The following is a 72,089-nucleotide window of genomic DNA, read 5'->3' on the forward strand; positions in this document are numbered from 1 at the left end:
TTAAGTACAATCAGATACTTAAACACTAAGTGACAAACTCTAATGACTTAGATATAAACATAACAAACATAATTAAAGAGTAATTATTTGCATTGTCTAGTTAGACAGTGTGTAGTGGAGGGTATACTCAGTATACCTGAGTCTTTTTCTGGCTGTTTACAATATACCCACCTCTCAAACAAAAAAACATTGTAATAAATAGTAGAGTACACCCACTTCCCTCCTCAGTAACCTACCATATAACCTTACACCCACCTTATCAACAACCAACAACCATGTTAAACAATAAAGGCTCTTCAAACATTTAATGGGAGGAGTCAATAAAAAGGACATTTAAGAAGCGACCTGACTGAGGACATGAATTTGCATTGCGCGAAAGTGTGTAACACAACATTGAGAGGGTGCTCCTAATGTTTTGTACATACATGTGTCCATGTGAACAAAAGCGGGGGTGTGTGAATACAAGAAGGAGGCGGTGGTCTGAGGAGCCTCACTTCTTCACAAAAGAAAGCCTAATTGGAAGCACATGTGTTGCACTGTGCAGCAGTTTAGGATGGTCGGGGGGTATAGGTTGCTATTGTGAATGAGGGTGTTACTGACGGGAGAGGGGGGTCAGTTTTTTAGGGGGTGGGAGCTGGGGGTCTGGCGGCTGGGAGGGCATGAGAATGTAAACTTCGACGTAAGTGAGGCGATTTACTCTGGCCTGGGAATACAAAGTAGGGAGAAGGAGGGGAGGGATTGTGTGAGTGCACTCAATTTAAACCATATTGTCCAACAAATAAATGCTATCGCAAATAAAAATAATGTCCTCTTTTCATGTCTTTCTCTGCTATGTCACCATGAGTGCAGTGATGTACAGCTATCTAGAATATGACACCCAAAACACCCTGTCAATACACAAATGGCTCAAATATCACCACCATGCTGTCATTTTTCCCCTTTTATTACTGGTCACAATGGTTTCCATTTGTGTACATGTTGTTAATGCACAATTAAGATTATCTTAATGGCATTAAAGGCTATGAAAGAATATAATTCAAAGATGACAGGATTATATGGATTAATGTTGTAATTATGTTCCATAATCATAGTATTCTTGTACCTCCCATCAATCTTGTTAACAAATCGACCAGTAAGCCTCAGACAAGTCTACCGCTGTTTAGATGAAGCTACCGTACCATGGCCTCTTCATTTGTAAGGTTTTATTTCAGCCCTCAACCCCCCTGCTACTGCAATAAGAGCCCAACATGAGAACAAAAGGCCATGGGACGGAGCATATATATACCTCCCTTCTATGGCTCACTCAGATTTATACACTTTCATAAAAATGGGCCCAAAATGTCTGGCTTGGGGCCCGATATCCCATCCTCGTGTTTGGATCACGGCCAGGAAAATAATGTCTGACCAAAAGAAGGACAACAGAATTTTATTTATCACTATAAATTACAAAAGGGCAGGCAGGTGAAAGAGGAAGAGCTGAAAGGAAACGATGTAAAGCTGGGGGTGTAAGTGGGAGATGAAGGAGGGGGAAGCAGCAAAAGATGCAAATAAAAAGACAGTGGAGGATAATGATAATGAGATTCCGAGGAGAAAGGGAGTTGAAGGTCCTAGGGATTCAGATGGACATCATGAAAACGAAGATAATTTCTCCTTTACCTGCAGCCCCCCCCCCCACCACCTCTGCTCTGCTCTGGCAGCACCTGAATTCTGGGTCTCATCAGAGCTACCTGCCAGGGATTAACCAGAACCTGTTACCCCTCAGTGTCAGATGACTGGGTGCTCTCTCTTTCTCTTTCTCACCCACAAACACACACACACACACACACACACACACACGGTGAGAGTCTTTAATAGGAACCAGCTGGGCTCTCAAGGCCGTGCGGCAGGCCAGACAGCCCCATTCATAACCCTCCAGTGAGTTTTAATGAAGGTGGGTTCTGGGGTAGCGGCGGTGTGGAGGGAGTGGGGGAATGATGAAAGAGGGGGAGACGGTTGACTCCTTCTTCCTTGCTCTCTCTGTACCTTCTAACCAATGAATGTACTGTACCCAAGGCTGTATGGGCGAGAAGTTCACCATTAATCCATGTATTAATAGTTAGCTTCTGTACAGTCTTCTAGTTTCCTCAGCTGCTGCCCTTTGCACAGAGTGGATGGATACCAGCTAGTCCTTCGCTGCATAGAGATAAGAAATGAGATGTGAGGCTATTTGCTTCCTAAAGTGTGAAAAACAATAAGATGAATGATGCCTTTAGAGTCATGCATTATCCCCCACACATAGGTTCCCATTTCTGTGCACATATCACCTTATTGCGATGCTAATGTGCACAAAAGGAGGTTAAATGCCATAGTAATGGGTAGGTTGTAATAGCTTGTGGGAATCTTTTGAGACTTCAGCAGACAAGGACGGTGTCGTGGTGAAGTTCAGAAACCCGACCCATAAATACTGAGTAATATACTAGGTGTCAGTCACATTCACAGTCCTGCAAAGGGCAACAATGTAAATTATTGAGCTGAAACCCCACACCACAGGATATCTCTCTAACAACTGCACTTTTGGGGACTGCACACACTCTCGCAAGGACACGCACATTTATAGCATTTATTATAGTGTCAAGTATCACTATGTCCTATAGGTGATTGCACATATTTTCATGCTGTGGTTACAAGGCAGGGGTCAGATGTGAGCTTACAAGCTCAGTTCCAGATCTGTTTCTAAGGTCACCACTATAAAACCATCAATGTATTACTTAAAAAATGTAGCTAAGGAGTTTATGCATGTCTGTGTTCATGCATATATATGAAAGGATTAATGGAGTATTGCAGAGTTGGGACCAAGTCATTGTTTTGCAAGTCGAAAGTATGTATATGCAGTCAAGTCTCAAGGCAAGACTGACAAGTCACAAACCAAGTCTCAAGTCCTACACTCAAAGTGAAGACTGCATAATGACTTGTTTAGGACTCGAAACTAAATGTTGCCATTTAACATTAGAGTAATAATATAGGTCTTTGGCCTTCATGGAAGGTACCAAGTACTGTTACGTGTGAGTTTGACTTGAGTTCAAGTCGTGTGACTCAAGTCCACACCTCTGGTATCTTGTAACAAGTGCATTTGGGATCTATTTGAACTTATATATGCCCATACAGAACAATCCACCATGGGTGCCAAATGTTTTGTGGTGTTGTGGAGATTTAATGCATTTGCTTGTGAGAGAGCAGGACTGTTTCATGCAGTGGTCACCTCAGTTTTGCTTTCTCTGAGGGTGGATGGGGGGTGTGTAACCTGAGCTCGTGAAGTGACGGTGAAGCAACAGCCCTTTACACCCTGAGGTCAGGCTGATGTGAACACCAATAAACCAGGCACTGGCACACATTCCTGTGTCAAAAACACACAGATGCACATACAAACAAAAAAAACCCAAACCTTGAAAAGACACACAAATGTATCCAGACTTGATTTAACTTGGCACATTCCAGAGTTTGATTTAACAATGCCCTGATGATTGTTTATTTTGATTATCAGCATTTCTAAGATTCTGTATCTATAAAACACATTTCATAGTGCCTCGTGGAGGAGTTTGGCTGAGGGTGCCAATGATGTTTCAATGAAATGAGATGGAAGTCCGCTGCAAAACAGCCAAACAACCTCATTAAACGCAGCATGGCTCCCCTCTCCTCGCCGCACAGACATGCACACAAGCTGCACTCACAAACACACAAATACAGTCCATGCATGTTTTCGGTGGGCAGATGGAGAGAAATCCGGGGTATGTCACAAACCTCCCACGCTCTCCACTTCAGCCCTGGTGGCCGCACAGGCTTTGATATTCCCCACATAATAACTGTGCGGTTTTTCAGCTAACCCCAGGAATGTTCATATGAAACAAATAGCACAACACATGACTACATTATGCAGTGTCTTGCCGGCGTACGGTAATGATCCAGGAAATAATTCAGTCATGTAGAAGCTTGATTTAATCTTGCTTTCACCTCTGTAGACCATTGCAGAATTAAACCAGAGTTTGTGCAAGCATTAGCCTGCCTCGTTATGTGTTAGAGTAATAGATGCAGGCATGTATGGAGAGCAGGGGATTGATGGGTAGAAATGTGTGTATTTCCATACATTTAAGCCAAATAGACCAATCAAATAAACTTGTGTATATGATGTAAAACAAAACACACATAGTGTTTTTGGGTGCACAAAACTCACAAATTATGAATTCCCAAAGTACAAAATAATATCATTGTGGCCTCAAATTGATGTTTGTATGTTTGATGCTCTCCACCAATCTCCACTTGGAAATATATATTTTGCACAAGTACTGCAATCTACTGTACGTCTGAGCTCACTGGATGTGGTGATGAATATTTTGTGTCACACAGGGCTGATGGGTTGTGTGTGCTGAGATTTCAGTGGAGAAGAGGTCATCCAGAGTTGAAATGAAGATGGGTCTCTGGTTCTGCTGGGCTTTCCTCTCTCTGATCACCGTCTGCATGTGCAGGGCTGAATCACCAACCAGCGTTCAGTTGCTGCAGCCAAAGGCCAAGAATGCACAAGCTGCTGGGGTGGCGTGCTGGGTGATTTCCTGTCTGAGGGGTCTTCTCGTAGTCGTAACGCGATCCGCCCTCTCTCCAAAAATAACCAGCGTCCCTGCAGGAGATGGCGGTGCAAAGCTTGCGGGGCACTGATGCAGCCTGCGCCGCTTCCTTCCTCAGAGGATGCTGGGAGGATGGAGCTGATAGCAGCTCAAAGTTAGTTGTACTGTCAGCAGCTGGGAGGGCACAGACAAGGCCATTTTAATGTGTGTAAAACAGGTGATACTTCTCAAAGGCCCCAGTCATGTTCCAGTGATTAGCCAAGCTACAATTTGTTTTTCTGAATGTTGCTTCGTGGCTTATTACAACGAACTTTCTGCAATGGGGTTTCAAAAAGGAAAGGGAGTGAAAAATCAAACTCAACACCATCTATCAGAGACTATAAATGAAACTGACAAACCTCCATGTTTATTTTCACAACAATGTCAGATTTGGGTGCTGTGGTTTCACAGTTGCTCTGCTCTGTGACCTCAATGTGCACCAGTACTGCAAAGTCAGAATGATAACAAATCAACACTTTAATCATTGCACAGTGTTCCAGAAAGACACAGAGAGAGAGAGAGAGAGAGAGAGAGAGAGAGAAGAGAGAGAGAATTAGTGAGGGAAGGATTTTATCGTAGAGAACTGCTGCCACTGGGGGACAGGGCATGGGAATTTATATCAAAGACCCTAAGTGGGGGTAAAAAGGGAAAACAGATAGCACACTTTGAAATATCTGACCCTAATAGGCCGATTATTTCCATGAGGGCTTTGCCTCTCCATAAACAGAACAGCGTATTTGTGCAGGTTTGTCTGTGTTGTTTCAGAGAGCCCAGGCTCTCCTGGTAGGGGACATTTCACTGGGTCATTATGCAGCAATTTAGGTGGCTGGGCCAGAGTTTTTCACAGCACCTCACAAACCGCAGCACAAGAGATAGCAAAAAGGTGGAGACACTAAACCAATACACTGGTTCCCTTTGAAGAGGATCCACCAGAGAGGCACAGCTGAGGCCCTTTGCTCCACAAGGAATCAAAAGGAATGAGATGGAGGATTAACTTAGAGAGTTAAATTGCTGTATATGAGGGGGGAAAAAAGTAGAGGGTAGTGGGGAAAAAAAGCGGATGCTAAAAATGAGAGAGACCCAATAATGAAATAAATCTGCCCACAGCTTTTTTGTTTAATGAATGTGGAGCTGATTTATTTTCCGTATGGCTCGGCAGATTTGCCTGGGCGCAGAACAGAGTGTGCTCTGTTCAGTGCCACGCTCAGCGACCAGGTGTGGGACAGACGGGCTGAAACAGTTAAAAGTAAACTGAGTGCAGTGGAAATGGATCTGCTTCAAAATTTTGTGGCCTATTTTTTTTTCTTTTTTTTACTGGTTTGCCAGGGGAAATAGACTTGCTGCTGCAATCATAAACAGTCTGGTTTCTCTCTCCGTTCACTTCATAGTCACAACAGCCAGCTATGTCTTTGTCAAATATCTGAACTGCTGTCAAGACAAGTCGCTCATCATCTCTCTATACAGACCTCCTCTCTGTACATTTGAAATATAAACATGTCCTGATGCAGATACACAAATATATCAAAGAATTATGAAGAAAACAAAGAAAATCTTTCAGAGAATTAAATTAGAAACCGAGCACGCAGGATATCGCACTGACAGGAGAGAGAGAGATAAAAAGAGAGGGTGAGAGAGGGAGGGAGATGGAGAAGAGCATCAGTTGAGATGAAAAAACTACAAACAGTGAGGGGGAAAATATCATAAACAGATCTACTGAGACGATCAAGCAATGTAAATATGAAAAATGCCAAGCTTGAGTACATGAACTTTTGCAGGAATGAACCCCCCTTTGTACCAAAGTAACCTCTGTTTATGAAGACGAGCGAGAACGGGCTCTCGGCGGGGCCTTGGGGGACGCCACCAAGTACAGTCAGTTCTTGGAGTATTTTAATGTTCTGCCCTCCCTCTGTCCCACTCAACAGTGGATGTGCACTCAGAATGCTATGTTGACAGATAACAGTTTTCCACCAGGCCACACTAGGACATAAAAAGGCAAGATCCTACTCTCTCTTGCTGCAGGGATCCACCCGACGATGCCTTACTTTTCACTTAACTACCACTAATTTGTCAAGATTTTAAAAAAATAACAATGATTTAAAAAAGACAAGAACTAACATCTGTGCATGATGATATCCAGTTGAGTTCAATTACAGTTCATGCACACACCCTGTCATACTTGCCTCTGTCTCCAGTCAAAATGAAACAACTGCTCAAGATTGAGCGACAGGGTTTTTAACTGACGGCAGCATTAACATGTTGACTCAAAGCTGCATAAGAAAATGATCAGAAATCTGATGCAAGAAGGAGGCCAAAGAACCTAGACTGTCTTTACATCCTGTCATAAAGAAGATAACTTTTCACACATTGTGTCCATCCATAGAGTGATGTGAACTCTTAAGGGGGACTGCAGTTATAAAAAGGTCTCAAGAGGCCAACGCAACAATCCTAAAGATTTTAGGGAAAAAAATCTTATGACAAAAGGTTGATGGGGTCTTTTTAACCTCCGTTACTCCCCTTGTCATCCACTTACAATATCAAGATGACTCAACAAGCATATTTGCTTGTTGCTCAAATTAAGCCACGCTCCAAACTGACATATTGTTTCAATGCAGTAATGTGCATGCAACCCCAAATATGGCTGGCAGACTTTCAAATATGCTTTGGAGAAGGAGCGAATGGTGGTTTGGCTCCCCTCAGACAGACAATTTTCAACCAATGAATCAAACAAGCTTAAGTTGAACAAATTAGGCCGAGTGTGATCAACTTAAGTTCATGGCTTGTCTTTGGCATGTGGCTCTGGTCTGACACCAAAACGGAACACACTTGTTTTTTCAATGGCTTACTGCTGCCCTCTGTCAAAAAATAAGGGTCACTGCAGCCAGTCATGAAAAACAGACACAGTAGCAAAGCTTCCAAAGCATTCAAAAAGAAATAAAACTATAACAATGAGATGCCCGTCAAATAATTCCCGGAATACCATTTCAGCCGTGACAGTTATCCCCCCCCCTTTTGTCAGGCCGTGAGTCTGCTTCCAGGAATCCAACTGCAGACGCAGCACTTCTGGGTCCCAATGTGTGTTTCATTTGGGCTCTCTGTCTCAAACACACATGTGGCTCAAATATGTGGCCCAGTGCTCCAAAAGAAACAGACTGTGATCCAGCGAGGTTCCTAATGTGCACCTCTCTGGAACGTGCCACACTGACACCAAACTAAGTCAGACAGGGCCACGTGTTCGAAAATTTAACACACATTCTTCAGAAGCTCAGTCACGGCCCTCTGCAGATGAGTCCGCACTGAATCAGAGAGAAAAATGTCTAATTAACCAAACGGAAATGCTGACAGCACAAGCGCAGATATTTTAGTCCACCTTTATAACATGTGTTATAAAAGCACACTGAATCAAAACTAAACTACAAAACCGACTGTACATCATCTGACCAAAAACATTCCACACTGAACTATACGTGTAGACCATTTTTTATAATACAAATATAATGTTACATATACAATAGATGATGCTCTAAACAACATCAAGATAATTTAAATTGGTTGAATACTGTGGACAAAAATATTTGGTAAAAATACTTCCTGCTCAGTTGGAATGACAGATAAATTAAAATGAAATCTAGAATCTGCAACAGTAAATGTCAGTATTGTTACACACATATATCAATGCATTTGGGTAGATAAGTACTAAAGTAGAGTGGCAGTATGAGTTGTTTATTTATGTTAAAAAGAGGTACATTCCTTCTTATTCCCTATATGGCGTCATATTGTATGTAAGCAATAAGATTATAAGATCAACTTTATTGTCTGACGCCACCCTGTTTAGATAGTTTCTGGGTGACAGGCATTATAGCTTTAAGAAAGACTACAGCATGCGATGGAATGATATCTTCACAATATTTTGTGGGTGAAACAACACAAATTGAGGCTTCTGGTCTCAACAAAAAAGGGAGAGACTGAGGGTGACAAGACTATCAGTCAACATATTGCTCCTACAGCGAGTATGAGTCCCCTTTTACCCTTCTGGGGATCAATAAAGTACTATTTATTACTGAATACAGGATGCAGTGCCAACCTAATGTTAGTCTTTCTCTAGTTTAAAAAGATACATTAGTTACTTTGGGGTGGCACATAGAAATATAACAAACCAACGTATCCGCCCTTTTACAAATCTCTTAAATACAGTTGATCTGACATTAGAATAACTCGGTTTGATGTAGCTATACATTATCTTACTAGTAAGCTAGTGTTCTGCCAACATTAATGTGACTTAAAATGTGACTTAATATAACGTAATACGTCCATGATGGTGGTGACAGTCCCCCAGCCACATCTTTTAACCATCTAATCATCCAAAATGTGTTTTTCTTTTCAACTTGGATGAAACTAGTACATATCATATATAACAGGAGAAGGAAAGGTTGACTGAGGTTCTCCTGTGTTTCAAGCACACTCAACTGTTATTGGAGCATACAGCAAAAAAGAGGCAGGACATAAGAAGGGTCAATTGACAAGAACGATGTTACAGGTCAGGGTGCAGTGCCTATTTTAATGTGTTTAGGATGATGATTGCAGAGGGAATTTTTGCAGGTGTTGGACTTGGTGACTTTGTAGCATCTTCCCGGTGTCAGTAACTAAAAGGATATTTACACATAACAAGTTTTTACCTTTAAGTTGCAAAGAGATTGTTGCTCTTTTATGTGCCGCTGTCTGAGGCACACCCAGGCCATCTGCTTCATCCAGAGGGACACATCACAGAGGGAGTGGCATTCCACAGATCTGGGTGTAGCGTGGCTTTGGGAGGATTCAGACAAATCTCCTTGGCCAGATTCACCAGACAGACAGTCTGTAAATATTAGACCCATTAAGTATGGCATGTTTGCATCCATGTCTGTGTATGTGTGTGTGTTAGTGTGTGTAAAGGCACAAGTTGGTGTCTGTTGGATAGAATAGCACGCCTGCGTGAGATGACATGCAAAAGCAGAACCTCGATTTAGATTTGTCGACTCCAAACTAAATTGTATGTGTGTGTGAGCGTGCGATATACAGTACAATGCCATCAGAGGCAGTTTTGTTTGTCCGACCTTGTTTATAGCCGCTGGGATGAGAAAAATCATGTTGAATCAAAGCTATACAAAAACCCACCCTATCAAAGGTTATTTACAGGTTTCTTCAAAGGTAGACAAAGCAGCAAGACACTACAGAAAAAAACAAAACTTTATTGTCTATATGATCAACTGTAAAATACTGAATCCAAAAACGGCATGAGTTTTAAAGAAGCATGACAACAAACATCCACCCTGCAGAGAGATCTTTGAGCAAGGTGTCAACAGAGACCAGATCCTGGGGTGCTGTGATGTTGTAGCCCTCCGACTTTGTTTTGGACGAAACAAGCACACATGTTTCACTAAAAGTACTTATTGATAAAAAACATTTAAACACATTATGTCAATGTATATGACACAAGGCATGACTTGATGGCTAGCTCCAGAAACGGCCCAAAGCATAGGCAAACTAAACGGCTACTTGGGGCCCCCAAGAGCACTTAAAATGTTCCAAAAGGAGACCTGGGCGGCCTTGTGCTCACCACACAAGTTCGGTAGGGCTCCACAAATTACACAAGGCCTCATGCCTCATGCATCACACCCTTTTTGTTATGTCACATCCTTCATTCTGATATCTTACACATGAGGAAAGTCCTTTCCAATGACACTATAATGCTAAAATATGCATCAAACATTGACCAAATCAAGCAAAATGCCCAGAGAAAGACTTTCCATGGGGTTAGAGAGTAAAAGACAAAAAACATATTTACTGTAGTCTATGTGGAGATAGTGATGCAGCTTAAAGGTCCCACTTTAGGCTTCTACATGTTTATGACATTATGTGTGTTTAAGCTAATATTTACAATACACAACACACTACCACCCCTAAACGTCCACCGTCGGCCCTGGCTATCTCACAGTTACAATGTCTGTGTCTGAGAGAAACAGTCTCATATCTGCTACTCCAGATTAAACTGTCTACCATAGCTAAAGCATGTGGGAATTCTACTTTTGCATGTGATTTCACTTGAAGGAACTGTATTTCATTAAAAAAAATGTTCTAGAGACCTTCCAAACCAACCCTCAAACTAGCCATATAATTTACAACTTTGACACAGACTACTGCAAATAGCTCTTTAGAGTGTCTGCTCTGATGACAGGACATATACAAGCATCTAAATATACTTAACATGCCCTTACTGAAGAAAATACTTATTTGTGAACTAAATGACAGATCATATTCATTTTTCAAACATTTGCCATGGAAACATTTAGAGTTAGATTGGACTGGCAAATGCACTTGCAGAGGTCACACTGTATCATCAGAATTAATGTATGGAAGCATCTATTGCAGTAGGTAAATGCATTAACAATGCTAGTTGTTTGTCATTTCTGGATGGATTGCTGCATTGTGATTCTGTTCAATACTCTTCATCCAAGGTGATCTTATAGCTACCAGCACAACCATTGCCAAATTTTACCTCGTTTCCATTTTATATCCAATGAAAACAGTTTTGTGAGACAATAGAGAGAGAGAGAGAGAGAGAGGGAGAAACTGCTCAGACTTCCAAGGTATAGCAGGATGCTTGCCAGATGCACTCACGGCAGCTGGATAACAGATACAATGAAATTTCAGATCATTCTATAAATACCACTACCAGCTGCTCCCAGTTAATGTCAGATGATTATTAAAAAGCACGACAGATTAACCGTTTGTTATCAGCTATCAAGCAACAATATCCTTTTCTCTCATTTACAATACAGTCATTACTAAACAGGGGGCAAAGGGTGACATAAAGAGGTCTGAGATGATGTATGAGTCTCTTAAACTGATCTGACAAGAAATGGATTATGAGTTATTTTGTCTTTGGGGGGGCTCCCCAAGGACTCAGCTTTTGTTTTCTGCCTCTCTTGTTGCAATAGTTTACATGGAGTTGTACAAGGAATAATATGTGGAGGTCATAGATGTGGGGTCTGACAGCATCTTTCACAAGTCTCCCCAGCAGCTCCCTACGCTTGTCCCAAGAGGGCCTCTCCTGTTACCTGTTAATGCCTCCCAGTCTCCCAGCTTATGGGTTGAGCATAACTTGGAAAGGTTTTGACTTTTACCTTTTCTGTCGTTTGTCTCAAAGTTGAAAATGCAAACAAATACAGACACCACAACTTCAACCAGGGGGTCAGAAAAACAGTGTAAGATACAGCTAGCAGATGAAGTTGCAGCAATACTTGTACAATATAATGCAATTCAGTGCAATAACAGTGCAGTAAATAGGAACTTTGTGAATGTCATTCTCTTGTTGTTGAGACTGTGTCAGAGATGTGTTTTGAGGCCTCAATTTTGGGATATAAAATATTATACTTCACTATATTCCTGTTACTTTGTCCAACTTCTCCGGTATTAAGAGTGTTGAGAACACTGGTGCAAAACTAATCATTTGACCTTGATCAAGTTCGTATTGGACTGTGTCAGAGGAGCCAGTCTTGATCATTTTGTAACTTGTCACTGCATCATATGTGAATGCTTAAGTTGCCCATGGCCTTGATACATGTGTTACATTTCACCTTTAGCTGACAGAGCTGAGTGTCTGTCTTTTTTTTTTTTACAAATGCTAATCAACATTCTGCGTGATTAGACAGACAGATAGATAGATAGATAGATAGATAGATAGATACTTTACTGATTCCAAAGTAAATGTATGCATCCAGTAGCTTATACAATACATTAAAGACACCAACATGCAGAAATAATGAATAGAAACATGAGAATAAAACACAGCAGTTAAATGGTAGTCTAGCCACCTGTAGGTAGAACTATCACTATAATAGAATATGTGCCAATGTGAGATGCTACCAGTGCAGGTATTGCAAATGTAAGGTGATGAAAGGGACATTAAAAAAAACCAAAAACAGTGCAAGAATAATGAGAAATATAAATTATATAAAATGCAAATTAAAGCTATGAAGAAACTGAAATGCAGACTGTAGATAAAGCTAACAGTAACTAATAGTCTGTCACAGTCTGCTGTGTCCTGATTTCTTCAGAATTTTGGGAAGACTGGACTAAGTGTAAAAGATTCATTCAAGTTGTCTTTATTAGTAAGAATGTCCTGAAAACAAGGACAGTCTTGTATTGGTCAGATTGTTAGACATAACTCTTTTCTTGGATTTGGGGATTTCCGTTTACTGTGTTTTTCCCCTCATGCCTTCCTACGCGGCCTTTCCCAGTTACACACCTGCCCTGCATCAGCCTTGTTAGTCCTTACTGCTCCTCAGTTTGTCCCAGACACCAGCTCCCTGCCTGTTCTTCTGCATCATCACCTCATCCCCTTCACCTGACCTTCTCTGCCCTTTTTCTCCACCTGCAATCCATCCCCTCGTCAGTCCTGTTTGTATTTAAGTCCTGTGTCTCAGTTCATTCTTTGTTGCATCCTTGTTTTGGTAATGCGATTTTCTGTTTGCCGATTCTCTGCGCCAATCTGGAATAAAGAGTTGTCTGTTCGATTTCAAGCTGTCTGTCATCCCCTGCATTTGTAAGTCTGCAAGTAAGATATGTTAACAAATACTAATGCAAATTGTGTGAAAGGTTAATGTATGCTGATATGCACACACAAACACACACACACACACACACACACACACATACACTGCAATCCTTCAGTTTGCAGCATTATGGTTTTCATTAGTGGAAGACATGTTAACTGTCAAGAAGCCACAGAAAAGCCATCCAGTGGATTGTGGTGATGTGGCCGGTTGGGCGAGGGGTGTGACTAATCTACCCAGAAAGTGACACGTCGTCATTGCAAGCCGTGAAGCTCAAAATATTCCAGTGACACTGTCGTCATTTCATTCGTCTTCATTCATCTTTTTTTTTTACTTCGATTCATCTGCGTTATATTTTGTTTGCCCCTTCAGTCTTTTATCTTAAAAAAACACATACTTGTTCATAACACTTTGCAGTCTTACCAGATTTTTACTCCTTTAGATGAAAATACCTTGAGAACTTGTGACAGAATCTGCAGCCATAAGATTCACCTTCATCACGGTGGCCACGTATTATCCAGCATGACTGACAGTGAGCTGGAGCCTACGTCTGTGTGAATGTGCTAACATGATGTGGTTTTCTAGCTCAGTAAAAGCCAGCTTTATGCAATTTGATTGATTTTGGCAAACAGCGCACTGTAACCCTCAAACGGCTGTGTGTAGACTTTAACCTCTGCCTCACTCTCCACAGCTGTTTCCTGCCCCAAACTGCTACAACAGTGGTTTTTACCAGGACCAGAGGTAGGCCAACACAAACCCAAAGCCTCTCAGTCTGCCTCACACATGCACACACATCCAAAAGAGCATACCATCTCCACCTCCCAGTAGACTGCTACTGGTCACCTTGCAGCACTTCCTGTTTGAGTTGGGTCATTTCCTCTTTCCTTCAGCTAAGGGAGAGTTGCTGAAGCTGAAACTCAGAGGGAATGAGGATAGGACAGGGTCATAGCTTCCTCTCTGTAATCGCCTTCAACCTGTCTCTAACTCACACAATACATGTAGAAAGACATGCTGCTTTTTTACATCCAGTTGAGTGATCGGTGCAGCAGTAGTGACTTTGAAAACCACATACAAGTCCCATGTCACACATTTGCTTAAATTCACATCTGGGCAGAATGAGGCCTTGTGAAACAGTGGGACTCATATAATTCTAAAAAAAAGGGGATCATGGCAGTGTAAAAGGCTGAGACACAGGCCCATGACAGGAAGGTTGCTGGTTTGTCCAGGGAGTAGGAAAAATTCTTGGGTAATGGCAATGGACCCTTTAGCAAGGAACTTACCTGATCTAGTAGGGTATGTTAGAAGGCTGCGGTTTCACTTGGCAGCTCCCACATGTGCAATCATTCATTAACTGGAGGAATGTGAAGCAGTGTGTTACTGCAGCCCACTAATGTAGAGAATGTACAAGAGTTACTGCATAATGAAAATTAAATGGAGAAAAAAAAAACTCAAAAGGTTCTTTTCACAGCACCCTGGGAAATGAACATCAAACATAACATTTTGCACGTCATAATCACGGAATACTCAGCCCTCTATCTGTGATGACGAATCAAAATAACTGTTTATCGCCAGAGACTAAAACAACTGTTTAGAGACAATCCCAAAACGCAGACTGCAGAAGAGAGAAAGATTTTCTTGAGAAACACTAGAGAACACTTCAAAGTGGTCCCAAATGAGCGGACTCATAAATGGTTTGCCCCTCAAGTGTGCTCAGCGCAATCACTCTCTGGTAGCGAGGGTAAAGAAATGAGGCAGATTGTTTGTGACAATTAGGCTGATGCAAGATACTGCTTGCCATGGCCTGCACAATCACTTGTCCCCATCAGCCAACTCTGTTTATCAGTAATTGCAATTTGGAAAGAACTCTGCGGCGATTAGGCCCAAGGAGTGGTCAGACAGAGAGCTCGCCCAGCCCTAAACAAAAGAGCAGTGTTTGGGTAGAGTCTGCACGAGGTCCCACTGAGAGAGAGAGAGGAAAGGAAGGAAGGATGGAAGGAAGGAAGAAAGGAAGAAAGGAAGGAAGGAAGGAAGGAAGGAAGGAAAGAATCAAAAAGGGACAATTATGCAACATTTATCCTGTTTATCACATTAAATACTATCTGATCTTTAACACATATTGTCTGTTAAGGAAACATTATTTTGTCATAATTTGAATGTTTTGTTGTTGTTTTTTTTTCAACCAGTGTGGACCTCCATCATATTTGTTTGCATTATGCATGCATTAATATTTAGGTCAGCTTTCTTAGCTCTTTTTTTGCAAGTGGTCGTTTTGGTTTCCCTCGAATACTGCCAGTCAGGAGACGATTTATTTTTTAACAGGGGATATTGACCCAGTTTTTTTTCATTTCAGATAAACATGAATTTCTGACAACATGTCAGTTTGGGATCTTTTTGAAGTTTTGTTTGATTTTAATTAAGTACAGCCTAAGCTTTCAGAGTAGGAAATCTTTATTGCCTAATTCAAATGATTATTATAATATGGAGGCTTGTAAAGGCTAGCAGCACACAATTGTCAACTGGACTCTTTTCTTATTCGGTGCCAGCCTCTTATCCTTCCTCACTGAAATTACACATAAAACTTCACGTTACACCAACAGGACAGGTTTTGTTGTTGTTGTTGTTGTTGTTGTTGTTGTTGTTGTTGTTGTTGTTGTTATTGTCTGATTACAAACAGACAAAGTCTTGGCTTTCAGAATAATAAACAGGTTATTCCTAAAACCAGGTCACCCACTTGAGCCAATATAGCTTTAAGTGGCTTAGCATTGCACATAGAAATATAACGTTGCATTTTCAAACTTTTGGCACCAACCACATGCTATGCACCATTACCTTGATTGGATTCTCCACATTTCTGTAGCTAGGTTTATTTACCACAACCGTGAGCAATAAAGTATTCTTTATTCAGATGTACTGGTGTAGTAAACAAACAAGACGAAAAAAAAAAATGTCATAAAGTCTGAATATACATCAATTTCCTTGATTATTTATATTCTGTTGATCCATAAAAGAGGCCCCTGATAAAAAATAATCCAAGGAATTTTACATAACAAATTAATCAAAGTTGTGAATATTTACATGTGTGGCAGGTAAACAAGGGACATGCTTCCTTCCTTCTCCCACATCACTGCCAATCACAAAATGCCCCATCACACACAGTTTCTTATTTGAACACTGCAGTTGATATTTTTTGGTGAAACCTTACACAAATGCTGTAATCTAGCAGAGGCAGAATGGGAGAGGATGAGTGTGAGAGATGGAATGAAAGTAGCATCTGTTGAAGTGATTGAACAGCCATGTGCAGGGAACGCACCTCTCCGTGCATCTCTCCATCTGCATATCAGATTGAAGAGCACCAAAGTGAAATAGGGGATAGTGTTACCCAAATGCCCCAATGACATGCCTTCATTTCATTTCTCCACTCATCCCTCATGTCCATTTTTACCTGTAAAATAAAAACATTCAGGAGCATTGGTGACATCTAGTGGACGCATGTGGTTGCTGCACCTCACTGCAAAAGTGGTGCATGGTTGTGGTTGGTAGCTGTCATTTCCTGGGATTCACATTGCGTGTTGAGAGATGCTGCAGTGCATTAACACACCAGATGGTGTGAAACCTGCTGGATTTGAGGGCTAAGCACTCACCGTGACAATCTGCTGTTTAATGATTCTAAAACCTGTTTTATTTTTCTCCTCGCACACTCACTGTTTCTCTCTCTATCTCTCTCTCTCTCTCTCTCTCTCTCTAAGATACACAGAGACTATCCTTATCCATAATAGTCTATTCCTTAATGATTTCTTAACTGTAGTCACATGTGATTTACAGTTGTAATTGTAATTTAGTTAATATGTTTTTAATATATTTTGGGGCCTCCATCAAAACATTAACTCCCAGTCTCAGGGAAACTTTTCAGAAGTAATCATAGATTAATAATAAAGAAGAGAATAAAAGTTCCATCTAAAAGAACTATGTCCTCTTTAATCGATTTTACATCTCAGATACATTGATAGACAAGCCCTCATTGTTCGCCTGTGTCTTTTTTTCCAAAGAAAACAAAACATAAAACTATAGTATTCGTATTATTTCATTTTATAATGTAATTTTAAAAAAATCCCTGAGATTGTGGTCCATATCAGTGTGGGCAAGTGATCATAGGGAGATTTGAGTCAGAGTGAGTATCGAATGCAAAGGGGAAAATGCAGGCATTAAGGTCTTTTGATGGCCTATCTGTCCTTGATTTTCATATGCAGTCATTTCACCCAAATGGCATCAGTGAGCCAACCCATGGTTCTTTTATTATAGTAATATCGGTGCTTTACACAGTTTCTTATGCTATGCAACATAGAGTGTAAAGAGAAAACCTACTGTGCCATTATCATTTTGCAAGTAGAATAATGTGCTAGCTGATGCAGTCAAGTTATTGCAAATAATCACATTTTCTATATATTTTGATGTGTTGACATGAGTAGATTCACCCTATTTGAGGAAGCTGTTTTTTTAATCTACTCATTACTTTTAACATTTTTTCAATTCCACAAGGTTGATTATGTACCTGTAAAAAATGAGTGTTCAAATTTGCCATGTTCCTGCAGGCTGAAGAATGAGGAACTTGTTTCTGTAACCACCAATGATTAATTGTTTGTATATATTTTCGAATACTGAGCAATGCATGCTTTCCAGAAAACTTCTTTTTCCTCATGTCACAGGAAAGTATTGCAATAATAACTCTGCACAACAGAATAAAGCAAAACCAAAATTGTTAATTTAGTGCAACACATCAGGTAATACCATATAGTTTGGGGCTATTCTAACAAAAAGAAATTAGGAAATAAGCATTTTGCAACATGGAAATTGAATCTGAATTATTTTATTATGTAGCAAAAAGCTGCCCCCTATTTTTAGTCCATTGACAACTCTGAAAAATTCATGGTACATTTAAGCTTCCAACCTATAGAAAGCGCCCACATTTCATCATTTAGCCTAAACCCCGGGGCTCAGGAGGCTGCAGGCTATAGCTAGTTCTGACTCAAGTTCTGCCAGCTTTGTGTGATTTTGACTTTAAAAACCACAGAGAGAAAAGAGAAAAATCTTTCCTGTAGCCCTTTCTGAAAAAAAAACTCCTCTCATGTGCACACACAAACACACAGATGCACACGAACAACTAATCAATGTGAAGTTTGAGCTGGAGCAAAACGATGAACTTTCAATCTTGCTCACACCTAAAAATCAATTCAATGTCAAGTTATGCTTCAGTGCTAAAGCAAACCAAAACAAACAACAGAAAGACATCAGCAGAGAATTGGGAAGTCGAATAAATCACCCTTATCAGTTTCAAACAGAGGGAACCAGTGAATCATCTTTCTGCCAAACAAGACCTTGTTTATGTACCTTTAATTAGACATTTGCTTTTTAAAAGTCACCAGTTGGCAGCTATGTGGCCTTGAAATGGCCAAAACAAAACAGTGGAATGATGCCCTTAGATCTGTCCACCACTGCTGACAGAAGATAGGGGAGATATTCATTCATTCATTATGTGAAAGAAAGTAGACACAATGCAGAACCCTAAGGATATTTGAGCAGCCAACTACTTACAAAATTGTAATGCTTAAAGAATAATCTACTGCTTTTTGGCTATACCCCTCAGGTCATCCTGCCGACACTCAGTCCATTCTCTCATCCAGTCCTTTTTGCCATTTTGTCAATGCATGTTGCTCAAGAGTATAAAGCCTCTATTCATCTTTCCAAGGACTGTGGGTGAACATAAAATGGGTTTTCATTTTTGTTTTGTATTGTATGCTAGTTGATAAAGGTTGGGAGACAGGGGGACAAAATGAAAATAAGTCCAGGACTCTCTGACAAAGTCATGTTGCTTTTTTTATGAATATATTTAAAAAAGAAAACAATAAATTTAAACAATTAATTCAACTTAGATCTTCCGGGTACAGTACTTCAACATGCCTTCACCTATAAGGTACATCTGCCACCAAGCCCTTTCTTGTATTTCCCCTATCCCTTCCTGTAGCCTTTACCCTCTCCAGCCCTCCCTAGACCCCCACCCCGCCTCACCCTCACCCACTCCATCCTGTCTGCAGGCTGCCAGCCACAGATAAGGTGTCTTGGCAGGGAGTTGGAGTGCTGTCCTTCGCCTGGCTGAGTGGGAATCCAGGAAACTGTGTTCGTGCCACGTTGCTGGAACAATAGGACAGGGAGGGGAAGCAATTGGGATGAAAAAAAGTGTAAAGAGAAAAATGAGTGTGGTACTATCAAAGCCTTGCCCTGCCAGAAGTAGATACCAAGCTAGTATAGTTTAAGACACAACCAGAAGCAACATTTTTTTACTCTGATTTTATTGTATTCTATAATGTCTATTGTTAAAAGCCCTACTTTCATGAGGGAAATCCTAAAAATTGCTCCACAGATACAATTTAGTCTGTCTTTTTCCTTTTTTTTGAGGGGGGGGGGGTTTAAAGGATTCAAGTGATACTTTTCAGCTTGCATGTGTGTTTAATGCACCTCATTTTGCAATGGAGAGTTTTGTTTTTGTTTTCTTTTAGTTTTTTTTGTTAAATGTCCTTCCCCTTATCCTCCAGTTCTACTTGTCAATGATTTTCTAGTTCTCTTAGAAGCTATCAACCACATCGTTATATATATCATGCCACTGATCCACAGGCGGTAATATCCCAAAATATGCTGCAAATTGCAACCAAAGACTGCAAGCTAGCCAAAGTAGCAGCTTCAGGGGTTGAAAAATGTAGCTAATGTGGAGATGCATGAAACTGCAGTTATTCTAATGGCCACTTGAGGCTGACTCCAGAAGGGAGTCAATCTCCATAGACACCCTAACATGTTCTCATCCAAAGTCATCAAATATTGCAGCTTTGTATTGGACTTCCACGTCAAAATATTACGTTTTACATTCTGGGATGCTGCTACTGTGATGTCACCAAATGAACATCAGGGGATTATGCTCCACGTGCTTGTTTAGTCAACAACAGCACATCAACAACCACACATGCTGGGCACAGATGGTTAGGATTAGGCAACAAAGGGAGGGGCAGTCCCGCCGCATGTCATGCATACGCCACAGGTTCTACCCGGCTACATTGTCAAGTGACGCCTGTTGTGGCGTATCAGGTTGATGTGGCAGCTTCCATCCAGCCATCTGCCGGCATATAACAACACTGCAGTGGTTCTGTCTGGCTGTGTTCGCAGCTGATGCCATCCAGCGGCATTCCATCTGAGCGTAACTCCAAAAGGTGCCTTTTGGAGTTATGCCCTTATGCCATGACAAAGCGGCACTATTTTTATTGTTTTTATTATATTTTATAAAGGCATAATTTGACTTGTAGTGTTCTTGTAAAGTGTCCTTGGGTCCCTTGAAAGGCGCTATATAAATCCAAGCTATTATTATTATTGTTATTGTGTTTGTTCACAAAAAAATTCCACAGGTCACCTTTAAATTAACATGTCATGGCTGTGCTGCTTTCTGATGGACTGAGGCATCTTTTTATCTTCCAATGTGGAATGTTGTCATTAAATGACATATTACCCCTGCTATGGAGCAATATCAAACTCTGACCTCTACTGTTGATGTTCAGGGTGCTTAAACACTCCCCTACTGTTTGTGTGAGCATACTGGACCAGATATTTCCCCATGTGATTTGTACACAACTCTAAATTATTGTAGTACATCTTTTGTGGATTATGTTATTACTCCACAATTAACAGAACATATCATAGACAAACTATAAAGACAACAGAAAATGTATTTTTGTATCTGTCTGTGTGTCCGTTACAGCTGCCGAGCTTCAATGTAGTGTGGCTACACAAACTGCCATCAACAGTTCCGCTCCCTGTCTGATTTACAGTCAGACGTTGATGAGGCACATGTACACAAACACACTGCGGTGTACCTCTTTCACACCCCTGTCCACATTGTGCACACAAAACATTTTCACAATCATAACCCCTCCACCTTACTGCAGTCTTGCCCTTTTCTCCATGCCTCTCTTTCCAGCCAGACAAGCCACGGATATCCACATTCACAATCTTATCAGATGTACAATGTTGCCAAGCCTGGTTTGAATATGTTGTCAATGTACTTTTAGTGTTTCTTTGATGGATTCAGATGAGTTGTGAGTTTTTATAGTGCAAGAAACATCTGGCACACTTTCTGTCAGATAGTTTATATTTACATGCCATATCACACAGACTCTATAAGACAAGAGGGTGGCAAACAAAGGCAGGTTAATTGATGGCATTAATATATGAGGTGTGTGTGTGACATAAACTAATTTACAGATTTTGATTTCCTGTATATAATATACGACCACTGGCGGTTTAATTACCCCTCAGCTCCTATTACCACAAAAAAAACTGGCAGCATTTTCAATAAATTGTTGATGAAGCATTAAAAGTAATCAATGCTCAAACCTTGGCACATGTGCACCTGCCACACTGCCAAAGACACCTGAATGATGTGTCTTCAAAACAAACTGCTCTACGTTCGTGCTTGTTTACATGCTTGAAATGAGAAACACAATAAATGGCTTCATGGCCACAGGTGAGCTGCCATTCTACATCCCAGCAATTGATGTTTATGTTTCTGCTCCATCACATCTTGCATACGTTACCGATAGCAGTCATTGAACAGTTCATGAAATCGCTATCCATCTTACAGCCATTCTTTTTTTTGGGGGGTACATTCAAGGTGGGAATTAGTGAAACAATTGAAATTGTTGTGCCAATCATTATTGAACAATGCCAAATAAACTGCTGAAGCTAAATACAAATGCAATCAGCATTAGATGTCACAGCTGTCTTCTCATCGGCACGACTCTCTTATGACTCTTTTGCTTCACAAATACTATTACGTCATAAGCTGACGTAATGTCTCTATTTCTAAATCTGCTGCCTTCAGACCAAATATATCACTCTTCCTCTACAATTGTCAAATAGTATCTGACCTCAGTCTACACCAAATACCACATGAAAATCGAACCGCCCTCATGGTCTGTTCTAGGTGGTTCAGAACTACATAAACAGTTGGTCAGCTGTAGAGGGCATGGGAGGAAGCCACAAATTTAGGGTTCGAGTATGGGGGACCACAGTGAGTAAACATTGTAATTTAAGGCATCATCTGTGGAGATTGGATCAAGGGTGGATATATCAAAGTTATGCATACAACATGTTGGATGTGCTTTAAAATCTGACTTACCAACACAGTCTTACCCCCAACTTGTCAAATATGGATGCTTGCTCAGTGGCCCTACATGTCAAAAATGATGATGCTTGAGATTATATAGCAATGTAGCAAGTCAGTGTCTTGTTACATTAAAGATGTCTTTTGAAAATAAATTCCTTTTTTTTACAGAAAATGTACACTTTCCACTCATCAACATGCAGACTCTTTAAAAAAAAAAAAAACAATGTAGGTGTGCTTGTTTTTTAGGTTTTAGCAACAAAACTAGCTGTACATGATTAGGTTTAGAGAAAAAAAAATCAGTTTGGGTTAAAATAGAATGTTTTGTTACCCTAATGTCACAAATCACATAACATACATTACATTTGTCATGTGAAACACAACATTACGTACTTAAAGTAACTCAACATTGACTCCTGGTTTCACCTGCAACACAGACAGTGGACTCCTGGGTTAAAGTCCTGTGCTTGTTTGATCCATCCACCCCCTTCTCCTTCCACCCTGTGAAGGTTTTCTTGTTCTTTATATGTCAGTTGCTTGGAGCATCTAATAATAATAATAACTAGTGTCTAACTATAACCCATGTGCCTGAAACTCATCACCATTAAACAAGGCAAATCAGATCATGTGCAACTTAATCAACAACAGCACAAACTTTGCAAGTAACTCACATCATTATCTGTACTGGTAGCCTATGTTTCTGGTAGGACCTGATGTCAGTAGTGAAAGTGTGAGCAGAAAACATTGAGAAAGGAGCCTCATCTAAATTTGTCAAAAGAACAGATTTATTACTATCCAAATATTGAATGTCAAAGATTAAGAAAAGCAGTACCTGTGTTGTGAAGTCATTATCCAACCTGGTAGCACCAATGTTTGCTCTAGTGAATGATTGCAAATAAACAATTGGTTTGCATCAGAATGCTGTCAAACCTTCTCTGACCTCCATTTGTCAGCCTCATTTAAGCTTTTACACCTTTAAGGGTGTTACTTGGGACAGATATTCTAAATTAAATATTTAGTTTAAAGGACACTTCAAATTCCAATGTTTCCTTTTAGTGTTTACGGCACACAAGTGTTCTGCAGTAATTGGTTCATGTCTACTAAAATACGTCTTTCATATTCTCATCAGTACACTTTAATTTACTTTGAAATGCCTCACACTCAACCAAACTCAGTCTTTCCTCTTTCGAGGACCCTATGTTGGAGTAGGAGGGGGTTCCTAAAACATACCTCTTACATTCAGTATTGCTGCCACCAAGGGAAGGCAAAACAAACAGAAAAATAGGCAGAGGATGTGAGTACTGCTTTCCTGGAGCCAAACCAGAGAGGCGGTAAATCATAATCCCTGAGCCGAAACTGAATTCACCACACCTATCAAAACCCATTTAGGATCAGAGGCCAGAGGTCCAACCATTTACTATCTGTGAGCTCCCCCTTTTTTTCTCAAATCCTTTTCTTTCAGGGGAAGAAAACAGATAAATGAAAGCCAAATACACATGGATAATCCCCGGCGTCTTTCCAAAAAGGAAATTATTATATTTGAAGTTATGAAAGTGCTTCCTGAAGTGAAGGAAATGCACTAGATTTTTAGGCCTGTGTCTTGATCTAAGAAAAACATAAGCAGACGCATACTGGCAGAAAGACAAATATATGCCCCTCCACAACCTTCCGTTTCTCTTACTAGCTCAGCCCGTCCATGTGTATTGTGATTTACAGTACATCTCAGGGCAGAAAGAATTCCTTACAAAAAAAAGTGGTGGAAAACTCCAAAAGGTCCTTCTGGCCAGAGACGTGAAGGGAGGAAATTGCATTGATTTAAGCTCAGCTTCTTTTGGCATCTGTCCGCCTTCTTCGTTTTTCTTTCCTAAAGTGAAGGCGTTTGTTCCACAGCCGCCAGTTTAGATACAGTCATTTAAGATGTTTTTCTTTGTCTCTCATTATATCCACAATAAGCTGATGAGTGGAATTGAGTGGCAGCATCTTGATGCTTTATAACAGAAACTATAAACTTCATCTACAATTGGCTTTTTGTGTAGAGAAGCTAGAAAAGACTTAGAATTGCTGTTTTCATTCATAAAATGACATACAACATGGAGTTTGTACAATGCCTGGGTAAGGCTGAATAGCACTCAAGGCTTGCAGAATGTCATTTTTGATTGAGAGCATTAACAAAGAGCTGAGTCGTGAAGTAGGTGTGATGTTATAATACTCTATTCACTTCAGATTTTGCATCATCGGCCATTTTTTGAAATCAGTTCATAAGAAGAAAATTACATGCATTGTGAATCAAATCACAGAATTAACACTTTAATTAATGATAACTATTAGTGTTAATTTTCTTAGCTATTTTAAGATTTAGTTTAAGACTTGAGATCAAAGTCCTTGTGAGTTTTAGTCATAGGCATATTTAGTCAACTTCTTCTTTAATTAGTATAATGTTTTTCTTTGGCAGAAAAGTGATGGCAGGGCTGGGTTTGCTTTTAACCAGTGCTTCATCAAACAAACAAAAAAAAAAAACAATGCTCCCATGGTTTTTAAAATGAGGCAGTGTGGATTTTGTTTCTATTACCACAATCATTATCAACCATCATTAGTTAGGTAGCTAACATAGGACTATGTTAACAGAAGATTGACAACTCAGTTATCAACAAGCTCACAACATGTGCAGTAAAAGCAAAACCAGCAGCATTCAGTGTACAGCCCATTTGCTCCCACAAATTGACTCTCCTGTCTTTGATGTAATATTTCTGATTGCCTTATTGCAAAGCTTAGGATAGACAGTAAAGGAGAGACAGTGATGACACAAGACATTTCTGAAAAATTAAGATTTCAAGAAGAAGCACCGAGAGCAACTGTACTAAAAAGCCAGAGGGCTCTGAAAAAGACACTAGATGTAGGTTTGTTTTTTTTTTCTCTAGGCAGCCGCTTATGCTTTCTGAACATGGGGGACAATTAAAAAAAGAAGAAAGTAGTGCTAAGGAAAAATTAACACTTTAATCTTGTCTTCAAGAGGCTCGAACACTTAAATTTAGAAAACAAATAGCATTTCTCATTTTGTGTTAGTCATCAATACATTAGTTGACAAATAACATTTAGTCTAGGTTTAGCCAAAACAAAGAATGAGCATTGTTGTCAAACTTCAGCAGACTGCCTCCAGGTTAGAATTTATCTAACTGTTTTTAGGCTAAAAGAACTGGTATTGAAAATTAGCCAGAACATGTCAAGTTGTTGTAGTACTGTCTTAATTGTGTGCTTACAAATTAGAAGGAGATTACATTATTTTGAATGTCCTAACATGGAAAATGCTGTTAATACCCAGCAGATGTTGCACAAAGACTACATTGAGATGACAAAGAGCCATTAAAAATTGACAGGACTTGAATATCAGTTGTGTGTTACAATGATATGTTGCGCTACCTGAAAGATGGTAGGCACACAGGATGAGAAATATGTATACCCAATGCCTAAACACTGGCAACACTTTTAGACATTCAGAGCAATGGACATAGTATAAAGAGTGCAAAAGTAATCTTAGGTGGATGAGTCCAACCAGCACAGGAGTTAGACACAGGAGACCAGTGTCCATATCCCATGTGAAACCAAAAGTCAACATTAAGTTATTTTCCCACATCAGTAATTAATCACATGATATGGCTGTAATTTACCAAACCCTAACCAACAGTTTTCTTGGTGACTCCTAATTCCCAGTGCTTATTCAAATTATCTAAATATTTAAGTCTTCAGTAAGGTTAGTGAGTGCAGCTGTAAGACAAGTTCGTCTATGAGACAGGGGATAGTAGCTGTGACAAGACTAAGTTTAAAGGTGCATATTTTTAGCTTCTCATCTGGAGCTTGTATTTACAACCCGCTGAAGTTTCCCCCTTTTTTCTCCATGTCTTCACAGCTCTGGAATGCACTGGACAACAAATCTGTGATTCCCCGCCACAGCAAAGAGCTTCAGGTTAAAACGATTGATGGCCTGCTCCCTGCTGAGTTCACATAGCTTCAGCCTGTTTCCCCACAGTCTCTGAGGTAATCGCCTAATTCCTCGACACAAACCAAGAGATGCCCCGTAGGGCTTGTTTCACCACAACCAGCGTATTCCCCTATTAATCATAGCTGCACGTTGAGGTATTATCTCTTTTTGTGTTCCTACCTCATGCAGGCTACATAATGGCAACAACTGTGAAAAACACTGTAAGGTAGCCATGCATTGATTTAATAGTTGGATAAACAAAGAAACAAAACCAAAGACTTGTTTCACTTTGGGAAAGTTCTGTTTGCTTATCTTTTGGCTTTCTCACTAAAGGTTGTAATGTGATTATTAATCTAATAAAAATATTACTTTTAAAGGAAATATTATTGAACTACAGAAAAAATTATGAGTGAATTTACATTTTGGTGTATGTTCCTGTTTTATGGGAATGGTATCTCGTATGAGGGATATTTGCAGCGGTTTTCAGCTGTCATTGTGGATTTCTTTTTTGCCAACTATACTAGTGTCTGTCTGGGGTGAAACTCGAGCTAGCCGTTGTTACAACGTGACATCTTTTCACATATTGGAACAGTTAGGATGGCCTTGATCCCTGTGACCTCTTGACCCTCACTCACGTCTCCACACAGCCTTGAAGAGATGTCTCATCTGGGGAGACAAAGGGAAGGCAGAGGGTGAAGTGAGGTTGGATATCGAGAGGTTTAGACCTATCACTGATTCTGCCGACACACTGGACTTAGAGATTAACATACACCCACATGTATGCACAGGCTGACAGCTGGGCATGACTGTAGCCCCAGGTGTACTGTGCTCAGGATTGGTTGGTTGGCTCTATTTGAGACCTTATGCCATTCTTTGATGGCCCAAACCAATTCCCTCTTGTTTGCAGTGGTATGATAGAAATGGCTGTATCGCAAAAGCAGCAGCCTGGGTTGTCAGAAGTTAGATGCAAAGGAAAGACTGTCCTCCCACTCTCACCTCTGCTCATCCACGCTTTTACTTCCACATAAGCAAACCATTTCAGTGACAAGTTCTTTGCTACAGCCTAAATATGTCATTAAAGCCCAGGAAACGAGGAGGAAGGAAAGGCGCAGAGCTACATGGTTTTCAGTGTGGGAGATCATACAGGGGCTGTGAGACCGTTTTAGGTCTTTCCAAGCTGTCGTTTTGAGCCATAAATGAAAGCAAAACAACAGTATTGGAGCCAGCCGAGCCAGTGGAGGCTCAAGGACTTCATACTTTGAGTCTCGGTTTCATATCAAGCCAACACCACTTCCCAACCTAACTCCTCTAGCTGTGTACCTGCCCTCCAGCCATCCATTTTCTCTCTAGATCCAACCTACTTCCCTGCATGTCACACTGCTCAGAGCTGTGCTCAGACTCTTTCCCAGTGATTTTGTTTATATCTTTCCCATTATAATTTGTGCACTTTTTTTCTATTGATTTGATTGACAAATTTCACATTGCCGCTGAGCAAAAAGAAAAAAAGAAACAACTGCCTTCTTTACCTCTCTTTGCCTCCGTCCCTCAGTCCATTTTCTTTACATTTCCTGCTTCTTTCCTCTCCCTCTCCTTCTCTGTCTGCCTCCCCTGCTCCACTTATGCATCCCAGCAGTCTAGATTTCCTTTCCTCAGGTTATAATAGTTAGACTGTGAAATCACCCGGGCCCCACACCCCTCCCTTCATCCCTGTGTCCTTCTTTCCCCTTCCACTCCCTAACATCTTTTTCTCTCTCCTCTGATCCCCTCCCTACTCTCACTACTTATAGCCAATCTTTAATATTTATGGCCTCAAAGCTCGAGAAGTGGGTGGGGGCACAGAGCTTTACCTCGCCTATGATTACTCGCGTGTTGTCAGGTACCAAACGACGTGAGGTTAGGGTTCCACTACAAGGTTGAGGCTGAGAAGCTGCAGCCCTGCAGAGCAGAACAGAGGCTGCCCAATCTCCTCCGAGCCCTCATGCTGAAGTGATTAGGCCACAGGAAGCTGAACCTGACATTGCTGACACTAGGCCCCCCTACCACATCCTGCCCCAACATCCACCCACACCACCTTTCTATGCTGACACCCGACTCACAGGGGCAGCCACAAGGATGATTTACATCTTCTGATATGGTGGAAGAGCAGAGGATGGAGGACACTCAGAAGAGTTGAAAAAAGGCAAGAAGAAACCTCAGATCAGTTAGGAAAAAAAAACAGAAAAATGCTTGTGGCGACTGCTTCTTTTATTGTTTCCCTGCCTCATGGTGTGGTGGCAGATGTAAACAGGAACAAGCAATGCTGCCTGCCAATTTCAAGCCTATTAAGTGTCAGTGGGATAACTACTGCAGGTGCTATATTTTGGCTGCCAAGATCACATGGATCAAAAGATGACCGTGTGTCATTATGCATATGAAACCTTTCCTACACAGATTTATATAAAGCTCATGCACTCCATTAACCAAAATTGTGTTACGTATTTATTAAAAGAAAATAAAAAAATAACATTATGTAAGTAAATATTGTTGGTTGCCCCCCTAATCCCCACCCTAACTCATTCCCCTACCCTAACCCTTTTAAAAAGAAATAATAAATAATGAAAATAAAAACAAAACAAGAAAAAACAACAAAACAAAACAAAACAAAACCCACAAAAAAAACCCCAAACCTAATAAAAATAAATCATACCTAAATTGTATTTTCTCCAGATCAATCCAACGCATTTAAGCTTAGCATTTGGAAAGACAGGATGTCATAAAATCCATGGCAGGTTGAGTTGACAATAAACTGATTAACATAACCTTCAGGAAAGAGCACTACTGCCCTCTTGTGTTTGGGGGTGAAAAGGGCAGAATTGAGAACATGGAAATTGCACTACTTTGCTTTGGAGAAATGTTATTCCCCATGTATGGCATTACAAACAGGATAAAGATATGGCTTTCACTCACTCGCTCACTCACTCAAAAAAGATAAGTTATAATAAAACAACCTTGTCTTTAAATAATTTGCTTTATTAGCGCATACAGTAAGTAGTTCACTAGAAAGGTTTTACATTACATTGGGTTTGTTCTATTTACACATAAGATGTTTAAAAATATTAATATGTAATAATTTGCATTCTGCATTACATATGTATTACATCCAAAAATCGTATCATTTAAAGTGAATAACCAGCTTCTATTATTACATTCAGATGAAATTGGACATGTTTAGGCACAGAAATATTTCTGGTTCTTTCATGAGCACTCAGTAATTCTAAACCTGCATCTAACCAAAAACTCGAGATAAGACTTGCCTCTCATTTTAGCTGTTATTCATTCTCTCTCTGTCTCTCACACTCTTGCACCAATCAAAATGTGTGTCTTTTTTAAAGTAGTGATTGCTCTCTGTTTGACTCCCGTCTCCGGTGAAAGTGTTTCATTTCACTAATGCAGAAGTGAAACCGTCTCACTGAATACTCTGGGGGCCGTGGGAATAATCAAAACACTGCAAGAGCCAGCGAGGAATACAAACTCCAGTTAAGAACAAAGGAAATGGAAATCAATGGCAGGATATGCAGATTTTCTTGACAGCTCGACACGCAAATAATCTTTTGGGAGTTTGCCCTCTGTTGCCTTTGCCAGGTTAAAATAACAACAGAGCAGGGAAAATATAAAATGTGGTATGCTGTAGAAAGGGCACAGCATTACACCTACTTAGTTTTGTGTGAAGGTGCTCCAAAACAATCAATAAAGAATGTACTGCATTGCAAACAAGGCTGAATCGCCTAAGGCATGGCCATATCTATAAGTGCATGGCTACCAACCTCAGGAATTCATTTAAAGCAGTATTATTTAAGAACTGCATTTTAAGTCTTATGCGCAGTTGTATTTATCAGTTTGTCGACACTTGAGGAGCTTAAGGAAAGTCTCCATCTTATGGGCGTCTTTCTTGAAGCAGCTGAGTAAGGAGTAGTCTCGCATGACAGATTCCAGCATCTCTGGTTGCACATCATACTGGAGTAGGCCTTGCTCACTGTGGTTTGAGGTCAGCATTCCCTCATCCAACATCTGAATGCCAACATTTGGAAACATGATGGAAATAATGAGAAAAAGTATGATGCATATCATACATTTGTGAGTTTACGGTAATCTAGAAATCTGACCCACCTTCTTGATGAGAACCACCACCCCCTGCTCCAGACTGATCAGTTTCTCTGACACCCACTTGGTCTTGTTAAGCAGCATGTCAGGAGCAGCTTCGTAGCGATCCAGAGAAGTCTGCAGGTAGACCAAAGGCTCAATCCATGACTGTACCAGCATTAGCACTGAGTGGAGCAACCATTTGTCCTGCAGGGCACACAGGTGGAGAGTGGAAAGAACAGAATGAATGACATAGCTGACCACAAAGATGTCCTAAGACACATAACAAAATATAGATAGTTTAGCTTATTTATGAAATATGCAACAAAACAAGGCAGAGCTACAACTTCTGGGCCTCCACCCCAGGATGTTTTCTCAAAGAACAAGAATCAGTTAGCCTTTTGAAATACCTCCAGCTTTGTCATTCAGGTAATAATCTATGTCCACATTGTTTATTATACTATGCTATTCCCTATATATATTCGATTCAGAGTATTGTAAGCCACCTTTATTTGCATTGCTGGGGTTCCTTGATTTGCAGCAACTTTAGAAATGTCACTCCTGCAACTCTTTTCAAGGTGCAGGAGTAAAAGTTTGTTACCCTCAGCATTTGTTTTGTTATGGTTTCACAGTGATGAAGACAGCTAGAGAACAAAAAAGGTACAAAATAAGATGCTGGGTCTACAAGATGAGTAGTGTCCTTGACATATATCATGTTTGTTTTCAACAAATGATGCATAGATTTTAAGACATTCTATTATCTTCAATGGTTTGAAAAATAGTGCATATAGTTGTCATAAATGGGGGAGAAAACCTTCTCTTTGCATGCCCCCGGAGCCAACTCGGGGTTGACCCCTGAATATTTACAACATGTTCCATCCCTGGCTACGGGGGAACTGACTTTTCTCTATTCATGTCTTTGTAGGAACATTTATTTCTTTAATGAGCTGCAGCTATGTGCCCTTCAGAATTATTATGTGACGGTAATAAAAAGAAGTGATCAAAAAAGAGCTGAAGAACTCAATAACAGCATGGCTTTTGATCGAGGGCTCGCCATCCACAAAACATTCAGCAACAATAGTGGGCTGAAGTGTCATGGGTAAAGCCTGCTTAAATTGCCCAGAGCAGAGCGGACTCTAAAGCAAGTGCAAATGACCACCATACAAATGGCCATTAAACCGCAGAGCAGGCGATATTTCAGTAGAAAGGGCAGAGGATAAATTATTAACATAAAGAAGAGCTTGCAGTATATGTAGTTTCAAAGATCACATTTACCATTATAGTGATGACATAACTTTTAAACCAGCAGTTTCAATAAAGCTAAATACATTGATTTTGCCATTACTCAGCTTTTGTTAGTTAAAGACGGATCATTTTAGAACTTCCCATTAACCAGATTACATATCATATCAGTCAATTTGCCCTTTGCTAAGTGGTTCAATCCAGTTTCCACCCTACTGATCCAGCCGACATTTGGCCAAAAAGGCTGCACCCTGTTGGACAGTATTCAAAACCTCAGCAAGCACAGACAAAAAAATGTTTGAACTGTTTTACAGGCAATTATATTTGTACAGTTTTCATTGTAATTGGTGCAAACAACCCATCACTGCGCAGCCGACAGGGGCACATATGAAGGAGGGGAGGTGCACTTGCACATTCAGTGTTGTTATTAAAAAAGAAAGCTTGGGCTCTTAGTACCACTGCGGCTTCAAAGTGATTTGTGAGCAGACCTGCAATGCAAACAGACATTCGCTAGGCCAAAGCCTGTACACACACACACACGTGCAGAAAATTACTATATGCATTAACACATAAAAGCATGCAAACACATGTTACCTGATTACGATCAAATGCCATGATAAAGAACATGAAAAAATTTAAAAAATATGTGGTGATCAGCAGCCATGTACTTACAGATATCTGTTGGATTTCACTTTTGGAGCTGGGGAGGGGTAAGGCTTTGGTGATACATGCATAGCCAGCTTGGTTCCTCTGTAGCTGCAATGCGAACGGAATAAACATCTCCTCCTACAATCATGGTGGGCAAAAAAAGATGCACCCATGAAATGCATGAATGTGTGCACCTTCATAGCCTTAATATTCAAAACGAAAGGTCATAAACAGCAGTATCCTGATCTGTGTTTGATTTTTAATTCTGTTTGTTTTAGGTAAAATGTTAAAATGGCTATACTTTAATCGAAACTCTAAAAAACAGCTCCTTAAAAAACAGATGAGCATCACTTCAGTATATTTTCTTTTTTTGAAAACCTTCGATTCTCATAGGTATAGAACTACAAGAACACACAAAAAGACACATCAGGAAAACAATGACAAAAGCTCTGCCAGTCTCGACCACTGGAGACACAGCAGAGACTCATTTTGTTCTGTAGCATGTTCTCATCTGTAGACCTCATGCAGCGTCTTCTCAGTAACAAGTCCTACATCACCCCATTTCAAAGACCTTTTTGGATCTCGAGTCGCAGAGTGAAGGGGATTCAACAGGCTGCAAAACCTGCGCTCTCGCTGCTGCAGTATATCATTATCACATTCGTATTACTCCACTTCAGGCCTGCTTCTTCAATAAAATATCTTTGGCTCAGAAGAGAGATAGAAGATTACTTTGAAGCCTGGCAGTGAGGCGATGATCATGTCAGAATCAAAAGCAAATAACGGAGAGTATCTAACAGAGAGTGTCAGTGCTTTTGGTCCAGCATATTGTGAAGAAGGCCACAATAACTCCTTTTGCTCTCATTGTAGAGCTCATTCCAAGTGTTGCTAGGCTGCATGCTAGATTTGATCATAAAAAAAGACATACCTGGGAAAGGCTCACCACTATTACTGATGAGCAACGTCTTTGTAATTACGCTTTAGAATTTACATGTAAGGACACAACATAATTCCATCGCACTATGGCTGAATAAATTTTATGACAGCTTGTAATAAAAAGTAGTATCATACAGCTTCTCAAACCCTAAATTTTGCATTGCTGTCACTGTAGCCTTTGCCTAAGGCTGCGCTTCTACAGCACTGCTTTTCAAAATGCTGATTTCACATTTCATAAAAAATGTTTAAAAAACTAACTCATGCCCAACATTAGCGGATAAGAATATAATGCCTATAGGTAATGGATTTTCTTAGATTGCCTTTCGGTTGAATCCCTTCTTTCTAGGCACAGTGGAAATAATTTTTTCTTGTCATGTGATCCTCAGTGTGAAGAGTGATTCAGTCTCTCCTGAGGCTATATGCATGCTAAATCTATGCCTTTTATGGTACACTATATGAGCCTGTGGATGCAATGGGTCTCACGAATATTTTTCTTTCGCTTACAGTGCACAAGTGCACACACGCATTTTGGTTTAGTGATAGGATTTACTTACAAACAAAGAGCATGATTCTTCTGAGACACGGTAGATAAGTTCAGCATGCTGGATGACTCGGTCTAGAAGTTTCTCTTGAGAGATGGAGGGGCAGCGGGAGAGGCTACTCTGCTCTTCCTTACAGTCTAGTGGGATGCTAACAGTTAGCAGATAGGGCCAGAGCAATAGAGGCCATACTCCCCGCTGCATGACTGAAGATAACCAAGAAGATTTAATTAATGTTTACAAGTAAATACTCAAACAGAACACAACAAAAATCATCCTATTTCTTAATTGTTTACTGTTTCTCTAGCGTATTTACCTCCTTCAGTACTACATAAATCAAATTCACTGCTTAACCAAATAAACTGGTACAATTTATATGTTTCAGTGCAATAACAAAATGTGTTGTATTTCTGTCTTAAAGTGTGATGCATTACCTGTCACTGTGTGCATTCTGTCAGTAGTCCTCAAGTCGTTCCTAGCTTTTCTGTCATACCGACTTCATTTATAAAGCCTGAATAGGCCATTAATAAAGAAAAGGTCATTGTGGTCTTGCGTAGGTTCTTGTAAAAAGATACCGCTGTCCCCCAAGCAGGACATTTCTTGTGTCATGCATAATACCAAGATGGTAACTAAATAGTTTTGCTCCTAATTTGAATTTACAAATTTTATTTTCTTTCTTTCTCAGTTTGTCAGGCAATATAGGGTCTATATCAGCTAACATTAATTCAAAACAGAAATCACAACAAATGTTTTTCACATTTGTATTCCACCCAGCCTCCTGATACCATTGGCCGATAATCCAAGAATGAGGGCCGAGACTGATTAGATTTATCAAACAAAAGCTCCAAAAAAGGAATGGGCTGAAAAATCCTTCTTTTCAGCTGAGGTAAGTATGTAATGTAGATTTAAACATGCATGACAGGGAAGGCTGCAGAAAAGACAGCGTGGAACTGTAATAGACACAACAAAAAGGGGCTGAATGAACGAGATTTAGAAATCACTGGGATCTAACAAAACCCCTCAAATCTTTTTTTTATTTTGACATTCATATTCCATTCAGCTCAGAAAACCATGGGTGTGTGAGAGCAACTCTACCCAGAAGCTATGGTTTTCCAATTGTAATGACTGTTTTTAGCTGTCATAGAAAGAAGCACACATTTAGTAATCCATGCCGGCTTGAAACAGACTCCATGAAATGCTCTTTTTTTCCCGCTCTGCACTACTTATTTGATCTGTCTTTGTGTAAATGTAATCAAATTGGAAGATTACAGAGGATGAGATGTCTGGTAATAAATCTATCCATGTCCTGTATACTACAGGACATTTCAGGGCTTTACACATAAAATTGAATATAATTGTTTTATATTGTTCAGTATAAACCACAATCATGCCACCAAACAATACAAATAAAGGCTGTAACTGTAAATGAGGATTTTGTTACGAAGAGAAGGACAAGATTCAAAAAGCTTGAGCTCAAATGTTTATTTCCTTGGCGAAGCATGTTTAAGGATAAGCTGAAGACAGACAGGGGATCAGAAAGTGGCAGCTGATGGGTGTCGTGTTACTGAAGAGATGGTTTTCCACGCATTCTCAAGGCACCTGAAACCTCATGTCACATATGTCACCCTTTTCCATATGAAAAAAGGTTATTTTCTCGTCACCTTTTTTTTTTTGTTAACTCCTACACTTTTTCCTTTTCCGTCTCCTTGGTTTTACCACACCTCAAATAAAAAAAATAAACATCCTGTTTCCTTTAACTTCCCTGTGTTAAATCTTATTAAATGTACCAGGAATTTAAGAGAACTCTGAAGAAAATTGTATTTTGGGAACTTTACAAAACATCCTAATTAATGTGACTCAAGTCAGTATGTGGTGTATTGTGCTGGATATCGGCCAAGAAAAGGTATTTGTAGAGTTTTTGTCGATCAACGTTATTCAGGTTTAACCCAATTTCTGCCATGGATTCACATTTGCAGTAATTAAAATAAGTGCTACATATATTTATGTGCAACATTTAAGTTGCTATTTGGCTGCTTAGCCTGATTATTTTAGTTTCCACCTGTCATTGTTTTGTGAAGGATAAGTGTGAGTGTAACAGATTCAGGGAAACATGCCATTACTAACAGTTGAGTTGGAAGTCTGTGAAACCAGAGAAGAAGGCTACCTGTCATAGTTTCAGGTTTTGGGATATTTTGTGGACTTATGGGGGGTTTCTGTTTTTGTTTTCTTTGTTTTTTGTTACTCATGTTCTGTTTCCTGTTTTATTTTGTAGTATCACTCCTCGTGTGTCATGTCTGGTTTTACTCCCTATCTTTGTGCATTTTCTGGCCCTAGTGTTTCCCTGATTAGTTTCACCTGTCTTTTATCAGTCTGGTTTGTCCTCCCTTGTCAGTCTTCCCTGCACACCTGCTCTGTTTTAGTCTTATTTGCTCCAACCTTGTGTTTCCAGTCACGCCTTCAATATTCAGCCAGTCCCTGAATTTCCCTTCTGTACCCTGTGTCCACCTACCCCTGATTAGTTCCCTGAACATATATGTACCTGTATTTCCCTTTGACTCTTGTCAGTTTGTTTGTTCTCGCTGCTGTGATTCCTACCCTGTTTTCCTTGCTGTGATCCTCTCTGTTGTTCGCTCCTGCCTTTATTATAGTTCTTTCCTGTGATGCTAGTTAATTTCAGTGTATTTTTTTATTTGTATTTCATCTGTAATGTGTGCTTTGCAAACCTGCTTGTTTTTTGTGGACACTTAATCAGCATTAAAGCTCTTTTTTTGTTTGTACACCTGGCTGCTTGTTTTGCTCTGCATTTGAAGGTTGCATATACCTCAATAATGACGGGATTAATGCACCACCCAGCAAGCACACTAAGTGATCAAAATAAAACACACCCAAGGTGCATGCACAGGTGCATTACTGGGTATGGCAAAATGCCAAATGTTGAAAATGCTCATGGGAGATCCTCCAGCAGTGACTTCTGCATTTATTCAGGAACTTACCTTCAATGATATATTGGAGGACCTTCTGCTGTGACAGTAATCCCTGTTGTGACTGTAGAGCCTCATTAGCTGCAGATGTTTGAATGATTGCACTGGGGCAGAGTGGAATGTGTGTATTGGGACATAGATGCTGAGTGGACTGCTTGTACTGGGACAGAAGTTAAGTGGACCAGTCGTGCTTGGATCTCCCATTTTGCTGATTTGTTAGCTTTCATAGTTTTTACATCTCTGTTGTCAGCTTTGGTTATGTTTTTTAAGTTGGTAAATTAGTGAAGATTCTCAGTCCAGGTCATAGTAAGTCTGAGTGCTACTGGACTTTCAAGAGGTTCTTGGAAATGTTTGACCTCTGATCTGAGAGGCTTCTTCAGTTCTAACAGACTGACCTTAAACCCTGTGTGGGTGTGCGAGTCTTTGAGGTCATATGTGAGCTCTGAGTTTCAAAGTCGTTAGGATCACATGTGAGTCGTTGACCTACCTCGCCATCATGTGAGTCATAAGAGCTAGATGGGTCCAGGTGTGAATGGGTGTTAAGCTGTCTGGGGGGAGAACTCAGGACTACATTGTAAGTGGGTCCCAATCAGTCTGTTAGAACTGAAGCCTTCCAGATAAGAAATGAAATGTCTTCAAGTAATTTAAGCTAGTCCATCTGCCTATAATATAGCACTTAGAATTTTAGAAGTGCCAGGTTATTTCATTTATGCATCCTAATCATGCATGTTTCATCCAACGTGCTCTCTCTCTGAACTCGTCAAATAGCTCAGCTCTGTCAATGGTTTCGGCACTCAAGCATGATGCCAAAAACTACCTTCCGCGTCCAGCCGGAACACGGCTGGAAGGCGTCAGATAAGGACATGCTCGGACAGAACCAGTGGCATTGTTATCATACTCTGGCAGACAGCTAGATGGCACCAGGTGCATCCACATGAAACACGCACGGATAGTGTCACTGAAGAACTTGACCGGATGGAACAGGTTGCTTGCGCATGAAACTCTGAGGAACAGCATCAGGTATTAACACTGCAGGTACCCACATAATGTAAGGAGTGTGGGTGCGCTTATAGGGCAAGCAGGTGGTGATGAAACAACCTACTTTTGTGAGGAAGTCCTGAGTTTGCCTCCTGTGTGAATGTGTTTTTTTTCCACACCTTACCATGTGCCTCTTTTGCCTAAAGCTAACCATCCCTGACTTTGTCGCCCAATCCCAACCATCAAGACAGTCGACGCTGTTGTGTACAACATAAGGACCATGCTGCTTCATTACAGTATGTGCATGTTGACAACACAGTGATAGGCTGCATCATCCCACTATGATGTCATCCCAGGACATGGAAGGTCACTGACAGAGCTGCACCATGTGACCAGTTGGTATGAGAACATTTTGATAATTTATAATCAGGCATGTGTTCAGGCTACAGAGTGCCATCTATCAAAGAGTATATGTTAAGTTTGGACAGAAAGTCTTTGTGATGCGATGTGTATATTTTGACATGCTGATGCACTTTAATTTGTCAACCAAATCCGTGACACTTCATCACAGTGACAGTACTTTAACTTAGATTTAACAGTTCTCCGTATGCTCAGACTGAACAAGTGTCATTTATAGAAATGGAGTTTACTATTGGTTTGGCCAAAAAGTAATCACACAGCTGATGTTGCTCCATTAATGTATAAGTGAACATTGATTGCAATTTATGTTGTTACAATAAACAAGCAGTTATTTAATTTAAGAGTAGTATCATATGGTATATTATTGCAACCTATGCACCCCCAACTGACATACTTCCATCACTTACTGATACACTAATGCAGTGGTATCTATCTTTTTACATAACTTTAATATTAGCCTAACAGTGACTTGTGGGTGCTCTAAATATCTTCTCAGGTTCAATGCAGTGCTCAAAGCACATGCGGCTGCCTCAACTATTTCCTTTGCAGGATATAATTCCTTTGAGTGCTTTCCACCTGGTGTCCATGGCTAATAAAGCTCAAAGGATCGTTTGAATTTGTCACACCAATATGTCCATTTATTCAGAAGTATTTTTGGAAACCTTTGACAGAATCCGATAGCTGATGGTAATGGAGTCTCTGCTTCTAAACTGTGTTGTGGCACTACCATAACACTAGTGACAGCAGAAGCTGTACCCTGTCTCCATATCACTCTTTGGTTGTGGACTGAGCCTCCTGTTCCTCGATGGTAGTTGATTAAGAAAGTGGCAAGAGCACCTGTGTCTCATCATGTAAAATGTCAAGTGCATCATTTAGCTCCAACACCACAAACACAGGAAGAGGGAGCTGAGCTGAAAGGCAAAGCTCTCGATTTACTGGTCGATCTTCGTTCCTACGCTCACCTATGGCCACGAGCTTCGGGTAGTGACCGAAAGAACAAGATTGCAGGTACAAGAGGCCAAAATGAGCTTCCTCTGTAGGGTGGCTGCGCTCTCCCTTAGAGATAGGGTGAGAAGCTTGGTCATCCGGGAGGAGCTCGGAGTAGAGCCGCTGCTCCTCCGCGTTGAGAAGCGCCAGATGAGGTGGCTTGGGCATCTAATTAGGATGCCTCCCGGACGCCTCCCTGGTGAGGTGTTCAGGGCACGTCCCACACGCTGGAGAGACTATGTCTCTCAGCTGGCCTGGGAACACCTCAGGATCCCCTGGTAAGAGCTGGACGAAGTGGCCAGGGAGAGGGAAGTCTGGGCTTCCCTGCTTAGGCTGCTGCCCCCAAGACCCGACTCTGGGTAAGCGAAAGAAAATGGATGGATGGATGGATCACAAACACAGCATTATATAGCTTCTCTCTACAACAAATGGTCACATTCCGAAATCTGCATAATGTGCTTTACAAGAAAGTTAAGCTCTTGATGTCCAAACTATGTTTGCCTGTAATACTTTCTATCAATGTGCAGTTCCTTCACCATCAGTTCAAACAACTTCAGATCAGTTTCCAAAACAATATTCATTTGTGCTTTGGTATCTTACTTTGCTACGCATACCACAACCTTTGAAAATAACTATACAGATGTTAGTTATATGCATTTTACTTTGGTATTCTTAAAGTTAGAAATCTTAAGCAAAGATCTGGAAGCTTGTTTTGAAACTTTATCAGCAAGAAGTACATCAATACAGCCTTTATTGTGCTACTGTACTAAAGAAAATACTAATTTAGCAGCATACATTTCAGTGTCACCTTTATGTTTTGTTAATTTAGTGTTTCATTTGCACGTACAAGGTGTATTCACCCATGGGTACAGCCGTTTTGCTATTTTGGAACCTCATTTCATTTCCTAAGCAATTGGTGTCTCAGAATCTAAGGTGAGAATTGCATTCATCAAAGTACCTTGCAAAACTATGCATTACTCAAAATACATGAAGTGGAGAAATGGTGTTAGGTGGTCCACTGGAACCAAAACTTTGTTTCTATTTGTAATAAAACAAGTCCCCATATAATTAAAATGTCTAGCACCTATAGTATGTAGTTCACAATTTTAAAGCAGTCATCTGTGGGAAAAACAAGAAAAAAACAACTGTGAGTTGGTGCATGAAATGTGATGTTACAATAAGAGTACATTTTATATGTTTTAAATAAAAAAAAAAACAACAACATGGAGTTTCGATACATCTTAGAATCCCAATACAACAGTACTTTTGTTCACCATTGTGATTGCCATTACATTAAACTGTAGTCTAAATTCCATGAAATGCTGCAGTATGCATATGACTGAGTAAAATTCACAGTGGCTCACCATGCATTGTATCTCTGCCCCTATTCATATGTCTATTCTGATATATATATATATTTTTTTTTAACTTCCACCAGCGAAGGGCTTTGCTCAACACACTGTGCGGCCTCTTTGTCCAAAGTAGCCTGCAGAGTTTCACACATTCAAAATAGCTAAAAAGACTACAAACAGGAATCTCGTACTCAACTGTACAATTACTCTGGTACATCTTCCTACACAATACCAAACCCTGAAACCTTGAAGCTGGTGCTGCTTCTACTGTACTTTATGTTACAGGACTAGTACGGTGCTTGGTTTGCACAGTCATACTACAATGTCGTGCAGAGACTCTTATTCTCTCCAGCGTTCCTTGAAATGCACAGTGTGCATAAATGGAAATACAGGTGTCACACAAATTCAGTTTGTCTAAGGCAAAGTGCCATTCTGCGCTTAATGTGTACCATTATTTGCTTTTACTAAGTCAAACATTTGACTGTCAAAGTACATGTATTAAACATGACTAATGATTTTGACATAAGGTTAAAAGAAAAAGCAAGTTATTTTCTGTTCTGAGCAATCCCTTCACAGAAAACATCAGTATGCCTTAGTGGTTAGAAAGAGATTTCCACCTCATGTTAAGACCATGATTGCATGCAATGTCTGTCATGCTATATACATGCCTGCGAGAGGAAAAACCCACACAATCCCATCACGAAATATACTGGGTTCACACATTCATATTAATCACTCTGGTCCTGACAGACTTGTCATGCTTGCTGGTGGTTGATTGGCAGCCCATGAATTGGGACATATTGCTCCCTTATTGGATGATGGAAAGTTTGAGTACTGTTTGTGCGTGTGTGGGTGTATATGTGTGCTTGAGAGAGATGAGAAAAAAGATAACGGTTCATAGCTTCAACTGACTCAGTGAAGAAAAGGCAAATGTAATGTCACGGGTATAATTGTGGTTATACATAAAGGATATACATATATTTCCTTGAGAAAATGCAAGTAACCATATATGTGGGCAGGATGGTGTTGAAGACAACTAAATCAAGGAAATAAAACACATGAAAATCATCACTTGATGTTTGCCAAATATGACAGAAATCATCAAATTTATTGGTTTTCCTTTAGACAGACATACTAAAATACACTTGTTATTTATACTCCAAAATACATATGTTACAGTTCTTCAGTGTCTCGTATCATTGTACATAACACAATGATCAGGTCTCCCTTGAAAACAAAATTTTCTCAGTGGGACTTAGAGTACCTGATTAAATAAAGGTCACATATTGCAAAATATTGGGTGCCTATGACTCTGGAGGTAGAGCGGGTCATTCATCAATTGGAAGATTGATGGTTCAATCCCCGGCTGTGTCACTTTGATCCCCCCCAGTCCACATGTTGAAGTAACCTTGGGCAAGACACTGGACCCCAGATTACTCCAGCTGGCTGTTCCATTGGTGTTTGAGTGCATGTGAATGGTTACAAGTGGCCCGTCCATATGCCAAAGTTGTCAAAAACCATCACTTTGTCAGGGATTTCATTGTAAGATACAGAAGCCAAAAGCCACCTTTTACTGTAGTACCACTAGGCGGCATCAGTTTGTAACACAGATGAAACCTTCCATGGTGTTATGATATGATACTGGTTGGCCAGACAGCACCTTTTGCAGTAGTATGATATGCAGACAGGCAGACCTGTCACAGCCATTTGATACCACGCTGGATTGCTTCAGATTACGTTGCTGGTAATGATGTAATATAGGGAGCTGGAAGTTTGTATAGGGTGGTGGATGGGTCCAACAAACCACGGACCTCTGACCCGGGAGCCCGGTATTTGCTTTTTGTATGAATGTAAAGCCAAATGATGTTTTAATCCGAAACCTAACCACATGCTTCTGTTGCCTACAACTAACCACCTATGCCTTGGTAGCCTAATCCTAAACATGCATTTTTGTTGACGTCCTGGTGGTGCTTGTGGAATCCTGGAACGTCAACAGCAGAGGCAGAAGGATGCTGAGAAAATAATGTGCAGACTCAGAAGTCAACTGATAAAGCACCAATATGTGATAATATGGGAGGAGATTGTGTTGGTAAAAGCACTATGAGTGGTCGAAAGACTAGAAAGGTGCTATACAAATGCAGGTCCATCCATTTACCATACACCAGACTACGTAGTATTATTGTTCTGTGTGTACAATAGATCTAATGAGCTTTTGATTGGATTCACCTCAGTGGATTCTATGTGTCTCTAATTTGTACAATCTATGTGAATCAGTCAGCAGACTGCATAACAGGGGGTGTGCATGATAAGTGCTGAATGTATGATTCAGTGTTTAAGACTGACAAGAGCTCAGCAGATTTGAGCAACATGGCATACAGCTGATGCCTGCTTTTTTTACCAGCTGTCTCTGTTTTTGATGTGCAACAATGTAACTAGTGGCATTAAAACACACAATATTGTTCATTTGTTTTCAGGCTTCAAAGGAACAAAGTTACTTGTTCAGTCAGCTTTCACCCACACTCTCGCTACTAGCTGAATTGCCCTTATTTGTCTGGGTTGATAAATTATTATCATATCATTTTATAGCAAAATAATTAAAAAACAAAAGCCAGTTGGATGGTTAGCCTCGGGTCTTATTCGTTCACAATTGATATGGAGAAAACAAGCTTTTTTAATGAGAACTTTGAGATACAAAGAGACACTCAGTTTTGTAGTGCAATACCAACAGTCCTGGGGCAACTGAGAAAACTATGTGTATGATTTTATGCCTCTTTTTAACTGCTATGAGGTAGTTTGTGTGTATGTATGTGTTGGTTTGTGTGCCTACATGTGTGTTGTGTTTTTGCACTTGTATGCTGACAAGTGTGTTTGCATAATTTGTCTCCTCTGCATGGAGAAGGCAAATAAAATGTGAGAATTATATGATTAAAATTATTCATAATTTCTTAACACTTTTAATTAAGTGTAAGTATTTGCACAAATTAAATTTTCTTTCATTAACTTATGAACTTTAATTCTGGCTCTCATATTGTTTCATGTTTTTCATAAATATTACTCAATAGTCAAAGTAGACGAAGTGAGTAACTTGTTAAATGACATGATGATTTAAGGTCATTAATAAAGCAATTGTATCTTTTCAATAGCAGTGCCTACAAGAAAATATTTTAATCAAATATTGGAATGTGAACAAGCAAAAAAAAAGGCCTCGTGGACCAAGGACTTCTTCAATTATTGTTACTCACAATGAAGAGTTGAAAAGTGCATAGCCAGCATCCTAAAATAACACAGCTGATAAGGCAAAGAAAGGTTTTTCAATGCTTTAGAATGCAAATTTCTAGTTTATACCAATTTATTTTTTTCATTTGTGTGAAAATGTCTGTGTGTGAGTGCCTGTGCGTGTGTGTGTGTGTGTGCGTGTGTGTGAGTGTGTGTGCATTTGATTGAGCCTTTCTTCTTCTTCTTCTTCTTCTTCTTCTTCTTCTTCTTCTTCTTCTTCTTCTTCTGCTACTTCTTCTTCTTCCTGTTCCTCTTCTTCTTCGCTTCACTTCCCATTCATTCATTGTGCATGTCATTAGCTGTTTCGGTTCTTTTATACCTATAACCAGATATCATCCGTAAGCTGAACCAAGCTAGTAAAAATAACAAAAAACATTATCTATTGTAAATGTCTGTTTGACATGGCATGCGTGCTCCCCCCTTATTATGATTTTGCACCACACCAAATGCCAGTTGACCCATACCAACCTAACAGTTGAAGTCCACATTCATTTTTTCCTCTTTGATTCCTGTGGCTTGACAGAAAACCGCTCGCACGTCAGAGGCAGGGCACTGGAGAGTTGTGGATGACAGTTCTGGGCTGATCCATTACCACTTTGCCCCAGGCTTAATTACCATCTCCCTCCAGTAACATGCAACACTCTCTCCTTCGAACGCAATCTTGCACTAACTTCTCAATCTGGTTGCAGCAGGAGCAGCACTTCTGTTTCTCTTGCATTTACACTGCCCTCCCCCATGGGGCCTATGCTGGAGAACACCTGCATTCATAAAAACAACAATTAGAGAATGATCATAATGATCACTGGTGATGAATTCAGCTTTGGAGTTTGTTATTTCCCAGTGGGATTTGGTGGCAGTGCAAAAGGAGAAGCAGCAGCAGCAGCGGCAGAAGCATGCCTGTCTTGCCATGATGCCACGTGTCATTTTTTGACAAGTCTCAGGGATAAAGAAAGCAGGCATAAAGCTTTAAATCAAATTGGTCACACAGCCTTGCCAATCACTGTGGACAACATATGCAGGCTCACAACCAAGGTGAAGCTGCTGTTACGTGTCTCGGCGGTGAGCAATCTCCCTGTGCTCTAAAATGGAAATGAAACTGTTACACACCCACAGCTATTGAGAAAGGGATTTGCGTGGGCCGAGGTACAACTATACTCGATCGCCACTGTGGGAGAAGCTTTAGCTTTGCCCTTCTTCAAAGTGAGATTTACAAAAAGGAAATGCTTGGCTAGGTTTATTCAAAAGAAGCTCCTGATGGTGGGAAGACAAAAGGTACTTCACACTATCCTCCCTGGGGCACATGTACTCCAAAGCTCCACTTCTCCGCTTTACTCCTTATTCTAAGTACATTTCCCCCCCTAGAGTGCACTGCACTTTCTCCTGCTCCTGTCTCTCTTGCTCAGTCTTTTACCTTTTTTTCTTCACTCTCTCTGTAGCTACCCATATTTCTCATACTTAATTTCACTTGTCTTCTCTCCGTATACCCTGCTGTCTCTCTTGCTTTGCTTCTGCATTTCTCTCTAGTGCTTCTCGTCCCTGCTCTCACCTTTAAGTTTTTCTTTTACCTCCTGCTTCCCCTATTCTGTGCTTCCTCTTACTCCCTCTCCCTCTCTTTCTGTCTGTCTCTAGCCATGTGTTGGCGAGCTCAGAGCAAAACCCTCTATTAACAGAAAGAGGCCAGATGGCGGCGCAGAGATGGATCATATCAACTCTGAAGGTCTCCTGGAGTCCCAGACTTTTTTTTTTTCTGGGCATCTCAAAAATAACTTGCACTTAACCATTTCACCTACAAACCCAGTGTGGGACTTAAATAACCATTTCGTATCAGCTCCACGAAGATCAACCAAATTCTTTTTTTTGCAATGCCGCTGTCACAAATCAGTTATATTAATGTGCTGGAAACTTTGTTCAGACATCATTCTTGGCCATTTTACATCTTATCAAGCCTACTGAGCCAAAAGCAATTTGAGGAATGGGAGTGTTTTGTGTCGTTTTTGGACATCTCTTTTTATTACACACTTGTTACAATATGAATTCTGTTGTCTACCCTCACTAAAGGCTGTCAAACTGTGATGGGTCTTGTTAACACACAGACTTCAAATTCCCTGGCGACACTATTCATTCCCCAGAGAGATCTTGTGGCTGTAGAATGAGAAATGTAACATGTCTGCAGATCCTAAAAAAAAGAAGCAGGTACGATATATCCACAGGGAGAATACCCCGCAGTTTTCCTAATGAGGCATAGCCAGACTATACACTATGGTCAGTTTGGGAGATGAGCGTGAAATTCCCCATTAAATAATGTGAATCTCACATTAAAAGGCCCTCCTGAGGCAAAGTGTCTGTAGTAGGGATGACTAACTCAATTAATTCCCAGTCCCTTGGAAAGTTTCTTTTCCAAATCAAGGACTTGTTTTATGGTATGTGTCGAAATGCCAATTTGTCCTGTCCGTGTTGTCGCCATGTATGTCTGTTTCGGTGGGTATCAGGAATAAGTGCATCAGCGAACACAGGGTTTAGGCTGACTGAACCGGTGGTCTGCCCTCAATACCAAAACAAGTCATCTATTTCCTGTTTTGTGAATCCACATATTTGCCTGCTTGTGCAGTGGTGATTGTCAGGTAACATTTAGAAAGCTACCCCATCCCCACCCCCTTCTCTTTTTTTCTCTTTCTCTCTCTCTATCTGTTTGCTGTGCTAAAGCTTCCCTCATGCCATTTTTTCCTCCTCCTTCGTTCTTTTTCTTTACTGCGGAGAAACAAGTTCATTGTGATTCGGAATGCAGTTCCACGGCTCAATGGGTTCTGCTTGAAATGAGATTTGAGAGAGTGAGCATGAGAGAGAAAGACAGAGAACCTCCAGCTGCCTAGCGTCTTGATGAATAAAAGATGGAGGCACTAGCGTCTTATAAACAACAACAGAGCATAATTAGTTCAGTTCTTTTTTTTTTTATTTTAGGAACGCTTTATGTGACATTTCCTTTGTGTGGCTGCTTTCATCACGCACGTCCTGCCTGCTTTACATGTTGTATGGACTTCCTCTCTCTCTTCCTTGTAAGTCAACAGTATAGCTGAAATAATATTTGCGTTCTTTGCAAATGTAAATACTGACATACATTTCAGTATACTCTGCACACTGTATAAACTATGCTAGTTTACTGCTGTAATGGGGCTTGCCTAAATGTATACAGTTAATGACAAACTAACGTGAAATGATTCATGTTATATGCATTTGTAGAAACACATGGTGCAGCTTAAATGTCCGGTATTAAGAGCTAAGCCTGGGTTAAACAAAACAATAATTACTTATATATAATAATACAATAATACAATAATGCAATAATAATAATAATAATAATAATAATAATAATAATAATAATAATAATAATAATAATAATAATAATAATAAAATAATAATAATGATAATGATAATGATGATAATTATAATGGAATTTTTATAGAGTGCTTTTCAGGGTAAGCAAAGACACTTTACACAAGTGAAAATCATCACAGAAAACAGGACTGAAAATATTTATCAATCAGTCAACTTTTATTCATATAGCACCTTTCAAACAAATCGAATGCAATTCAAAGTGCTTTACAATTTGAATGAAAAAATAAAAACAAAACAAGAACAACAAATGAAATAAGCAAAAATGAAAAACAGAGTAATTAAAAACATAAAACCATAAAACATAAAATAGTAAGACACTACAAAAAAGCCAGACTAAAAAGATAGGTTTTTAGTTTACGTTTAAAAGTTTCAATATTTGCAGCTCTTCTCAGATCCTCTGCAACACACAACATTAATCACACATTAAAAGCAGTTCTGGTGAGATGAGTTTTGAATGGGCAGATTGCTGCAGTCTCGCATGTTTCTGAGGAGAAAGTTCCAGAGGGAGGGGGCGGCTATGGAGAACACTATGTCGCCCCAGGTCTGGTACTTGGTCCTAAGTGGTGGAGACAGGAGGTTGGCATCAGAGGAGCGGAGGCTTCGGGATGAAGTGTGGTGTTGGAGCAGGTCAGTGAGGTAGGAGGGGGCTCAGTTATGGAGGGCCTTGTGAGTGGGGAGAAGGACTCTGAATTGGATTTAAATGGATTTGGAGTGCTTTAAGTGTAGCGCTTGCCATATGCAAAAATCCATAAATATGTAATTAAAGAATGCACAACATCGAAATTAACTATATAATCACTGAAAAGACTACTATAAAGGCAGTGCTGAGCTTAGCATATTCATTTATATGTGTGCGCGTGTGTGTGTCCGTGTGTGTGTGTGTGTGTGTGTGTGTGTGTGTGTGTTGTAGTAGTAGTAGTAGTAGTATTGGTATTTAAATATATTGTATCTATTACACACAAAACAATGGAGAAATCAAGACAAATAAACAACTTGAGCAATGAACAGATTAGCATACAATATATGCAAATTTTGTTTTGTTTTTTTATTTATTTATTTTTTATCTTTTTGTTTGGACTGCACCCTGGATGGCTGTTCCCATTTCATATTCTTTTACTCTAATGCTCTCCACAAACACACCACCATACCCATCAATGCTCAAGCATGATCTTTGCTCAAACATGACCCTTATGTTTTTTATGACAATAAATATATTATTGGAGGGGGGGTTGGTGGTTACCTGTGTTGTCCAAAGGAAGATCTGCCACTGTACAAGGGTATAGGTAATAGAGGGTAGCATGACAGTTTAGTTTTCTTAGCTGTGACAGTTAGTTTTAATTTTTTGACACTTTTGATATTTGGAAATGCAGACTTTTATTCATACAGTACATATTTTTAATAATTCCACTTTCGGCAATGCACCTGTGATTTGGGAACAGATGACATGTCCAATTTGAATCTCCATCAGCTGTCTGTTTCCTTTTAAAAAGTCATTTTAATGAGCTATTTGTCAAGAATTCTTTTGCACCGAACCACTAATTGAATTTTAATGTAAGTTTGCTACCTTTATCTGCATTTATGATTGCAATTAGCCTACATCAAGCATTTAGATATTCCTCTTTACCCCGTGTAAAAGAAAAGTCAATATTTGTATGTTTTGCTGATAGACAGCTTACCTGACATTATAAAGACTTTGGCGAGACAGTGAAGTCCCACATATTTTGAACACCAGGGAACGTGAAACAAATCCTAAAATCTGCCAGATCTGTTTGACTCAGGTCTGTGTCGTTGTCTGTTGACGCTCTGCAGTCTCTCCGCATATCGTCTGCTCTGCTCAATGTGGCCCAGTCTAATGGCATCTGTGATATCCCTGGAGCACCCTAAGAGAGGCTGATGAAAGCATGTGTTTGTCTTTCTTTCTTTTGCCCCCCCCCCCACACACATACATATATACGCACACAAATAGACAAGCACACTATATACACACAAATAGGAAATAGGAACACACACACACAGTGCATCTTCCTAATCTTCAATTCCGCTCTCCCGCCCACTCTTGGTGCTTCAGAGTCAGAGCCCTGTAAAGTCTTTAGCCCTAGGTATTGCCTCAGGGTTTGAGCAGTGGTGACGGCAGGCACGGGGTTGCAGAATCAAAGGATGATTGTGGCAAACATATGTGTATTAATGTGTGTTTGTTAGGGGTGTTTGTCAAATACCTTCCTTGTCCCTCTCACCTCCCAATCCCTGCTACCAGCTCAACCTTTCAACTCCCTGTTCTTGCTCATCAGACACCCAAATAATGCACTGAGTTGATTCAATTAGTGCCATAGCTGAAGGGAATGTGCTTGTCTGCACCACACAGTGCTCTCGACATGGCAACCAACATGCACTCTTAGCCCAGCATACTGATGTAGATTACCTTCAGACACCTGCTCACACCAAAGGTCAACACGGATGTCAGAATCTTTCATTTAGTTAGAGTCTGCAAGTCAGACGAAAATGTTGATTTTCAGTTGTTCACAGCGGGAGCACTTTAGTGCCTTAATCACAACTTATTCCCGCTGAAACATATAAAAGATTAAGATACCAATAGCCAGTATTCGTAGGCCTTATGAGAACAACCCAGCAGACTTTTCTCAAATCATGGAAATCAAGTAGAGACGAAATAGTGGAATGAGTCTTTATCACAGTCTCAATTAAAAATTAGAATGTTCAAACGCTAGAAACAATTAGAGATGAATGCATTTGGTAAATGGAAGATCTTATTCTTTGTTGTTGCTGCTGAACCAACAAAACAGAGAATCTACATATTATTCATCCTTTCAAGAAACGCTCAAACTTATTATGTTAATCAGAAACTGTTGCAGCCAAAATTATCAATCCTGGACCAATAAGCCTCAATTTATTACACAAAATTGGAACAATACCACCACTTTACTTTCAACAGACAAAGAAAAACAATTCCTTCTCCAGAGAGAGGCAATACTTTACTGAAAAATATGACTCTCCAGAAATATCACCATTGCTTCTATTGAAAACAGCAAAGGTCATTCTCAGAGAGTTCTCAGGTGTATGCACCGAACACAGAGGCATATTCCTTGAAAACCTACTTGGCAATAAACCCATTCTGATTCTGATGTCTTATTTCATAATTCACAAGCTGGAAAGAGAATAGCAAAAATTCACCCTACTCCCCCACAGAGCGAACTCAAAATCAGATACAGAAAAACTGAAATTCAACTTAAAAATAAAAGACACAGTGAGACAGAAATATTTCAGCTACTTGACAAAATGTGGAAATTCTGTGTACACCAGGTAAAATAACAAAAAAAAAAGGCTAAAAGCCTCATCAGAGAAACCATGGCAGTGCAGGACTATCCACAAGAGGAACCTTAAATTGCTCAGAACTGGTCCTTGTTACCAGCTCAGGCAGGGTTGTAGGTCACAACTGTTGCACATTTAGGCAGAAATTTGGAGCACTGTGACATTATGCTCTGAAAGAGGTGCATTAAGGACAACATTACTCTAACAATTTTCGGAAGACACAATCTCTATAAACAGATTTTGTGTACATATTCATTTAAAGATAGAATCTGTAGGCAACAGGACAAGATTTTAGTATCTGAAGGGTTCTGGTTTCCATTTGTAGTTTGAGTAATATTGACCAATCATGTTTACCAGCAGGTAAACAAGTCATGTGAAGAGGTGGACGGCATCAGCCGAAATGCAATCTTAAAATCCATCGGCTTTTGAAAATCTACCAGAATCCTTATGCTGGTCTAAGTGTATAAGACTCATTTAAGTTGCCTTTATTAGTAAATCTGTCCTTTATTTTACTTGGTCGGCTTATTATTATTACTGTGTTTTCTTGGTTTTTAGATTTCAGTTTATTGTTTTTTCACCCTCCTGTGTTCCTGCACTGCCTTCCTTTACCCATCTACACACCTGAACTGCATTAGCCTCATTACTCCTTCCCTGCTCCTCAGTTTCTCCCAGGTAATCAGCTCCCTGCCTGTTCTTCTGCCTCATCACCTTATTCCCCTCACCTGAGCCTCTCTGCCCCTTTCCCCCACCTGCACTTCATCCCCTCGTCAGTCTTGTTTGTATTTAGGTAGGTCAGTCTTTGTTGGATCCTTGATTCATTTGTATGATGTTCAGATGCTGTGTCCTCAGAATAAAGAGTGATCTTTTTGAGTTCCTGTTACCTTCCATTTAGTGATGGAGAAGAATCAGAAGAATCACATAGTGATTAACAGATATGATTGCTGCAGAGAGGGGGAAGTTTTTACCTGTATATCAGTTTGCTACAACAGATCTCCCAAAATATTGTCCATTACACCCAAAGGCTTAGTGCTGTCAAACCAATAGCTATTGAGTACTGAAACTGTGAAGGTAGAGAGACATTCAGGTTGCCAAAACCAGTTTTTCCTCCCATGACCACCATAGGAAGGTGCATCACAGGGATATTTATGTTAAGCAAGCAGATCAAGGCAGCTTCAACAGCCGGGCATGAAGGTTTGACAGCAGGTTTAAGAGTCAGTATATCTTTATTTACATCAATGTTATCTTGTTCATATACTTGTGTATGATTTATTTTTGATATGTTAATGTTATGTAATTTTTTTTCTTCAATCTCTGTCAACATTTAGTGGAGTGCTGTTGTGCATAAATATTAACAATAAAAAGAAGAAGAAAAAAAGACCAAAAGCCAGGCGTTGTAATGCAGCTCCCCCTCTGAAAAGAACTTGGCCTTTCATACAAGGTGATAAAATAAGTCCGTTTCTAACACCTGAATGAAAAATGTGAGCACATCAGGCGCACAATTATACAGGATCCTTGCTGCTGTTGTCTCTGACCTTCTTCCTGGCCTGAGGCATGGTCACATTTCCACAACCTCCTCAGGGACAATAAACATAAAAGACAACAGAACTTAGGGGAAAAATGAAAGAGAATAAGGTGGAGTTAATACAATTAAAAACAGAAAAGAGAAGAGAAAGATGTAATGTAGTGGGGACAATCATGATTGATTGCTAATGATGAACTTGTTAAGAAATTAAATACTCTCTCAGTGCTTATTCTGTCCCGGCCGTGAGTCTGTGTCTGTGTATATTGCTTTGATTGACAGTCGGGGTCCACGATAGCCATTCATAATGTGGACAGGTTTGAGCAAAGACAGCCGCATGTGGACATGTCCATGGGCTGCATGACACATGACAACCTTGAAATAGCCAAGGCTTTGTTTGCCTAGCGAGACCCACCCACCACTACCTATCTAACCATTTTCTCTCCCTCCCTCTGTCTAACCTCATAATGGGCATCAACAAGTGATCTTTCTGGAACCATGGGCTGGTTGTAATGAATAGCCAGAGTGGTACCACTAGCCTTTGAAAGCCTTATTATTACAGAGAGCGAGAGGCATACCTCACTGACAGAGGAGCGAGGGAGACAAAAGAGAGAGACTACCCTTGGGTGAGATGGGGGAAGGAGGGGAGGCAGTTAGCAGAAGATAGGCGTGGGAGTATACAGAGATAGAGGGCAGAGGGGAGGATGATATAGTGGATTTATGAGGGGGCAGTTTGTGTGCTTGCCTGTGTGTGTGTGTGTGTGTGTGTGTGTGTGTGTGTGTTTGCGTATGGCGGGCTCATTAAAAAAATCCTGGCAGATATTGTTAGTTAAGGATGAGGTCGGATGGACAGAAGGAGAGTGAGGAGGTGAAGAAAAGAGGAATGATTGGACTGATAAGTATAATTTAAAATAGCTCATAAATATAAAGAGCAACACCTCATCTTGTGGTCACTGGCCAACTTTCACTATAGTGGGTTTGCTTAGCGAATGGAGCAACTGCAAAACTTTTGAAATTTTAAAGAATATGACCCCGACCCCAATCCGTATCATGGCTGAATCTGAATTGACAAAAAGAAGAAAGAGTATAGACCCAGAATAGGGTGCAGGACTTTGTCTGGAACAGGCTACCACTGTCAAAACATATCCTTTAATCTGTTTTCCCCGTGCCCAGCCCCCTTCTTTCTCTGAAAATCTAGGACATTCTTTTTCATCATCAGTGTGTTCCCTGGTCTCTGTGGTATACTGAGCCCCAATGCCAAAATAAAACTCCATAGTCAAGGAGTCTCTTTCTTTCTGCCAGTGTCTTTTGATCACAGGCACTGTCCAGGGATAGGTGATGTTTTGGATGTGGTTCCCTTTGCCCTTTGCATTTGTTCATAGAAATATAGAAGGGGGAGAAGTAGAATAGAAAAGAGATGCTGTTTCCCACACTGTCATTACATAGCTGGATTTATAGCGAAGAAATCCAAAACACATTAACAAGAAGGAAACGCATAAAAGCAAAGAGTGAAAGAACTGTTTGTGGGCGCGTGCGTATGTGAAATGGCACTCCATTAGAACTGATCCGATAACGATGGACGACGTACTGTAGGAAGTGTGAACCATTAGCAATAGCATTGGATTAGTTTTGTTTGCTTTTAAATCATCATTAAGAATGTATAAAACATAATTGAAAGAAAAATAAGACAGTATTAGAATGGTAGATTCCTGGTTTGATGATATACCCTGGAGAAATACAATTCACATCAAGCAGCTATGATATGATATTGTCTTCTGTTATCATTTCCATTGCCCATTGGCTTTTCTTGCTATCATTTCTCTAATGACAGTTTCATACCACACCATTTGGCTTATGAGCCATTGTGCTGTTTTCCTAATGCTGCTGAAAGTAACAAATAGTAATGGCAAAGTAGATATTCCTCTCTCTTCCAGCACTGTCAGTTTCCCCTTTCTTATGACCATCCCTACAGTAAAAGCAGTATTACCTCTGTGTGCACACCCTAAGATGACAGCAGGGAATAGGTGCTTGGTCCAGGCTCCCTTGTTTTGCATAAATATGAGGACATCTTTATGGGATGCAGTTTAAACCCATTCCACAAACAATGCCTTGTTTCAGAGGCTGCCACTAGGTGGTGCTGAAATCCTATCCTCCTGGTTCCATTGACCCCCATGGGCTTCCTTTAAATGAGGCTGACTGTGTTGTTGTTGAAGGAGTTTGGCAGGCACCAGGCAAGAGTAACTGTTCCAGGTTTAATTGTGTTTTGAAGAAAAAAAAACAGCTATAATGACATAGGAAATACAATAAAGCTATAATGGGCTCCAGAAATTCCTGTTTAAACACTTAGCAGCCCTATGCGTGGTACCAGCGGTCTGAAGATAAGAACTGATAGGGAGCTTTCTGCACTGGTAGCCTGAGTTCAGATTTAGTCTTGTGATCTATTATTCATTCTGCTGATTCTTCTCATTGCAACGGGTTTGCATAAACCCACAGCATCATTAAATAAAATAAGCTAATTGATTAATTTTACTGTAGCACACAGTGGTGTTCACTAGTAAAAAAATATTAAGTTCTTCAGCTTTTTCCATGATCCTTTATGCTTATTTTCCCCACAGTAAGACACTCTCAGTCACGAACAAGAGGAGGCAAGCGAGAAAAACATTTCAAGCCCCAAGACTATTGAGATATTGATGTAGCAAAAATGGATTTAGATCAATAGTTGGAAGGTGCACCTATTATTTTATACACTGATCCTACACAACATGGTAAAACTAAGGGATGCAGAACTTCAGAAAGAAAACATCTCTCAGCTCACAGCTATGTGGGAGAGAGAAGGAAAGACAGATTGCATCTGGCAAGAGGCTATGATCTATAAAAAGGAGCTGAGGAAGGGATAGACAAATCTGACTCTGCAAAAGCAAACAGATATATTGGTCTCCACCACTAAACCTCACCTAAGGCTGGACTATCAGCAATATTTGCTATTCCACTCATCCCAGGCAATACCACCCATGCCATGCCGGGGCCAGTGAGGACAGATTACCTGGGATGTTCCTGCGTGGTCCAACACATAATGGCATATGACTGCCAGCTTAAAATTAATTAGTGAACGGGACAAGGTTACAGACACATAATGAAAGTTATTGGCCATGTCACTTCATCATTTCCCTAGCCCCCCTATTACTTTCCACCAGGTTAGTCAGCCATGAAATGGGGGTTTCATATGATGCAAGCCGGAATGTGCCATCACACCTTCATCACCAACACCTCCCACCCTATTCTCCCACAGGGTTTGCACATGGATGATCAAGGCACTTAGACTAATGTGGATGGTGCAGGGTGATGAGGAGGGATTGGGAGTGTTAACCCATCCTTTTACATCATTACAGCACATTTAGGGATCATTCTATCAAATGGCAGTGTTCACAACCAGCTCTATAATTAACCTGTATTCAGCTGTGGCTCAAAAAGGCTTTTGGCTTTGATTGCTTAACACTGAAAGATAGACAGACAGACCTGTTACATGTTTAGATTGTTGGCAATGTTTTTTTCTATTGAAAAAAAAGGAGAATAAAAGACGAATGGTAGAGAATGAGGTGGTCTAATTGCTACTCCTTGTTGGTCCTAAATGACTTGAAACACAAAGGTCAAATCTCTTTTACAAATGGTTCAATGAATGAAGTGAGTACAGACAGCTGACTCTAATTTGTAGATGGAAGCAAGTGGTAACAATATTGAGTTATTATTATGATGAAACAACAACATTAGACAATAAGCATTGCTGTAGGCTATATGAGGCACACTGTGGAATTATATCTCTAACAATGAGGCAGTATGTCCATGTTCAGCATAGCCAATAACCTTTCCAATCCCAACAACTGTTGTTTATCCTTCACATTAATAGAAAGCTGCAGTGAATCAGTAAATACAAAGCTTGTTCTCACTCCAAACCCCTCAAATGCTGCCACTTTGTCAGCGGCCCTTGGCATCACACATTGACACACAGAGGCACCCTTTGCTGTGGTGCAATACGCACCGGGCAACAGCTGTGAGAAGAGTGAAAAAAATCTACATGTGGAGGTTGGGAGAGGAGCTGGATGGGTTAAACAAACTCGGGACTTTCACCTGTGAGCTAGCTGTTCATCTCCCATGTGAAATTAAAAGTCCAACAAATTATTTTAATAATAACATAGTGTGCTAGTATGTGTAGCATTGTATGATCATGTTATATTAGGATCAGCCACACTTATTTTAAGCCATACTATGCTGTTTTGTTTTTGTTTTTTTCTAAGAGTGTTCATTGACCACGGATCCTGAATGTCCAAAACTGGTATAGGACAGTGCCAATAGCTCGTCATATTTTTATGTGTCGGTCGACTGACAAAGCAACGGTATTCAACGTATCATCATACAGAAGTTTATATGATATTCATGAATAAGCGTTATATAATTAATGTAAAGTTACAGAGGTTAGGTTTAGGAAAAGGAACATGGCAACAACATACCTTAAAAAGACCAAAACCACAGTAAGAGTTTACATGCTTCTAACCAGCAGCCTCCTGGGGAAAGTCTGGGGGTAAAGTCTTGGGTTTTATGAGCTATCCACATCCCCAGCCTACATCCTTAGTGCACCATTTAAGAGTGCTTCCCTCTTTACTCTGGTCAGCACATTGGCCATGTGATCGCAGCATTCCAAAACATTTAGGTTATACCCAAATTAATGGCTCATTGTTACGTGAGATAGGTATGAATTTGTAAATTCTTCTGTAAAAAAAATAATGTACCAACTATAGTGAGTGTAGCTTGTAGTAGCTGCTGTGTTGGGATGAGACTATGTTGTATTACAGTGAGACGATTGAGTTTGTGCATGCATTCAGTTAAAATCCCCAGCTTTTTTCTCGCTACAATGACTAACGATATTCTGCATTGTATGCTTGTATTGCCAGTTCACTTTTAGTGTATGTAGTGTATGTGTATTTGGATATTTCTATACATCTGTATATCAGCTTCTCTTATGCAGGTCGACTCCAATCAGACCGGCCCACCACAGATACACAGCTGGCACAGTACGCCTATCCTCGCAGAGCACATCATTTGTTCACTTCTCAACTAACATTGCTGGATCTATTTTTTTCTGACAGAATGCACAATGATAGAACATAATAATGAGGGTTTGCTCGCACCCTCTATTGAACTAACGAGTGATATTTTTGTGCTGGGTGTGCGTCAACAGGCTTAATTTTGCCTTGTGTTTGTCTCTTCTTATACTGACGTTTTCTGAGAGCCTGACTAAAATACACCCTTGAGCAAACAAAAACTGAGAAAACTAGCTACCAGCTGCCTACATATGTGTGTGGTTTATATATGAGAACTCATGCACACACACATTACAGTAAAAAAACACGCATATAAGAGGTAGGTATTTTGTCTTTGATCATACCTTATGGGGATGTTGCTATTATTATTTATTTCACATACTGGAGTAGAAAGAGGCAAATTAGAGACGGCTTGTCAAGTGACAGCTTTCCAATGCCAGACAATAATCAAAGGACATAACAATAGATTATTAGATGGTAGTTCTGCAACACATCCGCAGACATACAGCACAAACACATACACATTCTGTCCCTTTCTGAGCTCAAACGGCCACCTTTGATGTGAATAATGTTTCAAATCAGCAAAAATGGTTTTAGACCTCTTCATCATTGAAAAGGGAATGGGATTCTGAAATAATTTCAGTGTATTAGATAATGACAGATAAACAAAGTACCATCAAAGGAAAACGTGGGCATGGAAGCACTTACTTAAGAAATGGCTGTGTGGACAATTTATGAAGTTTCAAAACTACTATGTATCATACTAACTTGTTTTGTTATAACAGTTTTTTGGGTGTTTTTTTTTTTTTTGAGCCTAGCTGTTTAAGATGGGGCCCATCCATCACATAGGCATCTCAGACATCAACACGGTTCTCCAAATCAATGGCTCATTGACTGCCCCAGCAGCAGACATGGACACACGTCTGTCTCCCTGACAGTTACAAAAAAGAAACAAGAATACAAATTGGGCTTCACTGTCTGACTGAGAGGGCAAGAGAATAGATCATTGACAATCATGACACAAATCCATCTCTGATTCTTGAAAACCCCTTTTCTATTGTTACCGCTGGTTCCCCCAAGTCCCTTTGCTTAGTATCTGTCGATATAGACATGCTTGGAATAGTCATTTTGTTTGGTTGTCTCTACAGGAGTTTGGGCTTAGGTGCTTTAGAGGACATTTTGACAATGGAAGAAGGATTGAGGCGAAAGCCTGTCAGTGGCTTTGCTGTTTATTGATTGCAAATGTGGTGAGAGCTTAATTGATTCACACTTTGAGATCAACACGATAATCTCTTAGCCTTGGGACTACAGTGGGCTGTGCAGGTAAGAAACACACAGCTGGAAAGGGCATGGAAAGTGTGATTCAGCTGGGTGGAAAGTGAAGTTTGTTTTTGCCCCAGGTCAGTGTGCTCACAAAAATCAGAGCCATCAATGCTGCTCCGGGGCCCTGTAATTAAGGAGACCTTTGAGTAACTGAAAGTGAACGAGGAGCTGCTGATTTATGTTTATAATACAGATGTTTGTTGTGGTGAATTGTCTTTGAGCATTAAACTAATTCTTACAATTTTTAGAAGTTAAGTTTTATATTGTTACCTGCACAAACTATTTTCACCATCAAACCTTAGTCAAAGGTTTTAATAAAAATGCTTGTGCTACTCTTATTTGCTGGGCTAGTTACCCACTCACAATTAACAACTTCAATATCTCATTGATTTTGCTCAAATTCAGCACTCCCATATATTTTACACAGAAAAAATAGATGAAATCACAACATTTGACATTTCTGTCTCCCAGTTATCATATGGCCATTGAGTTCCTTCCTATGTGAAGTAACATGATATTGCAACTTAACATCCCTAGAAAAAGGACTTATCCATACCCCTGCCTCAAATTAAAATTAATTTATTAAAAAATATAAAAGAATGGGTGAAAGAACTCCATATGGACTGCATTTATATAGCATGGTCCTAGTCTGCTCAAGGATAAACATTCACACGCACACTCACCAACAAAGCATGAGGACACTTAATCATGTATAAAGAAGGGGCCAAAGATCAAACAACCGATTTGTAGATGACCAGTCTATTTCCTGAGCCACAGCCATCCTCAGGGCAATGGCCCCTTTGTTACTTCCAGCCCCACTGCTTTCACGTACCTCACTCGGACCACACCCAACTTTAAAATTAACCTTCATTTTGATCTATACCACACCCCTTTAAAGTTTTCCTGCATGTTTGTGACACTACTGCATTGAAAAAAAAATGTTAAGAAACAGACATATAAAAAATTAGCAAAATACTACTGCTTCTGTGGTAGTTCTAGCTAAATTGGCGTCACCTGGATCCAGCCCACTTTCATTCCAAACTCATCAAATACTTCTGCTCTGTCAGAGCTTTTGGTGTACGAGTGTGATGCCAAAAGCCACTTTCCGCATCCACCTGGAACACAGCTGGACAGTTGTTTGTTGTTATTATATACCGGTAGATGGTCAGACGACTTCAGGTGCGTCCATGTAAAACATGAAAAGACAGCATCAGGATAAAACACTGCCGGTGACGATGTAATATAAGGAGCACAAGTGCGCTTATAGGATGGGTAGGAGTGCACATGGATCTGTCCCACAAAAAACTGACTTTCATGCAGGAATCCGGTTGCCTTCTGTGTAGATGTAAGGTTTTTTCTACTCGACACCTTACCATGTACCTGTTTTTCCTACACCTAACCATCCCTGATTTTGTTGCCTATTCCTAACCATCATGACGGTCCGAGTTGGTTGGCATGTGCTCATGTTATGTAAACAAAACGATGTGTTGTGTCATCCCACCATGTGCATTTGTTGACATCAGGATAGTGGCATCCCAGAGCATAAACAGCTGATGTAGAAAGATACCTAAAATGTCATGAGTAGACGCGGAAGGTCACTGACAAAGTACCATGTCACCATGTGACAAGTTGGGATGAGAATATGTTGATGGATCACATTTCACCAGGGTGATTAACCAGATTAAGTTGGAATATTTGTGCATTCCTCAACCACTTACAGTCCTTCATTCAATGACTGAAAGAGTCAAAACTGTTTTGATAAAAATGAATTCAAGTCTCCAAATTTGTCATGTTAAGTCTACAACTAAGTGTATGTTAACTTGGGTCACCAAAAGAACTTTTGTTCTTGCAATATAAATAATATTTTCTCATCTTCCTGTGCCATGATATTGGTATGTTTGTTTTCTGTTACCTTGCTGACAACAAAATATAAGTGTTGCCAAGCTTTTGTCTATTTTTTTTTTTTTTTACCTCAGTACAGCCCCCAGAATACAGCATGTGCTCCCACTTTGGAACGCCAAATAGCTCAGTTATGTATCTTTGCAGCCACCATACTACATTCTTTGCAGCTGTTATCTAACTATCATGTCTTGTGACAATCATTATGAAATAACTGTTTTAGGTGGATCCATCATGTCTGGCTGATAACCTGTAAGTTTAATAAGGTCAGTTTTGGGGCCAGTACAGTTCAAAAACACAAAATATCACTGCAGACATCCGCTTCTGTCCATCATAGGTTGCCATCAACCAACACATCTCCCACTCCCAGTTTTGTTGCAAATCACACAAAACCAGTGTGTTTTAAATTTTAATATTTCACCTGATCCATTTAACAAACAGAAAACAAACCCACACAACTGTTTTCAGCTTTCATCCTGTACTATCAGTGGTCACTGACTGCGCGCTCAAACCGGCTCCGTAGAGAAAAGTCAAATTATTTGCCAAATTCAGATACTGTTTCACTAGCATAGCCTTGCAAAAGCAGTTCATGGGGATTGAGTTAGGTCCTACAACAAAGGCTAAGCAGGTTGTACATGAACGTATCCATTAAATCCTCCATCAATCATTCCGTCTACTTCTTTGGTTTGTTCCCGTCCTTATATTTTAAGCCCAAAAAAACACCAGTTTCAGTCCCTTCTCTTCTTATTAGAAACCTTCCAACAGTTTCTCTTTCCCCCATCAAAACCAAAGGGCCGGTTGTTCCCCATCAATACGACTTCCCAGGGTGAAGCCTTGAATCTGACAAGAGACAGAAGTCGCTGATAGGATGGCTGCTAGAACCGCAGGCAGCTGGCCAGGCAGGCTAACAAGTAAGTAGATGGACACCTAAAAGAGTTTGTCAAAATGAAGCTGCTTTTTCACTGGTGTTCTGGGGCTTAAAATGGAAAAGGCAGGGTGAAAACAAGGCTACATGGGACCGCAGCCATTTCTCTGTGTTCTGCAGATGAAGAAAGGACGCCTGATCAAGCGCAGCAGGGAAAGAAGGCAGGCTGGAAGGCCAGAGGGATTTATGCCTCTGTTTGTACGTGTGTACAACAATGTGTGTATGTCTGGGCATAGTAGTCATAAGATTTTGCTGTTTTCTGAAAGAAAATAAAAAGCCTTGCAAGAGGATGCACACTGCCTTTGGGCCAAATGTGCAGAGTCCGTTAACCAAAGTGAATGTGCTCTAATTACTATGCGAACTCTGAGATGAAAGGCAAAGTTGTCCAGTGTGTTATTGATATTCAATGTTATATCATAATTAGAATTGAGATAGAAGTAGAGAGACAGTGTTGTGGCACCACTGCAAGAGCTCAATCACAGAAAACACACTGTAACTGAAATCACCTGTCGACCCTCCATGAAACTTGAGTTTGAATCGTATTGAAGAAAACATAAGGAAACACAATAATCAGAAATACTGCATATACATGTGAGTCTTGCCAGTAGCAGAAAACATCAATAGAAACTGATCAATGTGTTGTCTCCAAGGCCTGAGCTGGCTTCAGTGAAATACATTATTCTCTTTTTTTTTTTTTTTTAACAAAATTTACACTACATTCCTGAAGGGATATATTGGCTGAAAAGCCCCAATGCCATGACGTTGTAGCAGGTACACAAACATTAATTGCACATCGTAAACAGATTTGCAACAGAATTTTAACAGATGGTAGACAGCGTATGATGTATGGATGTGTGAAGTATGGATGTAATGTAATGTAATCTGTAGTCACCTACAGATTATATTGAGGTACAAATAATTAGCTCTTTCAGCTTTGAAAGAAATATTGGCTAAATGTGATTACACCCTATCCTTAATTTAGAGTACTAGAGTTACTGCGCCACCATATCTCCCAATTTTAGTTAAAATTGACATTCAGTAAATAAGCTAAATAGAGCTAATCTCATGACATTTCCTCACAGAACTGTTCATATGATACAAAAATGCACACACAACAGGTTTGTATGATATCCTACGAATTAGCACACCATGAATAATGTTACGTCCTTACGTAAAGTTACAGAGGTTAGGTGTAGGCAAGTAAAGTAACTGTGGTTTGGTTTAGAAAAAGAAACATGGTGAGGAGTTGGCTTGGTAGTATCGCAGTGTTAAGGTAGAACAGGGCATTTAGAGATCCCAAAGGAATGTTTCTCAATACCATTATAATTTTTTTTTTTTTTTAATTAAACTCATTGAAGTGCACAGCATACACTACTAGAGCTCAGTCTGTGGTCTCTACTGGTGGAACAGGCAGCTGAGCTGAAAGACACAGTGACACTTGGTGGAGGGATAACTTACAGGATTGTAAACAGCTGGTGGCCATCAATGGCAGAGGGAGACTGTGGGGAATGATGGCACGCCTCCCTACAAAGTCGCTCAGGCCTGCCTCCTTGTTCACTACCCTCAGTGCACTGGTCACCTGATCACTGCCTTCCAAAATATGTGGGCGATGCATGAATTACTGGCTTATGATTATGTGGCATTTGTATGAATTTGGAAATACTACTTTTCATAGGAAAACGTGTTGTTTATAAGAACAGCCTTAATCACACCCAGTTAAATATCATCAAACTGCATGCAAAGACATGACAAAATCATCGCTGACCCCCCACAGTGAGTAAGCAGGAGAAAACTAAACAGTCACCTCAAACTTAGATGCAGGCAAAAAGATCAGCAGGAAAGGTGCGATGAAATTGGTAGGGGCATAATCGTTGCAATTCGTTGGGAGCACAAAGAAGTACTGTAGGTGGACTGGGGAAGTGCCAGCTGTGTAATTGTTAGAGCATAAGTTTAGGAGAAAAATAGCAGTCCTCTCTCTCAAAGCCCAATTTTTCTAAACTTCAATCATTAGCTTTTTCTAGCTGTACAAAAAGAAATCCAGACCTTTTTCATTCAAAATACACATTGAAGTAGCCGAAACCTCAGGCAAAGACGGAAAGACAGGTGAATGCTGCACAGCGCCTTTAATAATACCTGACTGTGGATTTAGCGCTTCACTGTGAAATGCACCTGAGGTTTTGTCAAGAAGGAGAAATGCATTTTCTTGTTGTCCTGACATGGAAAATATATATTTATCCTCAACAACACGCCCTCCTTTTCTCACCGTCTACTGTTTCCTGATTACTCTTCTGCTCTCCTTCTTCATTGCAGGTCTCAGCAGGTATCTAGTCAGGCGAAAGTAGCATGTTACCCTTAGGTGAGACATCCCAGCATGCTCTTGTTTTCCCATGCATCAGGAATATGGCATGCTGTCTGGCATGAGTCAACTGTACTGTCACAGCTACTTGACTGCCAAAATGCATTAACCAGTACCAAACTCTAAATAATTAAATATCTGGGTGACATGGCTTGGCAAGAAAAACCACATTGCTCGATTAAAACTTTATCACCAGACACTGTGAAAAGTTCCCAAAACAATTAATTACTCGGGTATTAATGGTGGCTTGTCCTATGTAAAACATGATAAAGTGGGAGACTTAATTAAAAAACTCATTATACGTCTGTTTTCAGAGTTTCTGAGTTCTCAAATGAATATAGCACATTTTCTTCCTCCTCTCTCTGTCTCTTTTTATGTCTTCTCTCATTCTTACACACAAACTGACTCATACTCTCCTTCAGCGGGTATCCATTGGCCACCTCTGTGGATCCAGAGTGGGTGTGTGTTGCATTCATTATCAGAATTATATATTTAAATCCCAGTTATTTTTTTTCAGTCTGATTCACTTTTTTTTTTTTTTTTTCAAATAGAGAAATTGAGAAATTAATTTCCGTTCTTCTCTGGTGCAGACGGGCATCCACAAGAGAAAACCATTCAGTCTTGTCAGTGAGGACATGCGGGAAAAGGATCACCTCGGTGGCAGGTTTTGCGCTGCTCTTTTCTTCTCCACAGCTTCACTTGCCCTCACTCACGCTTGCGCACACCCAGTCCTCATCTTTTATGGAGTGAAAATCTGCATCAGCATAGTCTCTGAAAAAAAGCCCTTTTAATGCACCTGACCTCTACCTACCTGACATACACAGTCCAAGGCTGTGCCCCACATTTAAATATCAAGACAGAGGCAGCACAATGGCCTAAGCACTCATGCAGAAAAAAAAACACTCTTTCCAATATAGTATACCCTGTCGTAACAAAACTCACCCCAGGGTCCTCAGCCACACAAAAGGACTCTTCCCTATGCTAAACAATTTGAAAAAGACATGAATAGAGATTGCTGGTGGGTCACAGAGCTCCCATAGGACACGGTATGAAGCAGCACTAGGGGGACATGTACCTGAAAGGCTGAGCAAACAAGCTGTCTGCCTGTGAAAAAAAAATGTAATGGAGAGGTCAGATTGAGGGCAGCCTGTACTCACATACAAACATAGATACACACATGACGACTCACATGCACACTTGGTCTCATTAGTTACAGCTGCTTTATTAGTTACAGCTGCTTTGGCATAAATGCAGACAAGTACAAGGACACACTGATTAAGTGGCACACACAAACAATGAAGTTGAGAAAAGGACAGCACCCTCTGCCACTTTAGCATCTGGGTTCAACTACAGTACTTGAGATGGCAGAGTGAGGCACTTGATATCTTAAAGAAAAGAAGAGTATTGAAGTAAGAAGTATTGCCAATGCTCCTGATGCAATTGGTTAGTTTTGTCTTGAATCTCTGTGTATTGTCTGCAGTATGTTTAGAGACAAAGCATAAAGCGGGTTGCTGTGAAAAAAAAAAGAAAAAGGAAACGGATGATCCCATTTTACATCCCTTGGAATTTTAACTAGATGAGCTTAGGGTACTGTGTGTGTGTGTCTGTGTGTGCGGGCGCGCACGCGATATTCATGAGACTGAGGAACAGAGCAGGAGGGTAATTTTCTGTACTCACTGAGCCAGGCATTCCTCAGGACAAAGGGACTTGGGAGACACATAGATTACAAGGTTGAACAGGAGTGATGAGGGTAGAGTGCACGAGCACTCGCACAACCCACTAACCCACACACACACATACACGTGCACAAATGTACACATTCGACACCCCTATTTTCTCCTCTCACAGCTTCGCCAAATCCGACTCCACCCTACTAGCTCACGGCCGCCTGCTCTCCCCCAAATCCCTCTCTATTCCCAAATTGCTTGTCAAAAGGACGAAATTAGAAAATAAAACTGTGCGGCTGACAAACAAGATTACATGCTGTTTGCACCTGGCCGTGGCAATTAAAGCTCTGATGACAAGCGAGGATGGCCTCCTAATGTGGTGTCTCAAGGCATATCAGCTTTTTCACAACAAGATTGTGCCCCACGTACCATTGTGGCAGCACTGCCAGCCACACCGCTTGTCATTCTTTGGCCCTTTGTGCTGTCTGTTTGGATGCACATCTGGGATAAGCTACACTGAGATATTCATAATTAAAACTGTGGCAACGGATACAACAGAAACTCAACTGATTGGGATTTAAAGGCCGATTTAGCTGATCCAATAAGAAAGGAAACAAAAAAATAAATAAATAAAATATGGGTGAGAAACTCTGTGTGTGTGTGTGTGTGTGTGTGTGTGTGTGTGTGCGCGCGTGTGTGTTTGTATGGGAGCACAATTCAAATTTAGCAATACAAATTGCAAATGCATCATCATAAACAAAGAAATTGTTGTAGGCAAATATCAGAGATCAAATACGCACACCAAGTTTCTAAACACATCCTAATTTAATGTTCTGTGTGTTCTGTGTAAACAGTGCAGTCTGGGGCTTCTACTCAAAGTCCTCATGTTCAGCGGCTCCAGCTCAAGGGAATTTTCTGAAAGCCCCTTTATCTTAAATAGCCCCATTTGAATGACAGCAGACAAGCAAACAAAATTGTTTAAATGTACCACTTACACAAGCTGATTGCTTTCTTCTCTCTTATTTGTGCCAGAATAATAAAACGGACCCTTCGCGTAAACAGATGCCACATCATTATTTCATAAGTTTGCTGACTTGAGAGCGGTAAATTATGTACACTTTGCTTTCTCGCTGAAGACGGGCCTTTCCCTCCACATTAGTGTATAAGCTGCCGAGATGAGGGCAATGTCTATATACCATATGCTGAGGAATGTATGTGTAAACCCCAGAAGAGACTTAGGCATGAAAAAGGGCTCAATTTAACTGCCTGAGTTCACAAAAATAATAGACACTAGAAAGTGTACATATATGTGTACTCTGTGTGAGGTTCTGTTATCCTTAGCATATAGATATAAGCGCTACATCAACACAGTCCATTATCTTTAATTGCCTATATTCTCTATCCACCAGTGCAACTCCCCTTGCATTCCTTACATTGTTGATTCAAGTTTTTCTGGTTTGATTACCAAGGTACCAAGTTGGTTAAAGAAACCTTTTTCTTCTTTGGCTTGATGTCAAAATGATAATGTTGGCTTTTCTCGTCCCCTTTTGGCTCCTTGACTGTCTTTTTAAGGTCTATATTTGACTGTGACTAGCCTGTAAAGAGCATAACTCTCCTCATTAGCAGTCACTCTCCTCCTGCTATGTTGGCTCTGCGTGGTACTTCCCTTTAGTGGGTCCCAGTGTCTCTCTGTCTGCATGTGGAAGAGTATTGGAGAGCTGTGGGCTTCATAGTGACAGATGGAGGCTGCGTTGTGACCCTTAGAGATTGGCAAGCCCTTCTGTCCCCTCCTGATTGAGTGTCTAACTACCGGTCGCTCTCCTCACGTCAAACAACCCTGCTTTATGTTATCTAAAGCCGCTCCCACTTGGCCCACTCGCTGAGATGACGGTGTCAGATTCCTGACAGCCGTTGTCATCTGCAGCTAGCACTGATGCCATTGAGGCTTGATGAATGGCACTTTTATGAAAGTAGTCAAAACTGAACAGGCACAGGTTGGAATAAAGATAGGAGTATTCATATTTGAGGTAAAAAAAAAAAAAGGGGGGGGGGGAAAATGAAATGTGCAAATATTTTGTTTAAGGAACAGATGAGTTGCTACAGAGGAAAACTCAATAAGTGTCAGAAGTTTTAAACCATCATAAGAAGGCTTTTGGGGTGTTTTTTTTTCCTTATCTGTGTTGGACAACTGAGAAATTTTAACAAGTTCAAAGTCAAATTTATTGATATTACATCCATAATAAATTGATAGCACAGAAATTCTAATTCCATTTATTGTGATTCCCACAATTTAAACCCTGTTTCTGAAATGTTATCATGATCTTAACAGCGCACAAGTGCAGATAATACACTACGTGTGATTCCTAGTTTTAAAACTAAACATTTATTTTCTTTGCTCAATCCAACACAAAACCAAGAAAATGCTACCAGAATGGGCATGCAGAAATGGCCACAGACAAAAGAAACTGAACAAATTAAATCACTAAATAGCTCTCCCAACAAGGCAGAACTTACTGGAGTCGAGGCAGTTTCGTCCTGGTGTCTCTAATACTAAGCAACCAAGATCTGGAGCAATAGACAGCAAGTGAATGCAGGTGGCAACTTACTTAAAAACCTGCCTAGGATTTAAAAAAATAAATAAATAAAAATAATAATAATAATAACAATAATAATAATAATAATAATGCACAAAACACAGCAAAATGCATTGGTTTCATAGAAATTACGTTTATATACTGCTAATTTGTTATATTAAACACTTCTTGGGGGAAATTTTGTTCCAGCGAAATTCAACTCATATGTATCACATGCAAATCATAGGTGGTCTACACTGATGTCTCCAAAATGTCACGTCTTGTTAGGCTTAGGACACAAAAGCACTCTGAGATTCGAGAGAGACTGTTGTTTGGTTAAATTTTAATAACGTAAACATGTACTGTCTTGTGCTTCAAGTCACTGTTGACCTTTTTAATACTTAACCATGACAATGATCTTTCCCTAACCTTAACCAAGTGCTTTGACTGCCTAAGCATAACCATTAATAATTATTCATCATGCTTTTAACACTCACATGTTGTATTTTTAGAACAGATATTCGTGTTGGATATTGTCAGGAAAACAATTAAAGTAGGCAGGCAATGCTGATGCATTCAGTGACATTTGATGTGTTTGTTACAAACATTTGCATATTTGTTGCCAAAAGTTAGTAGTATGTAAGTTATTTGCCTTCCTTGCCTGCAAGGTTTGGGATAACGTTTTTGGATTATGTCCTGCAGAAGAAGGAATGAATCCTACACTGTTTACTCAACAACTCTCAAACACCCTTAGAGCTGAGAGCCACACTTTAACCTCAGAGTCATTGTTCCATTTCAAATCCTGTGTGCTGGAGTACAGAGCAAAAACAATGACATCATATCACTGCCCTAATACTTTCTGACAGCACTGCATCTTTATCTTGTATGTAGTGCAATACATTTGCCTGTGATTTTGTACATCTTTTGAGGAGGAATTTGGTACGTAATGCCGGGATGCTGGGTTTCAGCTCCTGAACAGCTAGTCATTGAAGTGGGAGAGTGTCTGGTCTATTCCAGATTGAGAAGTACCCACAGATGGAGTGATGTGCCCAGCAGTGAAGAGCAACAGAGCAAAACAGAGTAATCTAAAACAGAGTGTAAATGTGTCGCATCCCACCTGCACTCTTTCTGTGTCTCTCTTTCTCCTGTTTATTACATTCCAAATACATTATTCACAGGGCTAAAACAATGTTGAGGAGGAGAAACTGTCCAGCAGCAATCATATCTCAATCATGATTCATGCCATCTCTGACTCTGCCAGCTTGTTTATTGCTCTTCTCATGATGGCACTGTTTACCGGTAATATCTTTCAAAGGAGCACTCACAAGAATGGATAGATACTGAGTGAGCTCAGTGGTACCCAGGACTCCTTTTTATTTATTTTTTTTTTATCTCAGATGATATTAAAGTATCTCCAAAATAGATGCACTCTGTCTTTCAACCTAAATGCAATTATCTGGTGCTCTGTAATTGGCAGCAGAGAAAAGAGGGGAAAAATGAAATCAATAGTCACGTATGGGTTTCACAGCGTATTTCAAAACAGCTCTGACTGATGCAGAGATGCCCTCTCTTTATACACAGAGTTACTGTATACAAGGTTAAATTTTAAAGGGATCTGCAGACTTTCTTCGCTTTTTTGATTTTTCAAATGCATTTGCTTTTACCACCGTAAAAATCTTAAAGCAGATGCCAAGGGCATGCAAAGCACATACTGCAAATGCTAAAAACAAAGAATTTCACCTGAGATACCGGAACAGATAAACCTACAAATAAATGTATCCAAGGACTGCTACAATATGTGTGTGTGTTTGTGTTTTTATTAAGCACTAGTTAACTATAGTTAATCAGTATCTGTGAATCAAAATACTTATCATTTTCATCACAATAGGTCCTAATAAACTGTGAACCAGCTTTCATATTTAGAGCACATAATTTGCATCCTTATGTCACATACTATAAAGAGATATGCGAATATAACCTGTGAAGATATTATGGTATATTGTAAAATGTATATGTCTTATTTAAGTTTACAAACTTTTACCATCATAACATAGGGCACTGTGGTTCCCTCAGTTAGCCATCCCTCCTTAATTTTACCAATTTCATTTCCAAAGCTGCATCAGTTCTTCATCACTGAAGCAGCAGCTCACAGCTGGAATTCAAGTTAATTCATGAATCTAAATTTACCTAAGACGCATGTTTTTCCAATTGTATATTAACACATCTGAACAATTTAGAAAGACTTGATCCTGATTGGCAGAGCAAACAGGCTATTATATTTAGAACATTAACATTGACATCCCATTATCATGTGCTCAGGTCAAATGAGGCCTCTCAAAAGCCAAGACAATCCCCCTATAGAGTGTATTAGTTAGAGCATTGTATTGCTTAACATTGGTCTATTTTCTGTGCAGTCAGCAAGCAAATCTGACACAATGATAATCTATTGATTGATTGCAAATGATATTTAGGATATAATATTGATGATATAAACGATCTGATTTCGATAAATGATAAAATATGCATCACGTGCTTGCTGGCCCTCTCCCTGCTGTCCCTGAGTTTCAATTCCGTCAATTTTTACCGCCCACATGATGAAATTTATATATCTGCACGTCCGCAATATTTATTAGAAGTAGCCTTGTAGGTGCTTTTTTTTCTTTTTCTTTTTTTTCTTTTTTTTATACTTCTTTTACACACACACACACAAAGATAGAGAAGATTAGCTCCCTGTGAGATTAGAGCGTACACAGGAGCAGAATTGCTTGTTGTAACTTGCTTAATTTTGAACAGTCAGAAACGTCAGAAATTCAACATGATACTGGTTACTTACTGGAATTAAATACAATTACCAGGGGCAGATCCAATCAGCTCTACGCAAAAAACATTACTCCTCTGAATAGCCAAAATCTTTTCTGGGACATGCAGGCTCCAATCTATTAAACAAATGTAAATTACTTTGAATTTCAGCTTTTGTGAGTTTCTTTATTTCTTTCTTTTATTTTAATTTCCAATAATCATGTATGACACAACAATTCTTTGAATATAATAATATAATATTATTGTACCCTAAATTATGTTATAATATGTTATATTATATTATATTAGATTATATTATATTAGATTATATTATATTAGATTAGATTAGATTAGATTATACTAAAGTATGGCTTTCCTCCATTCAATAAAACTTAACTTAAACTGCTTGAAGAACCACATGTGAAAATGAAATTTTAAAAAAAGTTTTCCAAAAAAAAACAAACAAACAAAAAACTTATAAACTTATAAAGTGTGTTCTTTTAGGGTCAGCTATGGGGTTTGAGGTATCAACAATGACTACAGCAGCCAGACAGGGGCAAACAGACATCAAAGTGGGCCATTACCACCCTCATCCAACTGTTCAATTGTACAGTAAAATATGGTTTATAGTTGCTGTAGTTTCCCCAAGCTTTTTCAACTGATCAATTTATCTACAGTTCCAGCTCCAGGGTCATCATTCAGCAGTCCCACCTCAGCCACTGATTGCACTGGCTTCACTGAAGTGTTTTCAGGTACAATCACTGACTCTGAGGGAGTAGTAGGTCTTTTTACCTAACTCGTGTGTTCTGGATATTGATTCATATCCCAGTGAAGGTTTTATTTGCAATTGGATGCTTATATGTGTTGCCAGCTTGTGGAAGCTGGAAACCAAGTACCGTGACTACACTGAAAGAAAGAAAGAACCAAAGCAGTGTTAAAATAATTCACTTAAACACGCCTGGATTTTCAGGATACAATAACATTGAAACAGGAACTGCAGCATGCATGTGGTAGAAATCAGAAGAAGGAGAGATACTGTATGCCAAACAATGCTTCGGCTGTAAAAGGGTATTCAAACAGACAATAAATCACTGGAAGAATGACAGAAACTAGACGCTCTCGGATAACAACAGAATGAGGGATGGATAAAAATAGAAGGCAGAGAATAAAAAAGTGGGGGAAATTGAAAGCATGACAAAATTGCCAATAAGAGCATAAAAATGAAGACAATAAAAACAGGAAAACGATTGAAATCAGTTTTTCACTGTTTTGCCTTCATTTTATTTTCTCCGTAAACAAATTCTTTCCATATTTAAATAGCCTTTAATTATAATGAATTC

The 72,089-nt window shown here is 40.0% G+C and overlaps 1 protein-coding gene and 1 long non-coding RNA gene across 3 annotated transcripts; one reads left to right on the forward strand and one right to left on the reverse strand.

The window, feature by feature from the left end:
• The first annotated feature begins 13,009 nt into the window (after positions 1-13,009).
• On the forward strand, positions 13,010-38,576 carry LOC148189318 (uncharacterized). 2 transcript variants are annotated; one of them, XR_015776711.1, is made up of 4 exons: positions 13,010-13,215; positions 13,917-13,966; positions 26,329-26,456; positions 38,047-38,576. It is a non-coding gene; the product is annotated as an uncharacterized LOC148189318 (long non-coding RNA). The 2 variants fall into 2 exon arrangements; XR_015776710.1 differs by lacking the exon at positions 38,047-38,576 and having other exon boundaries at positions 26,329-26,620.
• Positions 29,599-34,331, reverse strand: smtla (somatolactin alpha). Its single transcript, XM_042487272.2, has 5 exons — positions 34,316-34,331; positions 33,897-34,087; positions 32,434-32,547; positions 30,547-30,726; positions 29,599-30,447 (listed from the first exon to the last, which is right to left on the reverse strand). The coding sequence occupies exons 1-5, from the start codon at positions 34,329-34,331 to the stop codon at positions 30,253-30,255; spliced, it is 696 nt and encodes a 231-aa protein (XP_042343206.1). The 3' UTR covers positions 29,599-30,252.
• Positions 38,577-72,089: the final 33,513 nt, after the last annotated feature.

The sequence above is a fragment of the Plectropomus leopardus genome, chromosome 6, assembly GCF_026936395.1.
Source record: "Plectropomus leopardus strain MGB_pleo_1.0 chromosome 6, ASM2693639v1, whole genome shotgun sequence".
Classification (NCBI taxonomy): Eukaryota; Metazoa; Chordata; class Actinopteri; order Perciformes; family Serranidae; genus Plectropomus; species Plectropomus leopardus.

Bases quoted from the DNA above. Each gene is read 5' to 3' on its own strand.
- smtla (XM_042487272.2), bottom strand. The intron at 32,548-33,896 runs GTAAGTAAATCC...CCATGATTGTAG, and splicing joins AAGAATCATGCTCTTTGTTT to GAGGAGATGTTTATTCCGTT. The intron at 30,727-32,433 runs GTAAGTACATGG...TGTGCCCTGCAG, and splicing joins GTGAAATCCAACAGATATCT to GACAAATGGTTGCTCCACTC.